At 41.3% G+C, this 67,299-nt stretch overlaps 1 protein-coding gene across 2 annotated transcripts; it reads right to left on the reverse strand.

Annotated features, from left to right (window-relative positions):
- Window positions 1–5,363: 5,363 nt before the first annotated feature.
- On the reverse strand, window positions 5,364–49,237 carry capgb (capping protein (actin filament), gelsolin-like b). 2 transcript variants are annotated; one of them, XM_060939226.1, is made up of 9 exons: window positions 48,953–49,237; window positions 42,635–42,828; window positions 28,817–28,971; window positions 20,175–20,336; window positions 19,940–20,089; window positions 11,368–11,454; window positions 11,135–11,267; window positions 6,093–6,184; window positions 5,364–5,879 (listed from the first exon to the last, which is right to left on the reverse strand). In XM_060939226.1, exons 2-9 carry the CDS (start codon window positions 42,825–42,827, stop codon window positions 5,814–5,816), a joined length of 1,038 nt encoding a protein of 345 aa, XP_060795209.1. In that variant the 5' UTR covers window position 42,828; window positions 48,953–49,237; the 3' UTR covers window positions 5,364–5,813. The 2 variants fall into 2 exon arrangements, with proteins under 2 accessions (XP_060795209.1, XP_060795208.1); XM_060939225.1 differs by lacking the exon at window positions 48,953–49,237 and adding an exon at window positions 44,872–44,896.
- Between the last annotated feature and the right edge of the window lie 18,062 nt (window positions 49,238–67,299).

The following is a 67,299-nucleotide window of genomic DNA, read 5'->3' on the forward strand; positions in this document are numbered from 1 at the left end:
AATTTTGGTTGACAGCATTTCTTTACAATGTGCCTAAGACTTTTGCACAGTACTGTATATATGTATTTATTGTATCCACATTCACTGGATATGAGAAACTGTGCTCTGATTAGCTACTCTACTATTCAGATATCAGCTCATATACCTTGAGTAGAGGAAAACAAAATGGCGGAACGCATCAAGTCAGATATATCACTTTGTTATAAAGTATTTAAAAGAAACAGAAATAGCTAAAATTAAATATTTTATATCAGGGCTTTACTCTGTGGTTGGTTGAAGAGAGCAACTGGACTTGCTTGAAGATTCTTTTCTGTCTGACTAATAGGGAGTATCCAGTATTTATCCTCTCATGGATCATCATAGAATCCAAATCAGATTGCTGATGGCTGCATTGTAGGTGGCTGATAAAAGATGTCTTAGGGTGTATTCAGACCGGGATAGTTCGATAGTTCACTTGCTTTAGTCCGAACCAAATGTTTTTTTTTATTTTTTCATTTTGGTGCAGTTCACTTTCACACTGTACATTTTAGTAAGCGGACCAAAATCTGTCAACAAAGCCACGCACCCTGAGGTCGTTCAGCTATTGGTCAGAGACGACACGTGCACAAAGCGTTAAGTTCAAAAGTAGTCACGGAGGATAGCGCTGATGAGCACACATCATGTTGTGACAGTTCTGGCTCTTCACGCAAGTCGCTAGTACCGCCACTTTTTGAAAGAATGTCCCTGATTTTAATGTAGGTCTGACGGAATTTCTTCACTTTTAGGCGACATTGTTCTGGGGAGCGCGTGAACCCCTTCTCCTTCATTTTCTCACTGAATACAGCAAACACGTAGGCATTTTTGTGTGTTCTCTCCATAAAGCTCAGATATGTGGACATCTGCCCATATATCCACAAGGGTACGCGTTTCTTCCTCGGCCCATGTTTGCCCCCTACTCATTTTTTGTACTCTGTAGTCTAGCCTGAATGACTAAACGACTGTTGTAAGGTTCCCTTTACAACCGAAACAGTGTTTGTGCTTTGCGGTGGAGTGTCAAGACTCTGTTTCCCATAATGCTCGACAAACGACAGAAGCTCCCAAGGTACAAAAAAGCAAAACTGTCGGATTAGGTCCGGTCGGCTTTCACACCTCCAAAAGGTCCGCACCAGGGTTCCTTTAGTCCGGACCGAGTCCAACCTTGCAGCTCGGTCTCGGTCCGCTTGTTTGGTCTGGACCAGAGTTCGGTGGTTTGTATTCAGACCAACCCAAAAGGTCCGGACCAAGGGAAATTTGGTTCGTTTGGTCGTTTGGTCCGGACCAAACAACATAGGTGTGAATACGCCCTTAGACACCCACCTCTGTTCAGTGATGGTCGTTCCAGGTTGACAAAAATGAACGATCCTCTCTGGCTAAGATGTCTGCCAGTTCTCTGGAAGTCCTCTCATACTCCCGCACCAGTTGAAGGGATCTCATCCCAAAGTGCGTAGAAACATATCTGTGACGAATCTCAGTCATCCAGGTACATAGTAATCTATGGTTGGTTGAAGAGAGCAACTGGACTTGCTTGAAGATTCTTGAAAACGTTTTGCCTCTCATCCTAAAGGCATCCTCAGTTCTGTCTGACTAAAGGGAGTATCCAGTATTTATCCTCTCATGGATCATCATAGAATCCGAATCAGAATGCTGATGGCTGCATTGTAGGTGGCTGATAAAAGATGTCATAGACACCCACCTCTGTTCAATGATGGTCATTCCAGGTTGACAAAAATTGGACAAAAAAGTCCAGTTGCTCTCTTCAACCAACCACAGATTACTATGTACCTGGATGATTGAGATTCGTCACAGATATGTTTCTACGCACTTTGGGATGAGATCCCTTCAACTGGTGTGGGAGTATGAGAGGACTTCCAGAAAACTGGCAGACATCTTAGCCAGAGAGGATCGTTCATTTTTGTCAACCTGGAATGACCATCATTGAACAGAGGTGGGTGTCTATGACATCTTTTATCAGCCACCTACAATGCAGCCATCAGCATTCTGATTCGGATTCTATGATGATCCATGAGAGGATAAATACTGGATACTCCCTTTAGTCAGACAGAACTGAGGATGCCTTTAGGATGAGAGGCGAAACGTTTTCAAGAATCTTCAAGCAAGTCCAGTTGCTCTCTTCAACCAACCACAGATTACTATGTACCTGGATGACTGAGATTCGTCACAGATATCAGGGCTTTACCTTAACTTTTTTGCTCACTAGCCACTGTGGCTAGTGGTTTTCCCGAGTCACTAGCCATTCAGCCTTTTCACTAGCCACAATTTTGTTGCCAGGAAATTGCAATTTTTTCTTCAGCATGATATGTTAAAGTTCGGAAGATCTAGATTTAATTATGAATGGCAGCGTATAATGTATCTCTACAGTAGCACTCAAGTATTCAGTGCTGTTAAGGTCGCTCCCTATATGAAAACATGCAACCAATTCAGAGAAAAATATAAACAGAGTATTCTGTTTATTGAACTCAAATTCAAGCCCCTTACAATATAAAATAGTGTATAATATGAAAAATAACATTCAGTACAACTGAACTGATTCTAAAATTAAAAGTCCAATTCAAAGCATTTATCATTGAAAAACATTTGATGTTTTGATATACAAGTATTATGTGTATTATCAAGTATTGTTATGTATAATCTATTAATAGTGTGTGTGTGTGTGTGTGTGTGTGTGTGTGTGTGTGTGTGTGTGTGTGAACATGTGTAGAGAGACACATTAAATGTCAGGGGCGCAGATAGGATTTTTGAACTGGGGGGGGACTGAGCTGTCAGCAAATGATTCCATTTTGTGTAAATGCATATATATATGTATATGTATGTGTGTGTGTGTACTGAAGCTTCAATATACATTCGAATTGTGAGTTTTCTAACTGAATGAACATTGGTAGACAAAGGCCTACCTGGTCAACATTGCTCGGTTTTTGCTTTGTTAATTATGTTAAACGTTGATTCTGTCTTGTGTGTGTGTTTGGTGCGCGCGGCTCAGAGACCAAGAACACAAAAGTGAATGAGCGCGCGACTCAGGGAGGAACGCAGTGCAGGAGACACAGGGTTTCCATGGTAACCATTAGGGCACTTTCATCAAGCTGTTAAATTGACATTTTCGAAGCAGCGCAGTAGTATCCTGCCTTGTTTGCGATTTTAAAAATAAATCATTCAATAAGCCAAAGCAATAGAGGGGAAAGTTTCAACTTGTGTTTGCCTTGGATAACTTTGCCTAAAACATGGTGGTGTATACTGATTTTTTTCCCAGAATGTTTTTTTTGTGTAGGTGTAACGGATACCAGATTGTTAATGTATCTTAGTTCCATAGGCTACATGGTTAGGGTATCTTTTGTCCTCATTGCTTGGGCCAGATCAAACCATTAAACAAGCTTAAATTATTCTTACTCTTGCCACATACATGATTTTTTTTTTTTCAAAACTGATGATATTCAGTTCAAACACCATTAAAAGTGATTTCAGGAATAGAGCTCTTGTGTGGCATGTAATTCACCCCTCTCATTTAAATATGTCGAAAATTTTTCAGCACGCGCTTTGCGCATCACGGACCTTGGTGATTTTAAAATGCTGCTCCGGCCCTGGTCATCTCTGCCCCTTTTTTCCTGAGTGGCAGGGTTTGAAACTCCAGCTACATGCTGCCACATAGTGCGCTTGTCAGTCGTCAGCAACTTTGTTGCTTCATTCATTATCCGCAGGTTATCGTATCATTGATTTTATCTGAGACGTTAACAAACGTTCTAAACAATTCTAACATGTCAGAATGCTTATGCAGGTGCTCATGGGAGTTGTAGGCGCGTAATATTATGCGTTTATTATATCAGATGCCTTCAGAGAAAACTACAATTAAAATATATTGTCATACCACAGAATAAACCACCCGCCAAAGTGGCTAGTGGGACTAAAGTCATTACCCGCCAAAGCCCAATTTTACCCGCATTTGGAGGGTGAGCAGGTGCTAATGTAAAGCCCTGAGATTTTATATATATATATATATATATATATATATATATATATCCCCCAATATCTCCTGTTCCACACTCCGGCCCAGTCGGTGGCAGTAATGCACCTTTAAGTTGGTTTGCCAACCACCAAAAGTAGAGAAAAACAAAATGGCGGAGTAGTAGCGATTTGTGAAAATTGTGCCAGTTTGTTTACATTCTAAGCGGGAATTATTTCATTAGATGTTTTGTATAAAGTTTTTATTTATCGAATTTGCAAAAAAAAAAAATGCTCCGTTTCTCAAAATCCAGTGAATATATATAGAATAAAACCGTTATTCTACTCAATCTCATCGTACATGGCTTATAGCCAACTTGATGCTATGCGCCTCGTCGGCTATCAGCTCATGTACGACTTGATTTTGTGTAATAACTGTTAAATATATATTTTATATATTTGATAACTTTCTCATCATTTTTTATGCCTCCGCCACCTTAAGGTACAGGAGGCATTATGTTTTCGGGTTGTCCATCTGTCTGTGCATGCGTCCGTGCGTGCGTCTGTCCCAAAACCTTGTGAACACGATATCTCAAAGGCTAATGAAAGGAATTTCACCAAACTTTCACTATTTGTGCGCTTTGGGACAAACATGAACTGATTAGATTTTGAGGTTAAAAGGTCTAAGGTCAAGGTCACTGTGAGGTCAAATGTCTGTCCGAAAACCTTGTGAACACTATCTCAAAGGCTAATGAAAGGAATTTCACCAAACTTTCACCATTTGTGCATTTGGGGACAAGCATGAACTGATTAGGTTTTGAGGTTAAAAGGTCACAGGTCAAGATTACTGTGAGGTCAAATGTCCATCCCCAAATCATAACTTAATAGCCTACCAGGCGGAGGCATCCCCATCGACACCGTTGGCGTCGAGTTCTATCTAGTCTTGTAGCTGTTTTTTTTTCTTTTTGGTAATGTGATATTTTGAACATTTAAATTTACATATAGCTAGTGGTTAAAAAAAAAGGTTAAAAAGAGCAAGAAATCAAGGTTAATGAAAGCAGTCTTACATCCAGCCGTGTCTTCATGTGCAGAGTCCTGAATATATGATATAACACCCAACATACCTCTGAATCTCCAGGTAATATAATCACCTCATTATCTCATCAGAAACAACATTATGAAGGCCAAACATGTTCACTGATAATTACTATAGGGCCTGTTTCCAGTCTGTCTCTCAGCAACTGTTATCCCATATGACTGTTTACATGAGCTCGTAATCTCAGGTTCGACTCTGACGCCACCCTTATCAATGAAATAACCATCCCACAGATAAACCTGCTGCTCCGTACCACTCAGCATAAAAAATAATCAAAAAAACTATAACGACAACAATGTTTTGCTCCACTGTGGCATTTATTGCTTTGCTGCCAATTTAGCACAGTAAATGATTTGTTATTAACAAACAAAACATGTAAAAAAAGACAGTTTAGTATCTTTGTTAAACAGCATATTGGCCTGAATACTGGTAAATAACACCGATCTCATCACTGGCAGTTTGTTTTGTTCATGAGTGAGTTTGGTCTTGTAGAAAATTTAAAAATAAAATAAAATAAATTCAACTCGACTTCAGAATATACTTTTAGAAATCCATGAAACATATCGTATACATATCTAATACTTTAAAAAAAAACTATTACTGTATATTTGTAAGTCTGTGAGAATGAAATGGTAATTTATTTATTTATTTATTTCCGTTATAAAATACTGCTTGAGTCACTGTGACATTAAGGATTTTTTTTTTCCCAGGACATTTCAATAAACCGAGTCATATCATTTTGAACATTTTAATTCCAGTTCTGGAAGAATTGCTTGAACATGACGGTCTCTCGGCCCTGTGGTATGATCTCCACCTGTAAGAAAATGAAACAAAGGTTGAGTAAAGATGTTCTGTTACAGCAGTAATCACATAGGACATAAAAACAACCAGACTTGTACAATCATATGACCGACATCCCTGAGAAGTTTTTCAGACATCAGGGATTTCATCTCCATCCCTTTCTTTTCCCCAAATGATTATACAACAACAAGACCTTCTTCTGCTATCAGCGATGATTGAAACAAACCTGCGTTTTCATCTTGGGGTAGTTCATCTTCTCTATAAAATCATCTGCAACCTTCAGAGCTGCTTTTTTCTCTTCAGCATTAGCACCACTGCCTGTGGAGAGGGAACATCGAGATGAACCTTATTACTCAACAACATTAATAATAATAATAATAAGAAGAAGAAGAAGAAGAAGAAGACTTGTCCAGTGGTCAAGTGTTTATGAGATGTGTTGCCTTGCACTTTCGATCAGGTTCCCTGTGGTGGTACAGAGACATCATATGATCGCAAAAGCCATCAAAGATCAGCTCAATGCATTGCCATATTCTCTTAAGCATGGAGCTCCGCTATAATGTATTAGCACGAGTGCATTACGTTATTGCTTCTATAGTAACAGCTCGTTTGCAATGGTGGACACTGCACATAAACATTAAAATGTACATAGTAGTTACAACCCCGATTCCAAAAAAGTTGGGACAAAGCCCAAATTGTAAATAAAAACGGAATGCAATAATTTACAAATCTCAAAAACTGATATTGTATTCACAATAGAACATAGACAACATATCAAATGTCGAAAGTGAGACATTTTGAAATTTCATGCCAAATATTGGCTCATTTGAAATTTAATGACAGCAACACATCTCAAAAAAGTTGGGACAGGGGCAATAAGAGGCTGGAAAAGTTAAAGGTACAAAAAAGGAACAGCTGGAGGACCAAATTGCAACTCATTAGGTCAATTGGCAATAGGTCATTAGCATGACTGGGTATAAAAAGAGCATCTTGGAGTGGCAGCGGCTCTCAGAAGTAAAGATGGGAAGAGGATCACCAATCCCCCTAATTCTGCACCGACAAATAGTGGAGCAATATCAGAAAGGAGTTCGACAGTGTAAAATTGCAAAGAGTTTGAACATATCATCATCTACAGTGCATAATATCATCAAAAGATTCAGAGAATCTGGAAGAATCTCTGTGCGTAAGGGTCAAGGCCGGAAAACCATACTGGGTGCCCATGATCTTCGGGCCCTTAGACGGCACTGCATCACATACAGGCATGCTTCTATATTGGAAATCACAAAATGGGCTCAGGAATATTTCCAGAGAACATTATCTGTGAACACAATTCACCGTGCCATCTGCCGTTGCCAGCTAAAACTCTATAGTTCAAAGAAGAAGCCGTATCTAAACATGATCCAGAAGCACAGACGTCTTCTCTGGGCCAAGGCTCATTTAAAATGGACTGTGGCAAAGTGGAAAACTGTTCTGTGGTCAGACAAATCAAAATTTGAAGTTCTTTATGGAAATCAGGGACGCCGTGTTATTCGGACTAAAGAGGAGAAGGACGACCCAAGTTGTTCTCGGCGCTCAGTTCAGAAGCCTGCATCTCTGATGGTATGGGGTTGCATTAATGCGTGTGGCATGGGCAGCTTACACATCTAGAAAGAAACCATCAATGCTGAAAGGTATATCCAGGTTCTAGAGCAACATATGCTCCCATCCAGACGACGTCTCTTTCAGGGAAGACCTTGCATTTTCCAACATGACAATGCCAAACCACATACTGCATCAATTACAGCATCATGGCTGCGTAGAAGAAGGGTCCGGGTACTGAACTGGCCAGCCTGCAGTCCAGATCTTTCACCCATAGAAAACATTTGGCACATCATAAAACGGAAGATACGACAAAAAAAAAAGACCTAAGACAGTTGAGCAACTAGAATCCTACATTAGACAAGAATGGGTTAACATTCCTATCCCTAAACTTGAGCAACTTGTCTCCTCAGTCCCCAGACGTTTACAGACTGTTGTAAAGAGAAAAGGGGATGTCTCACAGTGGTAAACATGGCCTTGTCCCAACTTTTTTGAGATGTGTTGTTGTCATGAAATTTAAAATCACCTAATTTTTCTCTTTAAATGATACATTTTCTCAGTTTAAACATTTGATATGCCATCTATGTTCTATTCTGAATAAAATATGGAATTTTGAAACTTCCACATCATTGCATTCCATTTTTATTTACAACTTGTACTTTGTCCCAACTTTTTTGGAATCAGGGTTGTATAATAGTTGAAATTTTCTAGAAGGAGATGTTTACTTCACAATTACAGAAGGAGTCTCCAGTGTCAGTGATTTGTAACAGTCAGGGGGAAAGCTGTAACTTTGGGTTTTCTGTCATCTCCAGGACAGAGGAGTTTACGTGTTGTGGTTTCTTGATAATATGACATGCATGATAAGTGTTTTGTGTCTTATTAGCTTTGAGAGAGAGAGAGAGAGAGGAGGTTGGTGAGGAAATGATTGTTTATAGCTGCTATAATGTAAGTGACAAGATGTTTTATGGATGTTCCACAACATTAACTAATAATAACTAAAATTACAATGTGTCATTTGTTAATAAATGAAAAATTACAATTGCTGGCAAACTGCTGTGGTGTAAGAAGAATAAACAACTTTGGGACATGCTGGTAAAGGAAAATAATCAAAGTTAAGGTTATAACAGTAACTGTCACATTATGGAAGCCGAAAATGGTCATAAATTTTTAATGCTGTTTTCTCGAGGTCAAGTGTTAATTTATGTCATTATGTTGCAGCAACAAAGCTTATTTTCTTATGAATATTTTCTCTGGTATCTCAAGACAATAAAATAATTAACTTATCATGAGAAACCATAGGTGCTAAAGAAGGCAACTGGACTTGCTTGAAATTCTTGAAGATGTTTCACCTCTTATTTGAAAGGCTTCTTCAGTTCTGTCTGACTAGTGGGGAGTTCCAGGTATTTGTCCTCTAGTAGACCAAAAGCAACTCTAAGGAGAGTCATTGAGGTCACATGGATTGTTGAGTCATCCTGTAGGTGCCATCATATGATGGCAGAGAGAGAGAGCCAACAACCCACAGATCACCCTAATGACTCTCTAGGCTGCTAACACCATGTACACCCGGCCTCCAGTGACCCTAATGCCTACAGGATGACTCAACGACCCATGTGACCTCAACAACTCTCCTTAGGGTTGCTTTTGGTCCACTAGAGGATAAATACCTGGAACTCCCCACTAGTCAGACAGAACTGAAGAAGGCTTTCAGATGAGAGGTGAAACATCTTCAAGAATTTCAACAAGTCCAGTTGCCTTCTTTAGCACCTACGGTTTACTATGACCTGGATGACTGAGAACCTTCACAGACTTAACAAAACTTGTTTTCTCATGATATCTCAAGATAGAGAAATAAATTAACCAGTGATCAAGAGATCAAGCATGGCTTCCATAATGCATTCTTGGCTTCCACGGGTTCATTACACCACCCTGCCGTTAATTATTTTCCTCTAACAACATGACACAGCATGAGTGATTCCCTCCAAAAGTGAAACTGTGAAACACTCATAAAACAATAGTGTTTAGTTTGTTTAGTCCTTTGTAGGTACAGTCCGTCTAAGAACTACAACAGTCCCTTTAAGGACTACAACTCCCATCACCAGCTTCCGCGTTGACCTGCGTCACGCGGGGGCGGGATCACCAATGTCACATCCTCCATGAAAGCACAAGAAACCCGGAAACTCCTAGCTCCTCCTCTTTTGGCGCCGTGATTTCAACACGGACACAAGGAGGACTTCTCTCTCTCTCTTTCCGTCTGGACCAGCGGTCTGCAGGCACAAAAAGATTCGCTCTGCCGAGCAAACCCAAGATAGACGTCTTTTCTTCTCTTTCTTGCAAGCTCCACGATTCAGCGTGATTTCTTTGTTTACCTTTGGCCACGGTAAAAATCCAAAAATCGCGTGATCTAACTCAAATGAGTTACAACCGGTTTTTATTTCTATTATCAAGTACGTACAAACTGCAGCCCGAGCAGTTAATTTAAAATTAGGAGCGACCGGATCCTTCTAATTAATTCTGTGCACATTGTTTGATCAGAGACTTTCTTTTCATCACGAGCGACTTGCGTGCTTCACAATGGTGAAACTCCAAACGTCTCGGAACATCTCTTCATAATTTTGCGTAGAGGCAAAATACTGAGTAAGACTGGCAATTTTGGGCATAAAAACTAGTCTTAGGAATTAGCTTTTATGGAGAAGTGTGAATTTAAACTCAGGAACAGTTTAAATGTGTACACTGTAAACACGCAGCATGTTGAACTGAATTGATTGTTCCATTTTGTTTTAATCTCTCAATTGTTTAATAGATAGGCTTTGCATGCTCTCTCTCTATTCCTACTAACATCCTCAATTTCCTTATTTACACACATTTTGACCTCATCAAGGTTTCAGTGGATTTAGTAATGCTATAAGCTAGTGAAATTAGCCACACGGCTAATTCTTTTGTCTCATTAGCAAGCTAGGCTAACCCTCCTCCACAGGCCTCACAAACACACCTTAGCTAGCATCCCTTTGTCTTAGCTAGCAACACAAGGCTAATCTGTGTCTCCACATGTGGCCAACACATCTTAGCTAGCAACCAGAGCTAAATCCTTTGTTCTCAAACCCCACGTGGTGACACACCCCCTTAGGTAGCCTTCCTTTGCCTTAGCTAGCAACACAAAGCTAATTCTTTGTCTTAGCAACCAAAGCTAATTCTCTTGTTTACTTAGAAACATGTGGTCACCCCCCACGTGGTGACCCCCAACACACTCACACACATACACACACGCTCATCCAGTATATATCATATTTGTATATATTTCAACTGCCATTATCCATTTTTATCTTTGTTATAATAAATTCATTTATTATTGAAACTGTGTGTTTATTTGTGTTCCGATATTTCTGAAGTCATCCAATCTCAAAAGAATTCAAAGGTGCATATGATTTATGTAATATGGTAAGTGATCATAATAATTTGGAATATACCATAATTTAGCTGTTTGGTAATGTATTATTAAGCACCAAAATTAATGGTATTAATTAATGAGACTGATCCAATGAGACTGATTCCATGAGTGATTTAATGATATGAGACTGATTCAATGAAAACGATTCAATGGTATGATTCAATGAGACTGATTCAATTTTAATTATTAACCTTCAGATTTAATTAGATTGATCACTCACTTAAACTAATTGCACCTACACCTCTCACCTTTCCAAACAAAGATCTTGCCGTTTGCTCCATTGTCTAAGATGAAGCAGTCGTCACGTACGAGCAGGTCCTTGGCAAACGGATTCTTTTCCGAGACTTTGGTCAGTTTCATTGACCCTGTTGCATCTGAAACCTGGAGGGGAAAAAAAAAAAACAATAAACCAATGATTTTGTGATTTCTTGTGAATCATGATCTCACACCATGATACTTTAATAAAGACGTGCCGTGGCACCTTATAGAGAGAGGCTGCGTTCGACACGTCTGCTTGGCTGTCGTCCTCTGGACTGCTCTCTTTTAGCGCCGGCATTGGACCAAGAATCTGAACCAGAGAGGAAATGATACATGAGCACAACGTGTGGATATATCTTTAAAACAGTGTATTTTGTTACTGAAATTTCATTTTGGCAAAAAAATTGGGAGGCCACAAAGATCAGGTGAGCTTCTCCAAAGATGGACCACCAACATCCAACCAACCAGAACACAGAGGAGTTTATCTGTCAATCATATTCCCCATCAATTCAAAGCTCTGCTTTTTAATTTTCACACAGGTGTTCTGTGAGTGACTTTGGTCGGAATACTAAATAGAGGAGCTTTTTTTTTTATTTGAGTTTCAAAGCAGTTAGTGTCACACCCACGTGCATTGGCGCATGCAACAGACTTTCTCTCACGTGTGCTCTGGACAGTGCATACAACGAACTGGCTCTCACGTGCCCTCTGAACAGCATGTCGCTAATGACACACACCTGCCTCAGATTAAGGCACAATCAGTGCACTCATATAAGGACACTGAAGACTCATTCACTCTGCGAAGTATTGCATTACAAGTGACACATTACCAAGCCTTGTTGTTTCCCTGGTTTCCTGATTCCTGTTCCATGTATTAGATCTCTGAAAAAAGCGGTTGTAAAACCCCTACTGAAAAAGAATAACATGGATGTCTCAGTACTCAACAACTACAGGCCCATATCCAATTTGCCATTCGTTGGTAAAATAGTTGAAAAAATTGTTTTTAATCAATTAGCTGCCTTCCTGACATTAAACGGATGTTTTGATAAGTTTCAGTCAGGTTTTCGTGCCAATCATAACACTGAAACAGCTCTTACTAAAGTCATGAATGATCTACGTCTTAATTCTGATGCTGGTAAAACATCAGTCTTGGTGCTTTTAGACTTAAGTGCTGCATTTGACACGGTAGATCATTCCATACTGTTACATCGACTGGAGCATTGGGTTGGATTTACTGGTATAGTAATCAACTGGTTAAAATCTTACCTACAACAAAGATTTTTTTATGTGGCCATTGGAGGCCACAGTTTATCACCAGTGTCCTTGAACTGTGGGGTTCCCCAGGGCTCAATCCTGGGACCATTACTATTCAACCTTTATATGCTCCCACTTGGACAAATTATTAAGAATAACTCAATAAACTTCCATAGCTATGCAGGTGACACTCAGCTTTACTTAGCTATGTCACCTAATGACTATGCCCCTCTTGAGTCTCTTCATAGATGCATTGACCAAATTAACAAATGGATGTCTCACAATTTTCTTCAGCTGAACGCAGATAAAACTGAAGCAATTATATTTGGCAAAAAGGAGGAAAGGCTTAGGATTGCCACTGTTCTTGAAACCAAGGGGCTTAAAGCAAAGGATACTGTCAAAAACCTTGGTGTCCTTATTGACAGCGAACTTAACTTCAACAGTCATATGAAAGTGGTAAAAAAGTCTGCATTCCATCACCTAAAAAACATTTCTAAACTCAGGGGTCTCATGTCAAAACATGATCTAGAAAAAAATTATTCATGCTTTCATCTCCAGTAGGGTTGATTACTGCAATAGCCTTTTCACAGGTCTTCCAAAAAAGACCATCAAAGAGCTTCAACTAATCCAAAATGCAGCAGCAAGGGTTCTTACAAGAACAAAAAGGGTAGTCCATATCACTCCAATCCTAAGGTCTCTGCACTGGCTCCCAGTGAGCTATAGAATTGACTTTAAAGCACTACTTCTTCTATTTAAAACATTAAATGGGATGGGACCCAGCTACCTACTGGATATGTTTCAATTATATGCACCAACTAGGTCTCTAATGGCCCTTTTCCACTACCCTTTTTCAGCTCACTTCAGCTCACTTCAGCCCGACACGGCTCACGTTTCGACTACTGAAGAACAGCACGACTCAGCTCGCTTCAGCCCTGCTCAGCCCCCAAAACTCGCACGGTTTTGGAGTAGGGCTGAAGCGAGCCAAACCGAGCCGAGTGGGGCTAGGGGCATGAGGAGACACTCCCCTGTGCACTGATTGGTGAGGAGGAGTGTCCTCACATGCCCACACATGCCCCGCGAGCACGCTGGGATCTGTAAACACCGTAAACCCGGAAGAAGAAGAATTACGAATTACGAGAATTATGAAGCCTTATGCGCCTCGCCTCATCTATACGCTCTTGCCAGTATCTGTTGGCGTTGTCGGTGACAACAAGCCACAGAACCAAGACCAGCAACACTAACGACTCCATGTCCTCCATGTTTATTGTTTACTCTCCGGGTTGTGAGACTACTGCTTAAAAGATCACTGATGTCACTGTTTGCGCCGCCTAAAGACATCACGTGACGTCCACCCACTTTCGCTAACTCCACCCAATGTGTCCACCCACTTCCAGCCAGCACGGTTCAGCGCGGTTGTAGTCGAAATGCAACTTCAACAGCCCCGCTCAGCTCGACTCAGCACGGCACGGCTCAGCCCAACTCAGCCGCGTTGGTAGTGGAAAAGCGGCATAAGATCACAGGAGAAAAACTTGCTAGTAATACCAGCTGTCAAAACGAAGTGTGGTGAAGCAGCCTTTAGTTGCTATGCTGCTAAGCTTTGGAACCAACTTCCAGATGATATCAAAAATGCTCCTACTGTTGTTAGTTTTAAATCCAGGCTCAAGACAAAGCTGTTTTCAGATGCTTTCACTTGATTAATTTTTACCTAAGTAATTAATTTCCTTTAACATAATTTCTTTTAATTTTGATTTTAATGATTTTACTTTATTTTAATTTCTTTTTAATCTTGGATTTTAATGATTTTACTTTTACTTTAATTCTTTGTTACTGTGATCCTCGTAGATTTTGTCTGCGGGATGATTTTTGGTGATCCTCGTAGATTTTGTCTGCGGGACGATTTTATTTGGTGATCCTCGTAGATTGTGTCTGCGGGACGATTTTTGGTGATCCTTGTGGAAGAGCCACGGGAAGAGCGCGCTTTATGAGTTAAACCCATAATAATAATTAATCTCGAGGCTGATTAACTTTATTTCATTTTATTATTTTATTTCTACTATTGTTTAATTCTTATTATTTTTCTTCCCCAATTATTTTATGTAATTTTATTTTCTATTGTTTACTGTTCTGCTTTTACTTCTGTAAAGCACATTGAACTGCCACTGTGTATGAAATGTGCTATATAAATAAACTTGCCTTGCCTAGATTCTGTTATTGTCTAGCCCTGTTTAACCTGTTTGCGCCTCACCCAACCCTTTGCCTGTTTACTGTTCATGATTGCTGCCTGCCGTATTGGACAGTATGCTTGATGGTTGCTTTTATAATAAACTCTTCTGCACTTACATACGACTCTACTCAACCCGCCAGTTGACAGCTAGCTTCAGCTCAAATCACTGACCGCACCTTTAACCAGTCATGTACACCAACGACATTATAGTAGAGCAGATAAGCAGATGAATCATGCACAAGATGATAAAAGCATGAAACTTTCAGGGTTTGTTCTTGAGGGCATAACAATTAATTTAAGATCTGGAGGCACTCTCAGTTTGACCTTGGAGGTCAATTAGAGGTCATTGAGGTCATCAATAGGACATTTCTATGCATGAGAGCTGAAATGGGTGTGTTTTTGGGAGCAATTTTGCTAAAAATGTACAGTAAGTATAAATATGCATGTATTAAGGCATAATCAAGTAAATAAACAAATATATATACACCCATAGAGGTAAATGAATGAAATAAACAAAAAACGTAATGATAATAACGTAAAATTGGGAAATGGCAGATGAACTGTAACTGATACAAAATCTGATCTTGTACATTGTCTGACATCTGTGGATGATAGTGTGTCTGAAACAACTATTGGTCATGTAGATGCTGTCGTCATTGATGGTGCTGCAGCTGTGCACATGTTGAAACCAGGTACCGTTAAAACATTCCAAGACTATGCAGACAATGTTTTTGTACCATATATAACATCGCAGTTGAAAGATACAAAACGTGTTGACATTGTTTGGGATGTTTACCAAACAAACAGCTTGAATGCTATAGTCCGACAGATGAGGGGGAAAGGGACAAGAAGGAGAGTAGAACCATGTACACACATACCAAGAAACTGGAAGGATTTCTTATCTGTTAGTGAAAACAAAACAGAATTGTTCCACTTTCTTTCTGTTCAAATTGCTGCCATGGCATTAGCTCCTGGCAAAGAAGTATATGCCACAAACGAAAAAAAATGTCCCCAGCTCTCCTGTTGACTGTGATGTAAGTAATTTGGTTCCATGCACTCAAGAGGAGGCAGACACAAGGCTATTCCTTCATGTGGCAGATGCTGCTAAAAAGGGACTTAAGAATGTGTTAGTTAGGACAGTGGATTCAGTTGTGGTCGTCTTGGCAGTAGCTGTATTTCAGAAAGTTGACCTTGAAGAAATGTGGATAGCCTTTGGAACTGGTAGCACTTTCTGCTATATTGGCATCCACAAGGTGGTTGCTGCTCTTGGTCCTTCCACTAGCGATGCTTTGCTCGCATTTCATTCTTTCACTGGCTGTGATACAACATCAGCATTCTGTGGCCGTGGTAAAAAGACTGCGTGGGACATGTGGCTTGTGTACCTAGAAGTCACAGAGGCTTTTCACGAAATGTTGCAAATGCCACAAGAACTGAGTGACCTGTCTTTGTCACAGCTGGAACGCTTTGTTGTTCTCATTTATGACAGAACAAGTGCATGTGTAGGTGTCAATGAGGCACGGAAACATCATTTCACACGAAAGTCAAGATCGTTGGAAAACATCCCCCTTACACAAGCTGCTTTGAGACAACACATCAAACGAGCCATGTATCAGGCTCATGTATGGAACCTTGCCTTGGTTATTAGGCCCCAGTTGCCAAGTCCTTCAGACTGGGGATGGGTTAACAGTGATGATGGATGGCAGCCACTTTGGACAACACTACCTGAGGCCTCACAGTCGTGCTATGAGCTTTTGCATTGTGGTTGCAAAAAGGGCTGTTGTGGTTACTGCAAATGCAAAAAGGCAGAGTTGAAGTGTACTGCCCTTTGTGCATGTTCTGGAGACTGCAATGATTAGAATACTCACATTAGGCCTGTATCACTCATTTGGAAGTCATTTTACAATTACAAAGTATATACTGCTTGGCAATATGCTACAAAATCATAAAAGTTGTTGAAATTGACATAACACATCATATATTTTAGAGTGACTTTCATCTTAACCTTGACTTCTAAGTGTAATATCACTATAAATGGACCCTCATGACCTAGAAAAATGGAAATCCACATGTAATTACAATTTGTCACATTTGTATGATAAAATGCCCCAATTTTTAATCCTGTCCATTGAAATTGCACATAACAAGGGTCGATGACCTCTAAATGACCTCCAAGGTCAAACTGAGAGCGCCTCCAGATCTTAAATTAATTGTTATGCCCTGGAGAACAAACCCTGAAAGTTTCATGCTTTTATTATGTTGTGCACAATTCTTATGTTTATAGGGCCTTAACAGCTCTACTACTACAGTCATCCACAAAATTAGTTAAGTAAATACTATGAATCAATGTATATTATATATTTTGTGGTGTGTCTAATCTCCTGGCAAGGGTTATTTTTTAATACTCGCTCTATTCATGGAATAAATCTAATAATAAATTACTGAAGCATTTAAGAAGAAAAAGAAAAAGCCTTTATTTGGTCACGTGTACACTCAAGCACAACAAAACTCGTCCTCTGCATTTAACCTATCTGAAGCAGATAGGTTGTTGAGAAAACAACGAATTTGTCTAAAGAATATGGTATCCCAAAAATATTCAATTTCCACTTTTAAAGCAAAAGAGCTTTGAGACTTCATCTATCACTGCAATCAACATGACGGGCTGAAAAGAAAGATGATGCGGCAAGCAAACGATGGCGAGTGTGACTTATTTCCTTTACTCCATAAATATGTAAGTGAATTAAACATAAATATAAATTAAACACAGTTGGTCTTGTTTGGGGCGGCACGGTGGTGTAGTGGTTAGCGCTGTCGCCTCACAGCAAGAAGGTCTGGGTTCGAGCCCCGTGGCCGGCGAGGGCCTTTCTGTGTGGAGTTTTCATGTTCTCCCCGTGTCCGTGTGGGTTTCCTCCGGGTGCTCCGGTTTCCCCCACAGTCCAAAGACATGCAGGTTAGGTTAACTGGTGACTCTAAATTGAGCGTAGGTGTGAATGTGAGTGTGAATGGTTGTCTGTGTCTATGTGTCAGCCCTGTGATGACCTGGCGACTTGTCCAGGGTGTACCCCGCCTTTCGCCCGTAGTCAGCTGGGATAGGCTCCAGCTTGCCTGCGACCCTGTAGAACAGGATAAGGTGGCTACAGATAATGAGATGAGATGAGATGGTCTTGTTTGACATAAAAGTGAGGGTTTGGTGTGACAAGTGGCTCCATTTCATTATTACAAACTTTTCAGTATCATGAACTATTTGGACGTCCCCCAAAGAGTTCGTTATAGCAGTTTTATAATGCAGTGCATTGCATATAGCAATTTTATAATGCAGTGCATTTTCTTTTTATTTTCCACTTTTTTTTGCTTTTTTGGTTGATTGTTGCTAATTATTTATGCTAAATATCCCTAATGTCACATCAGTTAGCAAGTACAGTCATGTGAAAAAGAAAGTACACCCTCTTTCAAGTCTAGGTTTTAAGTGTCAGGACATAATAAAAAAAATCATCTGGTCATTACCAGGTCTTAAAATAAGGCAAATACAATCTCAGATAACCAATTACACATGACATATTCACCCTGTCATTATTTATTTAACACAAAGTAAGCTAAAAATGCAGTATCAGTGTGTGAAAAATTAAGTACACCCTTACTGCTTCCATAGAAATTATGAAGGGAATTAGCAGCCTGGTGTCGCTGATCAAATCAATTTGATTAATTAATCATCATCATCAAGTGTGGGCACCTCTTAAAAAGCAGAAGTTTTGTCAGTTTGCTGGTCTGGAGCACTCAGGTGTATGTTAACACAATGCCAAGGCGGAAAGACATCAGCAAAATGATCTTAGAGAAGCAACTGTTGCTGCATATCAGTCTGGGAAGGGTTATAAGGCCATTTCCAAACAATTTGAAATCCACCATTCTACTGTAAGAAAGAAGTGAAAAACATTCAAGACAGTTGCCAATCTTCCCAGGAGTGGATATCCCAGCAAATTTACTCCAAGGTCAGACTGTTCAATGCTCAGAGAAATTGCAAAAAACCCAAGAACTACATCTAGGACCCTACAGGCCACAGTTTGCATGTTAAATGTTAAAGTTCGTGACAGTAAAATTAGAAAAAGACTGCACAAGTATGGCTTGTTTGGAAGGATTGCCAGAAGAAAGCCTTTTCTATCTAAAAAGAACATGGCAGCATGGCTTAGGTTTGCAAAGATGCATCTGAACAAGCTACAAGCCTTCTGGAACAATGTCCTTTGGACAGATGAGACCAAAGTGGAAATGTTTGGTCATAATACACAGTGCCATGTTTGGCGAAAACCAAACACAGCATATCAGCACAAACACCTCATACCAACCATCAAGCACGGTGGTGGAAGGGTGATGACTTGGGCTTGTTTTGCAGCCACAGGGCCTGGGCACCTTGCAGTCATTGCATCAACCATGAACTCCTCTGTATACAAAAGTATTCTTGAGGCACATGTGAGGCCATCTGCCCAACAGCTAAAGCTTGGCTGCAACTGGGTCATGCAACAGAACAATGATCCCAAGCACACCAGCAAATCTACAGCAGAATGGCTGAAAAGAAAAGAATCAAGGTGTTGGAATGGCCAAGTCAAAGTCCAGACCTCAACCCAATTGAAATGCTGTGTCGGGACCTTAAGAGAGCTGTGCATAAGGAAATGCCCTCAAACATGAATGAACTGAAGCAATGTTGGAAAGAAGAGCGGGCCAAAATTCCTCCACAACGATGTGAGAGACTGGTAAAATCATACAGAAAACAATTGTTTCAAGTTATTGCTGCAAAAGGTGGTTCTACAAGCTATTGAATCATGGGGTGTACTTACTTCTTCACACATGGATTCTAAATTTTCACTTAATTTATGTTAAACAAGTAATGGCACAGTGGAATCTTTTGTGTGTTGCTTTACACCTGAGGTTAGATTTGCATAATTTTAGGACCTGGTAAGGATCAGATGATTTTTTTTTTTTTTTATGTCTTGATTGGTAAAACCATGTAACTGGAAGAGGGTGTACTTTCTTTTTCACATGACTGTATGTTTGTTACAATGAATGACAAGCTCGTTGTGACTGAGTTACACGTCATGATAAAATGGTGATCTTTCTTTCATTCAGTTGGTTAAGTGTCATGACAGTTATCATAAAATTAACTGTACTATCCTAATGAAAGCACAATCAGCAAAATTTGCCGTCAAGCATGTCATGGACGTTATTATGACACTTACTGGAAATAACGCAATGCTGCAGAACAACAGGTCATAAGCTCCAGGTCATGGCATTGTTTATGATGCAATAATGTCAGTCTAATGATGCACTGTCTCACCTTCAGCATCTCGGGCGTCTCCTCTCCCTCACCGATGTGAGTGATTTGCGCTTTGCCGTGTCTCTCGGTGTCTCTAATGAGAGTGGCGATCTCTCGCACCTTCTGCTTCTCAAATATGTTGGCCTGAGAGCCGACCCATGACACGATCGTCTGGAGACACAGACACACACAATATAGTGGCTGGGATCCATCCATTCATCCATCCATCCATCCATCCATCCACACACTCACACACCTCTCCTAGGTCAAGGATGAAGCAATCTCCTTTATTAAAGCTGGACCAGTTCAGCTCCACCTCCTTTGCCCTGATGTTCTTTTTCCCCTTAATGTGATACAACCTCTGAACCGGACCAGAACCAGACTGCTGTTTCCTAAAACCTGACTCCACTCCTCCTTCCTGAGAGAGAGAGAGAGAGAGAGAGAGAGAGAGAGAGAGAGAGAGAGAGAGAGAAGGTGAAGTTAGACCTTCACATTCCTGGAGTTTATAAATATCAGCCTCAAACAAATTCAGATTGGACCTGTACACCTATGTCAATGCCATAATTATTAGCACCCTTATTATAAATAAATATGTACCTCTTAGGCACATGTAAAAAAAATTGCTATAGACCAAAAATGGGGGCGGCACAGTGGTGTAGTGGTTAGCGCTGTCGCCTCACAGCAAGAAGGTCCTGGGTTCGAGCCCCGGGGCCGGCGAGGGCCTTTCTGTGTGGAGTTTTGCATGTTCTCCCCGTGTCCGCGTGGGTTTCCTCCGGGTGCTCCGGTTTCCCCCACAGTCCAAAGACATGCAGGTTAGGTTAACTGGTGACTCTAAATTGACCGTAGGTGTGAATGTGAGTGTGAATGGTTGTCTGTGTCTATGTGTCAGCCCTGTGATGACCTGGCAACTTGTCCAGGGTGTACCCCGCCTTTCGCCCGTGGTCAGCTGGGATAGGCTCCAGCTCGCCTGCGACCCTGTAGAAGGATAAAGCGGCTACAGATAATGAGATGAGATGAGATGAGATGAGACCAAAAATGGCTGAAAAATAATGAAATGAAATGTTTCACTATTTAAAAAAAAATACTATAAATTGTAGTCTCAGGTCCAATGAGTGCAGTTTTATATGGGGAGGAAATGAGCTGTAGGTTTTACTGCGCATCTTGCAGAACCAGCCACAGTTCTTCTGGACACTCTGACTGTTACACTTGCGTCTTCATTTTGCACCAAAACCCAGCAGCCTTCATTACGTTTTCTTTTTTCATCTGAAAAGTGCTGTCTTATGGAATATGCTGCTCAGATACAAAACTTTTTTTTTTGGTAACATTTAATTTTGTACTAGAAAACAAATGTTTGCAACTCTAAAATGTTTTGACTCGATAATGTAGAAGTCATAAAATAGAAATGTATAACAAAGTTTGCATGGGGGGCTAATACTTTTGCATATATAATGTGAGTAGATTTAAAAAAAAAAAACTTAACACATGCACTAAATGTCCTGTAAAGTTTTATCTAACAATGTATTTTTGTTTCAAAATGTAAAACTGAAAGATCATAATTATTGGCACCCCACACAAATAACTCTTTTCATTTCACTGTAAGTTTGAAACACTTGAAGATCTTGGATGCTCCTTTATTCACAACATAACATTTTACACAATGCAATATTCCTATTTGAGCAATAAGTCCAGCACATAAACGTTCTCTGTTCTTCTTTCTCATCGTGACAACTTGAACACAAACTTAACACTCGGTTAAATGTGTTAACTGACTGTAACGGTGGATGACTCACTACAGGAAGTCCAGTTTCATCATGATGTAGAAACACTTACCACAGAATCCACCCCTTTAGGCATGTGTTTCTTGAAAGGGTGTTAATGAATCACACTGAAACATTTCTCTTCCGGGACATACAATATTGAGAAATTGGCCAATGTATGCAGCTCTTGAAAAATGTACTTATGTTTTATTTTATGAATTACAAATATATACACACACATATACACAGTGGCGGCTGGTAGTCTTTCAAACAGGGGAGGCTGGTTGGTTACGATATTTCCAGATTTTAAAAGAAAAAAGAAAAAACACATCAATTTTGCCCATACTCTTGCCTCTGATCTGGCTGATTGTTGGCAGGGTCACAAACTGTGAAATAACAGGTTCTTTTGGCCCATTAGCCTACTGTCCAATATACATGATGGTGGTGTTGGGGGGGTATATTTTAACATTTTATATTTTAAAATTGTGGCATGTTGTTTAAAAATTGATCATTATTGAAAGCAGCTCTTTGTCAGGAACCTCAGCAGTAACAGCAGAGTGTTCTGGAATAGGCACAAGCACTGACCTTGGGGAGCCAAACATAGAGCTGGGTGCCACACATTTCATTCAATGACACTTTCCCTATATTTTACTTATTTTGACTGAGAAATGTTTTATTGACAATTTTGATAACCCTTCACTTTTAATCCAGGTCTGTAGTGTGAAATGTTCTCGGCTGTGTTTTTGTTTAAAAATGTTTTCCAAATTGTAGCTGTGTTTAATTCATATCCAGAGAAATATATATTCCAATATAATATACTCAGCATAAACATTTTAAATAGATTCTATATTTTTGGTCCATCCATGACATATTACTAAAGTAGCCTATTTACTGTTGTTGATGTGGGTCACTTGCTGTTAGCCAATTCACTTTCTCGTACCAGGGGAGCTGAAAGGAACGAGTATTATTCCCTACCTTTTTCACCAAGTCAATTTGAGGCGTTGGTCTACCCTGCTCTTTAATTTTAATTTTTTCCTCGAAAGGAAGACTGGCAAATGGCTTCGCCAAAATTAAATCAGCAATGCTTGGCATCCGTGCGCAGCTTTCTTGCTAGCTGACTAGCCCCCTCAAGTTCAAGTTCAGTCACTCAAATAAACGAAATTTCTGGAACTAAGATAGCAAATTTGACAACACTATATTTACACTTTATTTACAATGAAAATATATACAAACTAAAAAAGCTGGTAGAAACCGTATGTAATGAATGAAATCGAAATGTAAGCTGATCTCTTACAATACACCACAGCACTTGCGAATCCGCATGGGACTGAACTGAGATTCACCGCTGCCTGTCTATATTTGAAACGAGCTGTCAATCAAAGAAAATATCTGGCCGGTTTCACCAATCACCAGTCTCCTCGCGGAAACTGCCATGTCCCTCCCACTGTGAGGCTGGGAGTCTGTGGGGCGGGCATTTTCGCAGTATTTGTCCAATAATCGTCTTGCATTTTGATATTGAAAAGCGCATAGCTCCCAAATGCCATTGACGTCCACTGAGGCTGGGCTGCATCGCGCTGTCACGAGGGGGAAAAACTCACGCACACATTAGGCAAACTGGGGAAAGTTATAACGGAATGATTTCACACTGTAGTTGGGTTGAGCACATATATTTCTATGATTCTGGATCTGAAATAGCAATGTTATAAGGTCGGCTATAACATAAGCCTAGCGCAATTCATCCTACACAATGTTCGTCATTTTTAGAGGAGGCTGAGCCTCCCTCGTTGTCTTAGAGCAATCGCCCGTGTATATACAACACATACAGTAATTTGGGTCATGAAAATATCTTGAAGTATTGTGATATGATGTTTTTTGTCTTATTGGCCACCGCCAGACCCTTAGGGGAGGGGAATCTTACAACCATAACATCAAGGACGTAGGAGCTCATCTGACTTGCCATCAAAGCCATCATGACGACCAAAACATCAAACAGAACTGAAATGTGACAAAGTGAGAGAGGACCAACTTCCATGACAGATCGTTCACAACAGGAAAATCAACAAAGAACTAAATTTTGTTCCCTGAAGGAAGATCTACCCAAAAAAATCGATCAGAACTGAATTCACATGATAAATGAGAGAGGAGATACAATTCTAGTCAGAAGAAAAAAAATTTAAGTTGACCTAATTACTAATTTGCTTGCAAAAAAAATTGACAATACAATGATCAAGTTTTATGCAGAAGGTCTAGTTCTTTCAAACAAAACAATCAGAACTGAAATCAACAAGTAAGTAAAGAGCAGTGCTCTCCCCAGGGATTTCAAATACGTAGCATCCTGGTAAACTGTCATTTTGAAATAGCATTTTGCTTCTTGAAATGGCGTCAAAATCCACCCAATATGTTTCATAAATACATTCATTTGGTAAACAGGAAGTCGATGTGCGACAGACCTAAAAACAGTATACACGGTATAGAACCCCAAGCTGAAGCTCGGTACCAAACTTCAAGCAGTTGTGATTTGTAGTTGCTGAAAAAAATGTTGCGAAAATTTTGTAAATCCATGCTATATGTTTCGTAAATACATTCAGTCGGTAAACAGGAAGTTGATGTGCAACAGACCTGAAAACAGTATGCATGGTATAGAACCCCAAGCTGAAGTTTGGTACCAAGTAGGCTTGTATAGTAGAGCAGATAAGCAGATGAATTGTGCACAAGATGATAAAAGCATGAAACTTTCAGGGTTTGTTCTTGAGGGCATAACAATTAATTTAAGATCTGGAGGCGCTCTCAGTTTGACCTTGGAGGTCAATTAGAGGTCATTGAGGCCATCAATAGGACATTTCTATGCATGAGAGCTGAAATGGGTGTGTTTTTGGGAGCAATTTTGCTAAAAATGTACAGTAAGTATAAATATGCATGTATTAAGGCATAATCAAGTAAATAAACATAAATTAGATATACACCCATAGAGGTAAATGAATGAAATAAACAAAAAACGTAATGATAATAACGTAAAATTGGGAAATGGCAGATGAACTGTAACTGATAGATACCCAGGTAGTGTGGATAGCCTTTGGAACGTTCTGCTATATTGGCATCCACAAGGTGGTTGCTGCTCTTGGTCCTTCCACTAGCGATGCTTTGCTCGCATTTCATTCTTTCACTGGCTGTGATACAACATCAGCATTCTGTGGCCGTGGTAAAAAGACTGCTTGGGACACGTGGCTTGTGTACCCAGAAGTCACGGAGGCTTTTCATGAAATGTTGCAAATGCCACAAGAACTGAGTGACCTGTCTTTGTCACAGCTGGAACGCTTTGTTGTTCTCATTTATGACAGAACAAGTGCATGTGTAGGTGTCAGTGAGGCACGGAAACATCTTTTCACACGAAAGTCAAGATCGTTGGAAAACATCCCCCCTACACAAGCTGCTTTGAGACAACACATCAAACGAGCCATGTATCAGGCTCATGTATGGAACCTTGCCTTGGTTATTAGGCCCCAGTTGCCAAGTCCTTCAGACTGGGGATGGGTTAACAGTGACGATGGATGGCAGCCACTTTGGACAACACTACCTGAGGCCTCACAGTCGTGCTATGAGCTTTTGCATTGTGGTTGCAAAAAGGGCTGTTGTGGTCACTGCAAATGCAAAAAGGCAGAATTGAAGTGTACTGCCCTTTGTGCATGTTCTGGAGACTGCAATGATTAGAATGCTCACATTAGGCCTGTATCACTTGTATCACTCATTTGGAAGTCATTTTACAATTACAAAGTATATACTGCTTGGCAATATGCTACAAAATCATAAAAGTTGTTGAAATTGACATAACACATCACATATTTTAGAGTGACCTTCATCTTAACCTTGACTTCTAAGTGTAATATCACTATAAATGGACCCTCATGACCTAGAAAAATGGAAATCCACATGTAATTACAATTTTTGTCACATTTGTATGATAAAATGCCCCAATTTTTAATCCTGTCCATTGAAATTGCACATAACAAGGGTCGATGACCTCTAAATGACCTCCAAGGTCAAACTGAGAGCGCCTCCAGATCTTAAATTAATTGTTATGCCCTGGAGAACAAACCCTGAAAGTTTCATGCTTTTATCATGTTGTGCACAATTCTTATGTTTATAGGGCCTTAACAGCTCTACTAGTAGTACTCGAGTCCAGGACTCGGACTTGAGTCCGACTCATGCCCTAATTTTAAGGACTCGTGACTCAACTTGAACTTAGACTCGTGCATTAGCTGCATTCGGACTCGGAAAATGGAGATGAGGACTCGAATTTTTTCTTTATTTTTTGTAACATGCCATAATAATTTGGCATAAGATATTTATATTTACATTAATTTTGTACTAATTTCGTGTAAGAGTGTTACACCTGCACGCCTTGGCACGTGCATCAGATAGGCTCTCGTGTGCACTCTGGACAGCGCGCGCACCAAGCGGACTCTCGTGCACGCCGTAAACAACTCGTACTTGCACAGGAGTAAGGCACAATCAGTGCACCTATATAAAAACTGTGAAAACACACTCACTTTGCGAAGTATTGAGTTGCGTTGCTGACACATTACCGAGCCTTATTTCCTTGTTTGGTTTCCTGATCCCTGATTCCCTGTTTCTCGTCTTTGATCCTGCCGAGTCTACGATAGCCTGTTTGTGCCTCGCTCGACCGATTGCCCGTTTCACCATTTTACGAGTTTGCTTGCCGTTCTAGATTGTTTATCTGTCTTCACTTGTATTAATAAACACACCTTCTGCACTTACATCCGTCTCCCAACCATCTCTGACAGAATACTTCACACTCCCTGACAAAGAGAAGCACATTCACCTGTTCATACGTCATGTTCAGGAACAAACTAATGTTAATGGGGCTAAAACAGCCATCGTCAAATGGTGCGGTTGGAGTGTTGGACTTGACTTGACTCGGACTTGAACACTGGGGATTCGAGACTGGACTCAGACTCAAAGTTTAGTGGCTCGATGACAACACTGGTACCAAGTGGCTATGATTTGTGGTTGCTGAGAAAAAGGGTGTTTCAGACGGACAGAGCTAATAAAAAAAAAAACAGTTTGTAAACAATTTGTTTGCAACAGGAAAATCAACAATCTAACGACCAAGTTTTGTTCCTCAAGGGAAGATCTACCCAAAACATAGATCGGAACTGGAATCAGATGAGAAATGAGAGAGAAGATAAAATTCTAGTGAGAGGCCTGGAAAATTTGTGAATTTGGCCTAATTAGTAACTAATTAGCAAAAAAATTGACAAAACAATGACCAAGTTTTGATGAATTCTTTCAAATAAAACATTCGGAACAGAAATCCATGGAGAACTGATGGAGGAGATACGATTTAACTGAATTGTGGATGATGGACGGACGACGGACGCCACGCCATGGCAACAGCTCTTTGGCCTTATGACCAGATGAGCTAACAAGTGTTTCCCATCAAAATGGCTTCCAAGTAGAATCATTCCTGTAACCAGGAATCCTCATTTTTCTCAAAAAACACAACAAGAATCTTTTTAAGAGTGTCATTTCAACCATCTTCAGTTTCTCATTTGTCATGTTCTTGTATTGTATATAGCCTGGTATTGTATATTCCTGTGTTTATCTCTGCATTGAGTCAGTGTGCCATCACTCTTGCTATTTATTACATGTTCTTACTGAACAGCAGAGGTGGACAGTAACGAAGTACATGTACTTAAGTAGACTTTGAGTATCTGTACTTTACTTGAGTAGTATTTTCTTTTTGGAAACTCATGACTTTAACTTCCCTACATTTGAAAGACAAAAATATCGTACGTTTCACTCCACTACATTTCTGTCAAGGTCCTCGTTACTCATTACTATGAAGCGGTTTTGTTTTTTCTTTTCTTTTCTAAAACGTGATTGGTTTTTCGCAAGTGACACTGAGACAGCTGATCAGTAATCACTAGGGTCATGTCACGTCCATAGACTGGATAAAGTCAAGTTCAGTGATTTCTCAGCAGCGTTATTTAACACGATCAGTTGATGGCAGAATGGAAGGAGGCGGTTCTTCTGGAGAATGCACGCACTCATGGCTTTACCTAGAACCCATGTTTCAATTTTCTGAAAGGATTAAAGATTCATTTCATTTTAAATGCTTTCTTTGTTTGCCGAAAACTCGCCATCCAACCTGCGGAAGCATATTGAGGTTTGTAAATGTTTTATTCCAAGAGAAAGCTTGCAACAAAGTTGCTTTTACAGCTAGTGATAACATTGCAATAGCTATGCAGTCTGGTTAGTCAAATGACTTTCTATGGATTTGCCCGCCAAGTTGCCGTAGCCTTGTCTACAGCTAACGTTAACACATAGCTAGTTAACTTGGACACTGGTAGTTAGCATGTAAAAACGGAGTTATGCTAACATGAATAACGTTAACTTATCTGAAGTCCTTTCAGAAATGTTTTAGCATAATCTTGCCAAATAAACAGAATGTAGAAATCTTTCTTTTCTAGTAGCGTTCGCGACCCAATATGATTTCGAATTTGAAAAGAGTTTGCTAGCATGTCAGGTGGAGTTTCACTGACTAGCTAGCTTAACATTAAACCACCAAGATGCACAGCATGTGTTCATTTTGTGAATTCACATTTCTGTCTTTGGTAACGGCATTAGGTTTTGTAAGCATTATGGCAATAATACAACTATGTGTTGACAGAAAATGTACTTTTAATACTTAAGTATTTTTAAAAGCAAGTACTTCGTTACTTTAACTTAAGTAAAAATTTGACTGGACAACTTTGTATCGGAGTAACATTTGATCAGTGGGATCTGTACTCTGACTTAAGTAATGAAGTTGGGTACTTTGTCCACCTCTGCTGAACAGTGAATAAATAGTGATCGCAAATGTCATAAGAAATATTCAGGAAGACTTTCTATGAAGGCCATATGTATAATGGCCGATGAATACATTCATAACATGTCATAGTAATTTTAGAAGGCATTTTATACATTGTTAGAATTACTTATTTTGAAAATCCATTACACGTTAAATTGTGTTCATAATATTATGTGACCAAAGAAAGCATTTTTTAACAAGTAACTGAATCAGTATAACGTAGTATAATGTAGTAATATAGATGTGTTTGTGCGCAGCTTGGTTTCTCACCTTATAACTAATTCCCCTGGGAAAAAGACTCATGAACTCAGGTGACTCGTAGCCCTGCGCCTGTCTGTGCTGGACAGGTTCTCCACCCAGGAAGCTATCCAGCTGGGTGGCCAACATGGCACAAGCGACCTGTTCATCACGAGAAGATTTCTCACCTGCGCGACAGAGAGCGAGAGAGAGGAGTAGGAGGGATTAAAAAAAAGAGACACATATTACCATAGTTACCACTGCGTGGTGGTGTAGTGGTTAGCACTGTTGCCTCACAGCAAGAAGGTTCTGGGTTCGAGCCCAGTGGCTGACGGGGGGCCTTTCTGTGTGGAATTTGCATGTTCTTCCTGTGTCTGCATGGGTGTCCTCCGGGTGCTCTGGTCTCCCCCACAGTTCAAAGACATGTAGTTAGGTTAACATGGGGTGGCCTTGGGCTGAGGTGCCCTTGAGCAAGGTACCGAACCCCTAACTGCATCCTGGGCTGGGTGCTGTAGTGTGGCTGCCCACTGCTCTGGGTGTGTGTGCATGTGTTCACTGCTTCAGATGGGTTAAACGCAGAGGATGAATTTCACTGTGCTTAAGTGTGCATGTGGTAAAAATAAAGGCTTCTTCTTCTTTCGTAAAGTTTGCTTCGTTGAATGCCTGAGTACACAAGTTTGTACCCCCAATGATTTCTGGATGAAAAATTAAAACCTTATCTCTTGATTCTACAGTTAATCTAAAAATTACAAATCCAAGAAGCAAAAACAAAATGTGTGTCCAATTTCCAGTACAAGACAAAAGGTGAATTTAACAGAAAAATCAGTTAAAAAAAAAAATCAGTTTGCCCACTGTCACAAGCCTCTCAAGCCCCACCTACAGTATGTGATACCTTCCGGCAGATTTATAACAGACAGTAAGTCAGGTTTAATGTGGAGGTGATGTATTACATGCATCTCATAAACCTATGTATCATAATTAGAAAAGGGGATGCAAACTCTGATATTATTGTGACTTTATATACAGCTCTGGAAAAAATTAAGAGACCACTGCAAAATTATCGGTTTCTCTGGTTTTACAATTTGCAGGTATGTGTTTGAGGAACATGAACATTTTTGTTTTATTCCATAAATTACTGACATTTCCCCCAAATTCCACATAAAAAATATTGTCACTTAGAGCATTTAATTGCACAAAATGACAACTGGTCAAAAATATTTAAAAAAAAAAAGTGTTTTCAGACCTCGAATAATGCATCAAAAGCAAGATCATATTCAGTTTTAAACAACGCAGTACTAATGTTTGAACTTCGGATGAGTTCAGAAATCAATGTTTGGTGGAATAACCCTGACATTTAATCCTTTGGCATGATGAATAAATATTTTTCTAGTCCGATTAAATTTAAGGTACTACTTGCACTGTTTTTGCCATCCAAACTGGTCCTATTGCAAAAGGATTGTGATGACCACAGCAGTGTTTTTTATATTTTTCTTTGTTAAATATGATTTGGTTCAGGTGATCACCTAATTAGTACCTCATTAAGTAAAATGAGGTGTGCTTGTGTTGGAATTCCATGCGAATTAGTGAGCCTTCGACATCCATGACCCTGCCGCCGATTCACCGGTTGTCCTTCCTTGGACCACTTTTGGTAGGTACTAACCACTGCATACTGGGAAGATCCCACAAGATATGCCATTTTGTAAATGCTCAGACTCAGTCATCTAGCCATCACAATTTGGCCCTTGTGAAAATCGCTCAGATCCTTACGCTTGCCCATTTTCCTTCCTTCCAACACATCAACTTCAAGAAATGACTGTTAATCCATCCATTAGCCATAACTGCTTATCCTGTACAGGGTCGCAGGCAAGCTGGAGCCTATCCCAGCTGACTATGGGCGAGAGGTGGGGTACACCTTGGACAAGCTGCCAGGTCATCGCAGGGCTGACACATACAGTAGAGACAAACAACCAATCACAATCACATTCACACCTACGGTCAATTTAGAGCCACTAATTAACCTAACCTGCATGTCTTTGGACTGTAGGGGAAACCAGAGCACCCGGAGGAAACCCAAGCAGACACGGGGAGAACATGCAATATATATAAACAGTTATTTCACGAAATTGAGTCGTACATGAGCTGATAACCGAGAGGCACGTATAAGCCATGTACAATGAGATTGAGTGGAATAACTGTTTTATTCTATCCATATTCACTGGATTTTGAGAAATGGATCATTTTTATTTTTTGCAAAATCGAAAATTAAAAACTTTATACAAAACGTCCGTCAAAATAATTTCTGCTTATGTAAACAAACCGGTGAAATGACAGTAGCAATTTGTGAAAAAATGCTATAATAATAATTCTTGAAAAATAAAAAAAAAGATACATCCTTCCTATCAAATACTTTTATTCCATATTTTGTTGCTCTTTTGTATTTTTGGGGGGTTGTTTTTGAGTAGAGTTTTTATTTCATCCTCGGTTGGTTCAGCAACACACTCCACCATTTTGTTTTTCTTTACTCATGGTACATGAGCTGATAGCTTAGTAGTAGAGAGTAGCCAATCAGAGCACACAATTGCTCATATCCAGTGAATGTGGACAGAATTAATATATATCACTATTACGTTTTCATGTATTTAACCTAAGGGTGTGCAAATTTTTGCTCTTGACTGAATTTGCACAGGGGTGTAGGATTTAATGTAAAATGAAAACTACTGCAGCTAGATGTTGTATGGAAATATTTTATTTTAGGTCAATATTAAACTTAACATTTAATTAACTTGTTTAAATATTAAACTGCAATAAAATTTAAACAGTTTAAATACAATAAAATTAAAACAATTACAACAAAAAAGAAAGAAAATTGCAACATCTAACCAGCTAGTTGTTCTCTGTTTCCAGAACTAAACCCAGCTTTTTGTGATGTACGTGTTAACTGACAGAAATAAGTGTATTGTATTCAGAGACGTGCGCTATGATATGCTACGTTGGTTCAAGGAGGATGTTTAAAGAGCTGATGTCGGAGGGCAGGAACAGGGCACGGGGCAGATCATTAATCTATGTGCTGACAACCAGATTAGCAGTGTGGCCAAGGCAGCAGACACACACCGAGCCAACAGACCACCTGCCACACTGCCACTACTGAAACTTTAATGACGCACACAAACGTCCTGTCCTTCCTGTTTTCCCCTGGGTTTCCCCTTTTATTCCGCTTTCATCCTGATCAGATGCCATCTGAGCGGCTTATATGTTGTAGTTTATATCAGTAGAGTCTGATTAGTCAGAAGGTGTTGATTCATTTTCTCTGACAGTCGTGCAGCTGCAAATCACATTTGTTTATATCAAAACGTTATCGTTTCTATAGTAACAGTTCATTCTTCATTCACAGGGATGTAGACAAAAGAAAAAACACATGATCATTGATATAATGATGTTTATTGAACATTTATGTATGGAAGGAGTCTCCAGTGTCAGCGCTTTGTAACAGTATGTACTGTAAGTCCAGGACAGAAGAGTTTGCAGTTACCCTGCAGGTTTTGTTTGTTTGTTTGTTTGTTTGTTTTGTCTTATTAACTTCAAGAGAGAGGAAAAAAGCAAGGCTGGTGAGAAAACAACTGTTTATAGCTGCTATAATGTACAATCTATATTTCATGGATGCTACTAAACATTAAATGAAACTATAAAAGGATAAAATGTGATCGATTTTTAATACATAAAACGGTAATTTTTAGCTCATCTGGCCAACAGGTGATGAGTTTATGCCATCATGTGTTGTCCGGCACCATCCACATTTCACGAAAATCACTTTTTCTGTCTCAATTCTTCACTGATTTATATTCTTTTTGGCAGATAGGTCGGTCTGCCTGGGGTGCATATGAATAGCTTCTACCCAAATGTGCATAATTGCAATTAATAATGAAGATATGGAGTCATTAATCAATCCCTAACGAACAGTTTCCACACAAATCGCTTCTTCTCCCTCAATTCTTCACCGATTTTGATTCTTTGTGGCATGAAGGTAGGGGAACCTAGGGTGCACATAACTTCAACCCAGATTTGCTTCATTACAATTATTAATGAAGTTATGGACTAATTAAGTCTTAATGAGCAGTTCGACAAAAATCGCGTCTTCTCAGTCAATTCCTCGCCGTTTTGGATTCTTTCTGGTAAATAGTTAGGTATTCCTAGGGTGGATATAGTGTAATGGGCGGCACGGTGGTGTAGTGGTTAGCACTGTCGCCTCACAGCAAGAAGGTCCGGGTTCGAGCCCCGTGGCCGGCGAGGGCCTTTCTGTGCGGAGTTTGCATGTTCTCCCCGTGTCCGCGTGGGTTTCCTCCGGGTGCTCCGGTTTCCCCCACAGTCCAAAGACATGCAGGTTAGGTTAACTGGTGACTCTAAATTGACTGTAGGTGTGAATGTGAGTGTGAATGGTTGTCTGTGTCTATGTGTCAGCCCTGTGATGACCTGGCGACTTGTCCAGGGTGTACCCCGCCTTTCGCCCGTAGTCAGCTGGGATAAGCTCCGGCTTGCCTGCGACCCTGTAGAACAGGATAAAGCGGCTAGAGATAATGAGATGAGTATATAGTGTATATAGCTTGCAACATTTATTGCACAAGGTGGCCTACTTTAGATCGTTCCTTCTGGACTAGACAGGGCCGGAGTGAGCTACACCGTCATTGACGGTCTCGTTAACAAATCACTGTGGTCAAAAGAGGAATAAAACACTCTGGAAAATCCTGTAATAGGAAAATAATCAACTTTCACTTTGTATCAGGCTGCATCACATCACTTTTTGTCGATTATTTTCCTATAACAGCATGTTTTATTCCTTACATGCACTACCATTATGTATATGCGGCTATGAAAGAAAAGCAATCACCTTTGCTCATGTTTGATTAAATTATTGACATTCACGAGGGATTTACAATGTGTTCACGAGGAAAGACAATGCAGTATAATATACTGTGAATGAATTATGATGCATGTGGAAGCAGCACGTCTCCACCACTGAACTTTGAGACTGTGATGAGGAAGTAAGAAAAATGACCCTTTCATTTTCCAAATCATCCTTCTGCTTAAACCCACACCCTTCTTTGTATCACGCCATCATGCTTTTTTCCTCTTTTGCTTCGAAAGATACCATAAAAGGGAAGGTTGCTGTGCATTTTTCTTGCATAATGTGATGTATTTCTGAGCGAGATAAGATATTTGGGAGGGAAATTGTGTCTAATCAGATTTTGGAGTTTGTTTGTTTGGATTGTTTCAAGCAGGGGTGTCATTATTAACTGTGAACGTGAATTCAAATCCATGAATTCAGGTACAGCATGAGTCATACATCGTGTCACACTCCTACAAAAATACATTTATAAATAAATAAATACCCTGATCATGATATAAGGTTTGTGGTTTGTCATATAGGCATAGGTTTTTTTGGGGGGGTTCCCCCCCCCAAGACTTAAAGAGAGCTATGGTTCGGGTAATATCATCCATCCATCCATCCATCCATCCATAACCGCTTATCCTGTGCAGGGTCTCGGGCAAGCTGGAGCCTATCCCAGCTGACTACAGGCGAAAGGCAGGGTACATTAGACCCCGAAGCCGCCGCCAGGCGCCGCTAAAACCGCCATTTAGAATTTGAGCCGCCGCCAGCCAATAATTTTGTAAGCCAATTTGAGCCGCTGTCTAATAAAATTTGGCTGAGCCACTAAGAATTGTGTACATCAAATAATGGGTTTATCCACATCATGAGCTACAAGAAAAGTGACAAACATGATCAACTGTACACACTAGTAGTAACACAATAGAGACGTATAGGCATACACTGTAGAGATTTAGAACTGATATCACAGCACAGAGAGCCACCACAAGTTTGCCGTTGTGACTACCTGTCTGGCTTCCCGCCCCTCACACCGTTACCACGATACACTGGGGAACCCGGGAACCCACCCAGAGCATCAATCGACTCCGATATCGACGAGATGGCTGCATTCTTTGCCGCTGCTGAGGGAAAGTGTAAAGGTATTTTTTTTTGTTTGTTTGTTTGTTTCACATACTTCGAGATTGATAAAAAAAAAAGTACTCCACCACTCTACTTTCATCATAGTAAGATAGCTGCCAGTCCTTCACTGGTCATTGCTAGTGAGAGTAGATAGCTAGATGCCTTCCTCGAACAATCCAGATTAGTTTATTATTAGCATTGAACTACAATCTTGCTAGATTTATATTTACAATGAAGTAAGAGACCAGGGGACCTGTGGTAATTTGCTATTTATTCCCCCCATTTGTTTGATCCATTCGCCCGGATATATGCCACGCAGTGACGTCCAGTATCAGCCATTTGTAGCCATAAACATTTTGGTGGCTGCAGCAGCCATTAAGGTTTTGGCTGAGTCAGCTAGCCAGCCAATAATTTCATCAGCCAGCCATTATCCTGAAAACAAACGGCTTCGGGGTCTAGGGTACACCCTGGACAAGTCGCCAGATCATCACAGGGCTGACACATAGAGACAAACAACCATTCACACTCACATTCACACCTACGGTCAATTTAGAGCCACTAATTAGCCTAACCTGCATGTCTTCGGACTGTGGGGAAAACCGGAGCACCCGGAGGAAACCCACATAGACACGGGGAGAACATGCAAACTCCACAGGGTAATATCATGAAAAACGTTTTGCCTATACACTTATACACTTACGCTGCTTTTTCAGTATATTTAATAATGGAGTCAAATCTAAGGCTTGGCTAAAGAAAGCATCCGTGTCTTTGTAGCACGAAGTGTGAAATAACAAAGAAACAATAATTTGCTTAATCCCAGATTTGTTTATGTTATATAGACATGAGAGATTTACTGGGAAATACAACACTCGTACGTATTTTTCATACGAGCCCCATACGGGACATGGAGAACCAAAACAGTGACAGATGTCACTCGTGAGGAAATCGATGAGGGAGTTGTTTTGATAAATTTGAATACTTTTTGTTTGTGAATGTGTCTATATAATAATAAGAAAATCACACGTTGACTTGAAGATATGAAGTTTATCTTCTCGTGTTAAAAAAACCTCACATTTTTCATACGAAATACATCGCGGATCTGAGTGACATATTTAAATAATATTGGCTGGCATTGCGTGGTCTATCAGATATATTCCATTCAGCTAGCATGACACTGAACGAGTCGAAGATGAGTAGCTGAATGGGATATATCTGATACACCATGAAAAAAAGCCAGCCAATATTATTATTATTATTATTATACATACACATTCCTTTCGGGTGTTCAACGCATCTTTCTCTTTCAAAATTCTCTCAAAACTTCTGTATTTAACAAAGCAAACCTGGCGGCCATGTTTGTTTCCAAATTGTCAGTCACTCGCTAGCACAGAAGTTTTACGTCTCTGACGTGTGACGTCATGTTGTCTTGACAACCATGCAATGCTCATTCTCCACTGGTGAATGGAGAGTGACGTAATACACGTAGGATAAGCGATATGCTAACAATATTGCATGCTATCAAACCAAATGAATGAAACACGCTAGAAGGGAATAGAACACGTTTTTATTCCATGGAAAAAGTGTCCTGTCTGGATAATAATCACTAATATTTCACTCCGAAGACGTCACGCCCAGTGTTTTCCCGCTAACTAGACGCGTGTTTGTCAGAATGGCGAACCGGTTCAAAATTAAAATTATTTTGATTAACTTGCATATGTTTTTGTGGATGTGTCCATATAATATAAAGAACATTACACGGTGGTGTGAAGATATGAAGTTTATCTTCTCGTGTTGAAAATATTTTCACTCGTGATATATACAGTACTGTAGAGGCTTGTTCTTAGTGAGACCTTGAGAAAAGTGCTATAGCTTACACTGACGAAGTCTCTGACCCAAAGTAACTGTTTCCACTCTCAATGTCTATGTGCCTGGCAATAAATCCACTTGAAACGTCTTGAAAGTTGAACTTTAATCCTCGGTTTAACAATTACAAAGGTTCTAAGATTCAGAGAGTCAGGTAAGAAAAACTGTTCGCTTCCACGGCTTCTTGAGATCTGCCCTGAGAAGCGCGAGACCGGTCCTATGGAATTCTAATTCTTCGCATATGAATTCTAATTCTAATTCTTCTAATTCTAATTCTAACGGTCTCTAAGGCTATGTTCACACTGCAGGCTGAAGTGACTCAAATCCGATCTTTTCGCCCATATGTGACTTGTATCCGATCTTTTATTGACAATATGAACGACACAGATCTGATTTTTTCAAATCCGACCCAGGCCGTTTGGATATGTGGTCCTAATTCCGATTCCTATCCGCTCTTTTCATATGCGACTTCAGTCTGAACCGCCAGGTCGCATTCATCCGACTTACACGTCATCAACAAGCCACAAACGTCACTATTCTGCGCTGAAGTAAGCGGCGGGTCTCTCAAAAAAGTTACAACAACCTGGCACATAATCACGGGTGCAGATAGAGGGTGGGACGAGTCATATTTAAATTCACCTCGTTCGGTCCCCCCCACTTATAGGGAGGAAAAAACGTCTATGCTGTCTTTCTTTGCATAAGGCAAACCTCACGGAAAAATCAAAAGACTAATTACCATTCAGTTTATTGAGGTGCACAGCAGTGTATACATAGTTGCAACAACTCACATAAAACAAAGACTGATATTCGGTTGGTTGAGCTGCGCAGACTGCACAGGTTGCGAGCTCGAGCTTGGTTGCTATGGTTACTAACAACAAGTTTGACAGGCATATCGGGGTTGGGGTTGGTTTGCTGGCAGCTTTGTCCCCCCCAGTTTTTTGTCCCTCCCAGTTCAAAAAACGTATCTGCGCCCCTGCGCATGACATCAGTGCGAGGGACGCTTCGGGCTGTGAAGGTTCTGAATCTTCTCAATGGAAGGACGCAGAGGTTAGGGAGCTGATTTCCATTTGGGGGGATGCAGCTATTCAAGCTAGATTGGATGAGTCATACCGCAACCGGGCGGTTTTACTTCCGTAAACACTGGCCATACTCACTGCGTGTGACGTCGTCGTATCCTGCAATGCGCATGCGGAACACTTTTAGGTCGCTTTTCGTTCATACTGAGGATCACATACAAGTCGCATATATTTGTTAATGTGAACGACCTCACAAAAAAATTGGATTTCACAAAAAAATCGGAATTGAGCATTAAGCCTTGCAGTGTGAACGTAGCGTAATTCTTCTAACCTTGCCACATATTATTCATCATCTTAATCATGAAATAAACTACTTATATGAAATTACACACTCAAATGAAATTATTTATACCTTTTAACATAAATTGTAATTCACATCTATATGCATTCTACTTTGGCCGCTACAAGTACATTCACCATTCGAAGATATGTTCTTAAAATAGTGATCCTAAGTGAGATGAAATGTGTATGTAAATTTCTGACCTCAAAGTGTGACATGAAGATAGATATTGTCCCAATGCACCTCATACTTTAGCTTTTACTTTCAACATTTGAACAGAAAAAACTTCTACTTTCTACTCCAAACATCACTACATTTCTCTGTCATCGTGTATTTGTCAAGACATACTGTAAGATGACTTTTTAGGGACAGAAATCTATCAAAATTCCCAACAAATGTTAGCAAACATCACCTAGCATGATCCAAACTAGCTGAAAGCTAATACCTAGCACTGTGATCTGTCAGTTGACACGCGTTGTATTAGTTAAGGTACTGTAGTTTGTATTGTGACAGCTAGCTATTAGCATTCAGCTAGTTTGTATCATCTTGGTTATTGCTATGCTAGCTAACATTTGAGAGATTAGCTGTTGGTAGTTAGCTTTAACTAATGTTTTCCAGGTTATTTGGGGAAGAAGTGCTAACTGAATAGGAACTTAAAAAAAGGTGTTTGTGTGTGAGATGTTTTTCCCCTTTTGCGAGACTTTCTTGCACTTTGCTTAAAAACTGAAGATCTTTTAAATTTCCTACTTTAACTTCACTTAAAAATTTGAAGCTAGTTCAACTTTTACACAGCTTATTTATTTTAGACTGCAAAGTCATCTGAAATTTTCAGTCTTTGTTATTGTGCATGCATTTTCCTGTCTCGCAAGAACAATAGAAGAGTTTGGTTCCAAAACGCGATAAACGCCAAAATTGAAAAATTGAAACTCCCGCCACCAAACCATCAGCAATTATCATATCTTACTCGTACCATATTCAGTTTTCACCAAAACATGATATCTGCCATTGATTTACACACTGCATTATGGCCTTTCGTTCCAAAACACAACAAGCGCCATCACCGATTTTTCTCAAAAACAGACATATCCATTTGGCCAATCAGAGGCCACCATTGGCGTGAAGTCCTCAAAGATGGCTGCGCCCATGAAGTAGGAAATCGCTTTGTCACTTCTCACATTTATTGGACAATTTCACACTGAATTATGAATAATTTCCACGGACCAGAGGAGGTCGTGATGGTTTCACCAGTGGGGAAGAAACATAGGCCGTCAAAAGCAAATCATAATCGAAAACACGTTAAGAAAATGCGGCATTTGGGTGCCAGGAAAATACCAGACATTGTGTGCACGCATAAAGCAAGTACATGTGTGTTTTGCCGTGCTGATAAACTCACACCGGTTGACATTGCCCATTTTTCAGGATACTAAAGCACATTATATATCCAATTTCAGATATATCTGTCATGAAAGAACATGGTTAAAGGAACAGTCCACCATACTTCCATAATGAAATATGCTCTTATCTGAATTGAGACGAGCTGATCCGTACCTCTCCGAGCTTTGCGCGACCTCCCAGTCAGTCAGATGCGCTGTCACTCCTGTTAGCAATGTAGCTAGGCTCAGCATGGCCAATGGTATTTTTTGGGGCTGTAGTTAGATGCGACCAAACTCTTCCGCGTTTTTCCTGTTTACATAGGTTTATATGACCAGTGATATGAAACAAGTTCAGTTACACAAATTGAAACGTGGCGATTTTCTATGCTATGGAAAGTCCGCACTATAATGACAGGCGTACTAACACCTTCTGCGCGCTTCGACAGCGCATTGATACCTTCACTCCTCTTCGGGCACGGCCAGCTCCGTATCAATGCGCTGTCGAAGCGCGCAGAAGGTGTTAGTACGCCTGTCATTATAGTGCGGACTTTCCATAGCATAGAAAATCGCCACGTTTCAATTTGTGTAACTGAACTTGTTTCATATCACTGGTCATATAAACCTATCTAAACAGGAAAAACACGGAAGAGTTTGGTCGCATCTAACTACAGCCCCAAAAAATACCGTTGGCCATACTGAACCTAGCTACATTGCTAACAGGAGTGACAGCGCGTCTGACTGACTGGGAGGTCGCGCAAAGCTCGGAGAGGTACGGATCAGCTCATCTCAATTCAGATAAGAGCATATTTCATTATGGAAGTACGGTGGACTGTTCCTTTAAATGCACTTTAAATAGAAAGGGATATGTAGCATTTTGCGTAAAAATGCCGTGGCGTGGATATGTAGTAACTTGACAAAAAAAAAAAATTACTTGGTTCAGTTGAAAGCTGTTAATCAGTTCTGGATTTCATTTTTGAAGTTTATTATCATTAAGGAGTTAGTCAATAAATTTTAAAACAGGATACAGTGGTTTTCCTTTTATTACTTCCCGTAATCAGAAAAATTGATTTTTCTCGAAACAATGGAATTGGATATATAGCATTTTGGAACCAAACTCTTCTCACATGGACAAATGGGGTGTGATCATTTTAATGTCCTAAGGGTCGCTTTTCTCCATTTTGGGACCATTTTCCTCCCTCTTGAGGTAAACAGTATGAAACAGGAAACAGCCAAACATGAGGAGCTTGAACTAATTAGCATAACTATGGAACTGTGTCACACCAAGATGGTGATGCAGGGAAAACATTGTGACTCTGCATCAACCTCGGAGAGTTTTGAGTTGCAGGGATTTGTGTAATTTGTGGTTGACATTCGCGAATAGAGCCGTGAAACCAAAGATGAATAAATATATAGTTTCTCTGTTCCTGCTTTTGTGTTCTCGTTTCTTCCTCTGTAAGATCAAAACATTAGGTGTATAACTCCATACTCGTTACTGTGGAGTCAAGCCCATGCATTCTAAGGTTAAGATAGCTAAGCACTAGCTAGAATGATTTAGGGTGTATTCAGACCAGGATAGTTCGATAGTTCACTTGCTTTGGTCCGAACCAAATGTTTTTTTTATTTTTTCATTTTGGTGCGGTTCGCTTTCACACTGTACATTTTAGTAAGCGGACCAAAATCTGTCAACAAAGCCACGCGCCCTGAGGCCGTTCAGCTATTGGTCAGAGACGACACGCGCACAAAGCGTTAAGTTCAAAAGTAGTCATGGAGGCTTTCCGCGCTGTTATTCTTTTTAATGTCATCAAAGCTATATGTTTTTTCCAGTTTTTACTGTTTTCACAATTGTGCGATTACTATGCTGTTGTACAAGTAATTTATCAACGACGACTTCAAAGGGCAAGGCGGCTACGGAGGATAGTGCTGATGAGCGCACATCATGTTGTGACAGTTCTGGCTCTTCACGCAAGACGGAGGAGGTATGTGTCGGGATACTCGCCTTATCCATCGTAATAGATGAATTTCTTTTTTGCGTCGCTAGTACCGCCACTTTTTGAAAGAATGTCCCTGATTTTAATGTAGGTCTGACGGAGTTTCTTCACTTTTAGCCGACTTTGTTCTGGGGAGCGCGTGAACCCCTTCTCCTTCATTTTCTCACTGAATACAGCAAACCCGTCGGCATTTTTGTGTGTTCTCTCCAAAAGCTCAGATATGTGGACATCTGCCCATATATCCACAAGAGTACGCGTTTCTTCCTCGGCCCACGTTTGCCCCCTACTCATTTTTTGTACTCTGTAGTCTAGCCTACCACTGGTCTGAATGACTGAATGACTGTTGTAAGGTTCCCTTGACAACCGAAACAGTGTTTGCACTTTGCGGTGGAGTGTCAAGACTCTGTTTCCCATAATGCTCGACAAACGACGGAAGCTCTCGAGGTACAAAAAATCAAAACTGTCGGATTAGGTCCGGTCTGCTTTCACACCTCCAAAAGGTCCGCACCAGGGTTTCTTTGGTCCGGACCGAGTCCGACCTTGCAGCTCGGTCTCGGTCCGCTTGTTTGGTCCGGACCAGAGTTTGGTGGTTTGTATTCAGACCAACCCAAAAGGTCCGGACCAAGGGAAATTTGGTTCGTTTGGTCCGGACCAAACAACGTAGGTGTGAATACGCCCTTAGTTTTCGGTCCAGAAAAATGACGTCATCTAACCTTGCTCTATCTTGCAGTTGCACTCACTAGGCAGGATTTCCTTTTGTTTGCCGCTAGCAGGAGAGCCGAGTCCGCCATGTTCGCGGACTCATGTCGACTTGTTTTAGTTAAAAGTAGCTCAAACACGCCCCACGGTGGTCACGCGATATTGCTGTACACTTGCTTTGGTGAGCTCCGGAATCATAAAATGCGGGACGCTTTTTATCTCGACGAAACATTTACACACAGGATACACGGTGTATGTGGGCAGCAGCGAAACATCTCGAAACTCCAAAAGAAACAGAAATAGAACATTTTGCCCACAATTCAACTTTGCAGTCAGAACCTTTAGATATACTAGGTACTTGTTATTTTACCCAGAGGAATTGAGGACTTGAGAAATACAGTATTATAGTGTCTGTTTTTAAGAAGCTCTACAGTCTTTACAGCATGTTTAATTAAGAAGGTCAGACTCCATTCACAAATCCCTTAATCACATAATTCATACCCTGATCATGACCAAGAGTGTTTATTAAAAAAAAAAGTCAGTTTTAATGTCAGACTAGGCGTAATCTCACCGATCCACATGTGCAAATCGGCTCCTTCATCTCCTCTGTTCTGCAGCACCAGGTAAGAATCTCCATTATAGAAAGCGCCGACTTCAGACGCAGCCAGCGGCACGGCCTTCAGCTTCTCCACCCTCCAGCAGTGCACACCCAGCTCCCTCACCTCGGGCCCGAACTGATCTGGAGCAGCCTGGAAACGGAGCATTCTGCAGGAACAGAGGGACACAACATGAGAAAAACAAACTTTCCTACTCTGTTACAATAGAAGGTGTTGATTAATTTTCTGCAACAGCAACTCTGACAGTAGTGCAGCTGCAAATCACATCGTATTTATACAGTGTCTTGCAAAAGTATTCATCCCCCTTGGTGTTTGTCCTGTTTTGTTGCATCACAAGCTGGAATTAAAATGGAATTTTGGAGGGTTAGCACCATTTGATTTATACAACATGCCTGCAACTTTAAAAGGTGCACATTGTTTTTTTATTGTGACACAAACAATAATTGAGATGAAATCTGGAGTGTGCATAAGTATTCACCCCCTTTCGTATGAAACCCCTAAATAAGAGCTGCTCCAAGCAATTTACTTCATAAGTCACAATTAGTTGATTAAGATCCACCTGTGTGCAATCAAAGTGTCACATGATGTCTGTATAAATCACCCTGTTCTGGAAGGACCCTGACTCTGCAACACCACTAAGCAAGCAACATGAAAACCAAGGAGCCTCCAAACAGGTCAGAGACAAAGTTGTGGAGAAATACAGATCAGGGTTGGGTTATAAAAAATATCCCAAACTTTAAATATCCCACAGAGCACCATTAAATCCATTATAGCAAAATGGAAAGAATATGGCACCACTACAAACCCGACAAGAGAAGGCCCCGCCCACCAAAACTCACAGACCGGGCAAGGAGGGCATTAATCAAAGAAATTATTTACCATGGTCTCATTTTTTTTACATAAAAAAACCCCCGATCATTTTAAAGGAGTGTGTACACTTTTTATATCCACTGTGTGTGTGTGTGTGTGTGTGTGTGTGAGAGAGAGAGAGAGAGAGAGAGAGAGAGAGTCATATATAGGTACACACACAGCACTGTGCAAAAGTCTTTTTTTATACAAACTTTGTTATAGATTTCTATTTTATGACTTCTACATTATCGAGTCAAAGCATCACAGAAACATTTTAGAGTTTCAAATGTTCATTTTTTTTTTCCAGCACAAAATTAAATCTCATCTCATTATCTCTAGCCGCTTTATCCTTCTACAGGGTCACAGGCAAGCTGGAGCCTATCCCAGCTGACTACGGGCGAAAGGCGGGGTACACCCTGGACAAGTCGCCAGGTCATCACAGGGCTGACACATAGACAACCATTCACACTTACGGTCAATTTAGAGTCACCAGTTAACCTAACCTGCATGTCTTTGGACTGTGGGGGAAACCAGAGCACCCGGAGGAAACCCACGCGGACAACATGCAAACTCCACACAGAAAGGCCCTCGCCGGCCCCGGGGCTCGAACCCAGGACCTTCTTGCTGTGAGGCGACAGCGCTAACCACTACACCACCGTGCCGCCACAAAATTAAATGTTACAGAAAAAAAAAAAGTTTCTATCTGAGCAGCATATTCCCTAAGAGGCCACTTTTCAGATGAAAAAAGAAAACATAACGAAGGCTACTGGGGTTTTGGTGCCAAATGAAGACGCGAGTGTGACAGTCAAAGTGTCCAGAAGAACTGTGGCTGGTTCTGTAAGATGCTCAGTAAAACCTACAGCTCACTTCCTTCCTTATAAAACTGCACTCACTGGACCGGAGACTACTATATTTTTTAAAGCAAATGGTCGTCTCACACCAAATATCGACTTTGTTGCATTTATTATGGCTTACTGATTACTGTTTATAGTATTTTTTATGTTAAATTATTTCATTAATTTTGAAGCCATTTTTGCTCTACAGCATTTCTTTACATGTACCGAAGACTTTTGCACAGTACTGTAATCTTTGACATTAAATAAAGTATTAAATACATTTTTGTGCATCGTGATACATATCATGCATAATAGAAATGTCTTTAAGAATCAAATATATGATATTCATGTCATATCGCTCCACAGTACCCTGATTACTCTGAACTGACTACAATTTTCTTAAAATATATATATGCGTGTTATAGCAAAATAGCAGATACAGAATTTTAAAACAGTACTAAATACAAGCAAGTACTTATTATATTTAGAGCTTCTTGTCAACCCACCTGTGAGAAACACAACTGCAAGACGCAAAGAGGAAAAAGAAATGACAAAACAGGCAAAAGCAAGTGACCACGCCTAACAAGACAACCACAGAGCACATGATTGAGGCTCTCCCCAGAATTCCAGACACCGCTCATTTCATGAGTCACGGTTTTCCATAATCGCTCAAAAAACCCTCTGTGACTCACATGCCGAGTTGCTTGTTCAGTCGTCCACGAGCTGCCATCTTACCAGCTCTGATACAGCACACTAACGCTCTCAGGTTAAGCTCTCAGAAAAGCAGCTCTGTTTCCAATCAGAAATTTGACTAAAATCAAAATCACACTTTTAAATTTAGCACAAAATTCCTCACGTGACTTGCCACTAAATGACTGCGAGGCCTCAGCAAATGCACTGGAGCAAAACTAAAAAACACCGATATGCAAACCTGCAAAAGTGTCAGTCTTCAGGTGAATTCTGTATTAAAGGATTTAAAAAAAAAAAAAAAAGATTTCCTTACAAGAACTTACAGGTAGGAGTAATAACACTCACCGTCCACTTTATTAGGAACACCTGCAGTTATCTATTCACTGGTCAGAATTGTATTTCAGGTGGAATTTTTAACCCAGTTCATAATTTGCTACTTGTATTAGGGAGACTTACTCTATCTCAGGTTAGGATTTGGGAAGACTTTGTATGATGTAATAAGACTGGACTCATTAATAAATTCAAAATATATTAATCACACCTTCCATGGCAATCATTACGGGTCTAGTGGTTAGAATCAGAAGGTTCTGAGTTTGAATCCTGGTTAAGTATGAAAAAAGATATTTTCAAAAATGCTGAATAGGTAGACGGACAACAGGAAATACCAGGTCGGCGTGGATGGAAGTAAGAGAGACAAAAAAAAAAAGTCATGGAAAATCCCTTTTAAGAGTCTTAGATCATCCAAATTTTTACCTAGGTTGGAAATTATGAACTAGGTCAAAAAAAAAAAAAAATCACCTAGGTTGAAATTTTTTAACCTGTAACACAACCAATCAGGTCGCAGCAGCAGTAGCAATTCATAAACTTATGCAGATACAGGTCAGGGGGCGGCACGGTGGTGTAGTGGTTAGCGCTGTCGCCTCACAGCAAGAAGGTCCGGGTTCGAGCCCCGGGGCCGGCGAGGGCCTTTCTGTGCGGAGTTTGCATGTTCTCCCCGTGTCCGCGTGGGTTTCCTCCGGGTGCTCCGGTTTCCCCCACAGTCCAAAGACATGCAGGTTAGGTTAACTGGTGACTCTAAATTGAGCGTAGGTGTGAATGTGAGTGTGAATGGTTGTCTGTGTCTGTGTGTCAGCCCTGTGATGACCTGGCGACTTGTCCAGGGTGTACCCCGCCTTTCGCCCGTAGTCAGCTGGGATAAGCTCCAGCTTGCCTGCGACCCTGTAGAAGGATAAAGCGGCTAGAGATAATGAGATGAGATGAGATACAGGTCAAGAGGTCATGTTTGATCACATCAGATATCAGAATCATCAAGGGATAAAAATGTGATCTCGGTGACTTTAACCGTAGCATGGTTGTTGGTTCCAGACAGGCTGCTTTGAGTGATTCAGGAACTGCTGATTTCCTGGGACTTTTGCATACAACAGTCTCTGGAGAGATCACTGCGTAAATGATCAGGTGTTCCTAATAAAGTGGACAGCAGTGAGTGTGTACTGTATAGAAATATATATTTTTAAAAATAAACGGGAAAAAGGAATATAGAAATAGATGCTGTATTAATTAAAGAACTGTTTTGTGGTGTTGATAGAGTGTGATTTTTGTACACGCATGAAAAAATGTGTCTGATTCTATTTATTTATTTCAATTAATATAACTCCTTTCTTTATATAGTGCTCAAGGATGCTTTACAACAACATAGCGCAGAAGGCCTCCGAGTCCACAATGCAAGTGGTGCTTGATAATCTCCAAGAGTGGTCAAGTTCCAATCAAATGGTTCTCAACCCAGCAAGAAAACTAAAGATGTGCGGATATCCTTCAACCGAGCGTCCACTCAGCCTGACAACGTGTACACAGGAAGTGCTGCCGTCGAGAGGGTTTCGACATTTAAACTCTTAGGTATTTGGCAACAACAGGATCTGTGCTGGAACCACCATCTTAATGAAATAATTAAGAAAGCTAACAAAAGGTTATACTTCCTACGCGAATGCAGGAAGGCCAATCTACCTAAGGATGTGAGGATTACAGTTTACTGGAGTAAGATTCGTCCGGTGCTAGAGTACGCATCGCCGGTCTGGACCGGCATCCTGAAATACCTCCAAGAGGAAATACAACGATTGAAGGATCACTGTATGGGCATAACTGGCATCCTGAAGACAAGTCTTGCAAGTCTGGAGAAATGAAGACATGAGGCGACCACATGTGAGCTTGAAAGAATTATAAAGGAACCTAACCATCGAAATTACAGTACGTCTTCCTTCCAAGGATGGCGGCCCACAAGTACGCAACTAGGAACAAAAGTTGTCTCGCAAACCATTATCGGGAACTGAAAGACAGAAGTAGTTTTTTTATCTCAAGAGCTTGTCGCCTCCTAAACAGCTGGACATAGTCAAACTCTATTATCTAATTTTTGGATACGTATTTCTATGACTTTGCTGTTTTTGTTGTAAATTCATCATATAATTTTAGTTCAAGATGAATGAATAAAGTGATAATTATTATAGCACAAAGTAACATCAACTAATATATATATATATATATATATATATATATATATATATATATATATATATATATATATATTTTTTTTTTTTTTTTTTTTTTTTTTTTTAATATAAGTTGACTCCAAATGATATTATGTGTTTGATTTCTGTTTCTCCAATTTGTAATGCATTTAAAATAAATATTCCATTAATCCCATTAATATAAATGAATAAACAAAAGCACAGGATACACCACAACGTCTACTTTGGATCCATGAAATTAATTTTTATATCTCGGATTTTAATGCATTCCTTTGCATTTTCCCTGCTGACAACCGACACTCAATATTTATGAATAATTTGAGCAGACACACAGATCCAGATGAGACACTTCACACCATGGTTGCTACAGAAGTTGTGAGCAGAATGGGTTTGAGTGGTACTTCCTAAAAAAAAAAAATTATAATAAAATAAAAATAAACCTTCCACACACTAGACTGATTTTTTTTAAAAATAAATATTAGTTTCTTTCAGATGCATGTGAAAGAAACCACACAGGAAGGATGACAGAGTAGAAGCATGAAAGATTGCGGTGAGGGCCTACAGATATAAGGCGTGGCTACGGAAGAGCTTACACACGCACACAGACAGACATGTCTAATCTAAATGGCAGAACAGAACAAGTACGTGCACTTAACTGCATGATCCCCTCAGCCAGTTCAGGCACACTTTCTTCTGGCTCTGGCTCCATCCTGCCTGCGTTTGGTCTCTGTGTTTGTGTGTGTGTGTGTGTTTGTTCATCTGGCCTGGTTAAGCTTACATGTAGCCGGTAACTGGACCCGAGGGAATAAAACCCGAGGACGCCCCACGGCGAGGAGAGTCAGGTTGCTCGACAGACAGAGCTACATGCTGGTCTGATCACTCCTGCACCTTCATCTTCACCCCTCTATCGTTCTATTCATCCAACTCTGTTTTGAGGTGTAGGGTTTGAGTTCTGAATGATTGGGAGATGATTATCCACAACAAGAGGCCCAACAGTGGAGAAATTAGAAATTAAATATGTCTGTGCAGTGAAAGGAAAGAAAGATGAGGAGATTGACAGGGGTCAACAGCGCCGTGTCTGAGACACTCGAGGCACGACCCGTACACATGCAGCTAATCAGAGAATGGAATATGATAGCCATAATAAAACAATAACCGCCCCAGGGCAGGGTGGAGAAGCTTGATACTGCAATAATTATCTGACACGCTGTCCAGGAAAATAAAGCATCAACTCAAAGTGGTCCATTTTTTTTGTCTCCAGTTTGCAGGGAATTCTCCAGAAAATGGTTATTGTTGTTGTTGTTGAGTGTAGACAACAAAAATGACCACTATAACTTTCTTTAAAAGTTTCTAGATAACATGAGGATTTGTTGCTTACCTCGCTGGAGTTAATACCACTGAAGACCTTTTCTCAAGTTGAAGAAAAACAAAGGAAGAGATTTAGTTAAGGAGGAGAGGTATTTGAGCACAAAACACTTCCTGCTTCTCTTCTGAGTCACAGCTTACGGTACACCCACCAAAAACCCAGAGCAGGGAGGGTAAAAATTAACAAAAAACATTGAAGGAGTGAAGGAGAAGGACAGACTGCACTCAGATTTGTACCATTTTCATTGTCTGATTGAATAAACGACAAGCGTTCATACATTAGCTGTGCCTGGTGAGGAAAGATGGGACGAAACTTTTTTTGTGTGTAAAAATGACAAGAAAAATGCAGGAAATTACATAATAATTCCTTCAGGAAAAAGAGGAAACGCCCAGTCTGCTGTGAATCCTCTTTCAGCGTCTCACGTAAGGACATGTTCACAAATCTCACCGTCAAACCCGACGTTCAAAAATCATATACATCTCACAGAAAGGCATGAGGACATGGTAAAGCGTGTTTCAACATGCAACAACGTGACGTGGTGGTGTAATGGTTAGCACTGTTGCCACACAGCAAGACGGTTCTGGGTTCAAACCTTGTGGTTGCCTGCCTGGAGCCTTTCTATCTAGAGTTTGTATGTTCTCATGCCTGTGTGGGTTTTCTTCTGGTATAGGCCAAAGACATTTGGCTTCAATCGAGGGTTCTCAGCCTTTTCGGTTTCAAGGCCCACCTATTCATACTTGTAAAGAGTCGGGCCCGTTAAAAAAGATCCCCAATTATTTTGGCTTATCTATTCTATTAGAATCTAATAATCTATTATAAAGTGTACAACCCCGATTCCAAAAAAGTTGGGACAAAGTACAAATTGTAAATAAAAACGGAATGCAATGATGTGGAAGTTTCAAAATTCCATATTTTATTCAGAATAGAACATAGATGACATATCAAACGTTTAAACTGAGAAAATGTATCATTTAAAGAGAAAAATTAGGTGATTTTAAATTTCATGACAACAACATCTCAAAAAAGTTGGGACAAGGCCATGTTTACCACTGTGAGACATCCCCTTTTCTCTTTACAACAGTCTGTAAACGTCTGGGGACTGAGGAGACAAGTTGCTCAAGTTTAGGGATAGGAATGTTAATCCATTCTTGTCTAATGTAGGATTCTAGTTGCTCAACTGTCTTAGGTCTTTTTTGTCGTATCTTCCATTTTATGATGCGCCAAATGTTTTCTATGGGTGAAAGATCTGGACTGCAGACTGGCCAGTTCAGTACCCGGACCCTTCTTCTACACAGCCATGATGCTGTAATTGATGCAGTATATGGTTTGGCATTGTCATGTTGGAAAATGCAAGGTCTTCCCTGAAAGAGACGTCGTCTGGATGGGAGCATATGTTGCTCTAGAACCTGGATATACCTTTCAGCATTGATGGTGTCTTTCCAAATGTGTAAGCTGCCCATGCCACATGCACTAATGCAACCCCATACCATCAGAGATGCAGGCTTCTGAACTGAGCGCTGATAACAACTTGGGTCGTCCTTCTCCTCTTTAGTCCGAATGACACGGCGTCCCTGATTTCCATAAAGAACTTCAAATTTTGATTCGTCTGACCACAGAACAGTTTTCCACTTTGCCACAGTCCATTTTAAATGAGCCTTGGCCCAGAGAAGATGTCTGCGCTTCTGGATCATGTTTAGATACGGCTTCTTCTTTGAACTATAGAGTTTTAGCTGGCAACGGCGGATGGCACGGTGAATTGTGTTCACAGATAATGTTCTCTGGAAATATTCCTGAGCCCATTTTGTGATTTCCAATACAGAAGCATGCCTGTATGTGATGCAGTGCCATCTAAGGGCCCGAAGATCACGGGCACCCAGTATGGTTTTCTGGCCATGACCCTTACGCACAGAGATTCTTCCAGATTCTCTGAATCTTTTGATGATATTATGCACTGTAGATGATGATATGCTCAAACTCTTTGCAATTTTACACAGTCGAACTCCTTTCTGATATTGCTCCACTATTTGTCGGCGCAGAATTAGGGGGATTGGTGATCCTCTTCCCATCTTTACTTCTGAGAGCCGCTGCCACTCCAAGATGCTCTTTTTATACCCAGTCATGTTAATGACCTATTGCCAATTGACCTAATGAGTTGCAATTTGGTCCTCCAGCTGTTCCTTTTTTGTACCTTTAACTTTTCCAGCCTCTTATTGCCCCTGTCCCAACTTTTTTGAGATGTGTTGCTGTCATGAAATCTCAAATGAGCCAATATTTGGCATGAAATTTCAAAATGTCTCACTTTCGACATTTGATATGTTGTCTATGTTCTATTGTGAATACAATATCAGTTTTTGAGATTTGTAAATTATTGCATTCTGTTTTTATTTACAATTTGGGCTTTGTCCCAACTTTTTTGGAATCGGGGTTGTATTAATGGGATGCAGGATCACTCTCTGTTACAGATGGGAGCCCAGGAATTAAATAAACACAGTAAAAACAAACTTTTTAATTGTCGGTATTGTATTTAAAACTGTATGGATGTGCCAGAAGCCAACATCAAACCATGCATGCAGGGCATTCTCAGTCAAAAGGGATTAATGATCCAAAAGTGGAGTCTGGTCTATTAACACAAGAACTTATTGCCATGTTTGTGTTCACCAAACAAGCAAGTTATTAAAACCAGGAAGTTCACTCAAAAGAAGTGGCTATAGAAACCACTCAATGGGAGTAGATACTTACACACTAACAAAGAAGGATTTTTCCGACGAGTTGGAAAATGATCCATCTGTTGAGTTCCCCGACATCTCAAACTACCTGGTGCTGCGGTGCAGACATCGTTCTACACGGACACACAGATGAAAACCTGGAAAAGCATGGAAGAGTACAACTTTTTATATGTGGCTGGGTTAAAGACCTGGGGATCAGGACACTACAAGATAGACGGTGATAGACGGATCTAAGTGCAGGAAGAATGTTTATGAGTAAGCATGATATTTATAAAAACAAAACACAAATGAAAGCAAAGCAGAATCATAAAGCAGAGTGTTATAAACGTGGCTCGAAACAAACATGACAGTGATAATGATGATACTTCGCAAAGTCTCTGTGAAAATAGCGTCCGTATCAGTGCGTGCTGATTGTGATCAAATCAGTATCAGATGTTTTCCATAATGCCCGGGTCCCAAGCATGCACACAACGTGCTCCATGAGCGCGCAGCCACTCGAGCTGCGCCAGACTCAAGTGCGTAAAGGTGTGACAGTCAAGTGTTCACCTGCTGTGTAACTTTTAGCTCACGTGTATATCGCCATCAAAATGCCTCATTTTCATCGATAACCCATCGCAAAGCATCATGAGCTGTAGTGTGACCACAACTTAATGAGGCAAATGTGACATCGCATGCAACCCAGCAATTGTACCTTACCACAAGTAAAAATTAGCTTCAACTTGAAACAAATTCGCGGCCCACTAGATGGTGCTTTGTGGCCTACTAATGGGCCACAGCCCAGTGGTTGAGAAACAATGGATTAGATCAACTGGCTGCTCTAAATTGTCTGTGAGTGTGAATGGTTGTCTGTTGCTGGGCCTGGCTCCAGCTTCCCACATGGCCAGCCATTGCCTAATGGTTAGAGAAGCAACTTTGAGACCAGAAGGTTGCTGGGTTGATTCCCTGGACCAGCAGGAATGGCTGAAGTGCCCTTGAGCAAGGCACCTAACCCCAGGCTGCTCTGGGTGCGTTATGTGTCTGCTAAATGGCAATAATGTAATGACCCTCAGTGGTATAGAGCAGTGTTTCTCAACCACTGGGCTGTGACCCACTAGTGGGCTGGGAATTTTTTTTTCAAGTTGAAGCTAATTTTTACTCATAGTTGGGTACAATTGCTGGGTTGCATCCGACGTCACATCCGCCTCATTAAGCTCTGGTCACCCTACAGCTTGCCATGCTTTGCGATGGGTTATTGATGAAAATGAGGCATTTTGATGGCGATATACTTACTTACTTACTTGGGCCCTTTGCCCCGGTCGGAGCATAGGCCACCGATGATGTTCCTCCATTGCACTTGTCTCTGGGCCTTCTTCCTTAGGTCATGCCAGCTGTTGCCTATACTCCTCATTTCCTCCTCTGTGTCCCCTCTCCAGCTGTTTATTGGCCTTCCTCTCTTTCTTCTGCCCTGTGGATTCCAGGTTAGGGCCTGGTGTGTAATGCTGGATGGTGGCTTCCTGACTGTGTGCCCTATCCAGGACCATTTCCTCTTGAGGATCTGGCTTCCAACTGGGTTTTGTCCTGCTCTATCCAACAGCTCCAGGTTGCTGATCTTGTCTGACCACTTGATTTTAAAGATTCTTCTCACACAGGTGTTTATGAAGGTTTGTATCCTGTGCTGTGTTGCTTTTGTTGTTCTCCATGTCTCAGATCCATAGAGCAGTACTGACTTGACATTAGAGTTGAAGATCCGGAGTTTGGTGGCTACTCGTATCATTCTAGCGGCCTAGACATTCTTCAGCATGATGAAGGCTGCTCTGTCTATGCTGTCAACGGCTTTCTCGTAGTCTATGAAATTAATGTAAAGAGGAGAATTCCATTCCAGCGACTGTTCTGTTATGATGCGTAAGGTGGCAATCTGATCAGCACAAGACCTGTTTTTATGGAAGCCTGCCTGCTCATCTCGCAGCTTGGCATCCACTGCATCCCTCATTCTCTCGAGGAGAATTCTGTTGAAAACCTTCCCTACTAGTGATGCGCGGGTCAAGGATTTTTAAGACCCGCACCAACCCGACCCGTCATGACAGCCAAACCGAACCGCCCGACCCGCAAAATTACGCACTGATTTTTAACCCGACCCGACCTAACCCGCTAAAACAGAGAGAGAAAAGAAAAAAAGAAGCCAGTGAGTCTACGTTGCGAGTTGCGATAGCCTAGAGAAAAATACATGGTAACCTAGTCCTAGTCTACTTACAAGAGGAATTAGCTCACCTTGCACTGCTGTTTGGTGGTCATAATTTTTTATATGATGGGTGGATAGCCTACTCACCAGGCCCGGCGCCAGGAACAGTTTACTAAGGGGGCAATTAGAAATCGCAAGGGGGCAAATATTTTTTCATATAGTGTGTAGTAGTGATGGCGGTCTGACAACGTGTTTCAAACAATTAACTGCGCCAACCACAAAACCACGGCCCCGAAGGTTGCTTTAGTCCGGGAAAATCATGTGGCATATTACCAGGGCAGTTGCGCTTTATCAACTCCCGTGCCCACCTGTTACCCCTCCCCTCCAATTTTCTCACAGACACGCGTTACAACCGGAAAGATGCCAAACATAAAACCACACACACACAAACCTACAGGCAAGTCCTTTAAATTTAAAATACATACAAATAGCTCCGCGGCATGAAAACAAAACGTCAATGCAAGTCTAAGGTACTTGGCTCGGCGGCCAAAATCATAATTTAAAAAAAAATCAACAGACCCCGCGGCTGCACCAGTAATAGCCTTCCTGACTCGCACCGAGTCAATGCTAACCACTTAATCCGCGATCCCAGTTTAGGCGTGTAGGGGACTAAACACTCTGAAGTGATGAATTTCTCCCCCGCTGCATGGGGGGTGATGTCAACGACACATATTCTTACGCTATTTGCGCACAAAGCGGACCTATATGCAGGCCCGGCGCCATGGGGGGGCGAAAGGGGGCGTCGCCCCCTCGTGGCTACAGCCCCGCCCCCTCAACGGAGACTCAGATCACTTAATTGTTTTCTTATGAAAATATAATGTATTATAGACGTATTAATAATTTGCATTTTCAAATACGAAATATTAAGTGGTTGCGCATTGCACAAAAATACATGTCACATAAATCACTACTAAAACTGGCACGGTAGAACAAATCTGATTGGTTGTTATGATTCTTACATTGCAATCGTAGAATTCAACTGTATTAAGGTAGGATTATTTCAAAAAGCCTGAATTTAATATTAACCCTGTTTAGACATATGTATCAATCCTAACTACTGGGGACTAGTTATTGTGGGTGTATGTGTGAAATGCTGACACAGCCGCACACACACAGACCTGTGATAAGGACAAGGGGCGGGGTCGTGCGGGCGGGCGGGGGTTTTACATGCACACTTACAAGTGCACTGTCTCTGCAATATCCTGCAATATGCAGTCAGTTTGTGGGAGTAGTCTTTCCCCACCGAATTAAATCACAATATTGTGAATCCATTTTCTTTCTTTGTAGGCTAAGTTTATCTCCGTTTATGTTGGTGTATGTGTTCATATATGGTCCGCTTTGTGCGCAAATAGCGTAAGAATATGTGTCGTTGACGTCACCCCCCATGCAGCGGGGGTGAAAATTCATCACTTCAGAGTGTTTAGTCCCCTACACGCCTAAACTGGGGTCGCGGATTAAGTGGTTAGCGTTGACTCGGTGCGAGTCAGGAAGGCTATTACTGGTGCAGCCGCGGGCAGGCCCGGCGCCATGGGGGGGGCGAAAGGGGGCGTCGCCCCCTCGTGGCTACAGCCCCGCCCCCTCAACGGAGACTCAGATCACTTAATTGTTTTCTTATGAAAATATAATGTATTATAGACGTATTAATAATTTGCATTTTCAAATACGAAATATTAAGTGGTTGCGCATTGCACAAAAATACATTTCACATAAATCACTACTAAAACTGGCACGGTAGAACAAATCTGATTGGTTGTTATGATTCTTACGTTGCAATCATAGAATTCAACTGTATTAAGGTAGGATTATTTCAAAAAGCCTGAATTTAATATTAACCCTGTTTTAGACATATGTATCAATCCTAACTACTGGGGACTAGTTATTGTGGGTGTATGTGTGAAATGCTGACACAGCCGCACACACACAGACCTGTGATAAGGACAAGGGGCGGGGTCATGCGGGCGGGGGTTTTACATGCACACTTACAAGTGCACTGTCTCTGCAATATCCTGCAATATGCAGTTTACGGGAGTAGTCTTTCCCCCACCGAATTAAACGAATTCAATCATAATATTGTGAATCCATTTTCTTTCTTTGTAGGCTAAATTTATCCGTTTATGTTGGTGTATGTGTTCATATAGGTCCGCTTTGTGCACAAACAGCGTAAGAATATGTGTCGTTGACGTCACCCCCCCATGCAGCGGGGGTGAAAATTCATCACTTCAGAGTGTTTAGTCCCCTACACGCCTAAACTGGGATCGCGGATTAAGTGGTTAGCGTTGACTCGGTGCGAGTCAGGAAGGCTATTACTGGTGCAGCCGCGGGGTCTGTTGATTTTTTTAAATTATGATTTTGGCCGCCGAGCCAAGTACCTTAGACTTGCATTGACGTTTTGTTTTCATGCCGCGGAGCTATTTGTATGTATTTTAAATTTAAAGGACTTGCCTGTAGGTTTGTGTGTGTGGTTTTATGTTTGGCATCTTTCCGGTTGTCTGTGGGAAAATTGGAGGGGAGGGGTAACAGGTGGGCACAGGGGTTGATAAAGCGCAACTGCCCTGGTAATATGCTACATGATTTTCCCGGACTAAAGCAACCTTCGGGGCCGTGGTTTTGTGGTTGGCGCAGTTAATTGTTTGAAACACGTTGTCAGACCGCCATCACTACTACACACTATATGAAAAAATATTTGCCCCCTTGCGATTTCTAATTGCCCCCTTAGTAAACTGTTCCTGGCGCCGGGCCTGCCTATATGAACACATACACCAACATAAATGGAGATAAACTTAGCCTACAAAGAAAGAAAATGGATTCACAATATTATGATTGAATTTGTTTAATTCGGTGGGGAAAGACTACTCCCGTAAACTGACTGCATATTACAGGATATTGCAGAGACAGTGCACTTGTAAGTGTGCATGTAAAACCCCCGCCCGCCCGCACGACCCCGCCCCTTGTCCTTATCACAGGTCTGTGTGTGTGCGGCTGTGTCAGCATTTCACACATACACCCACAATAACTAGTCCCCAGTAGTTAGGATTGATACATATGTCTAAAACAGGGTTAATATTAAATTCAGGCTTTTTGAAATAATCCTACCTTAATACAGTTGAATTCTACGATTGCAACGTAAGAATCCTAACAACCAATCAGATTTGTTCTACCGTGCCAGTTTTAGTAGTGATTTATGTGAAATGTATTTTTGTGCAATGCGCAACCACTTAATATTTCGTATTTGAAAATGCAAATTATTAATACGTCTATAATACATTATATTTTCATAAGAAAACAATTAAGTGATCTGAGTCTCCGTTGAGGGGGCGGGGCTGTAGCCACAAGGGGGCGACGCCCCCTTTCGCCCCCCCATGGCGCCGGGCCTGCTACTCACGCAACTTCCACGATTCTATTGAATCTTAACTTAGTTATCAAGGAACGGCAAAATGATCCAAAAAGATTGTTTTATTCTTGAAATACATAGGGGAACAAACTAAACATTTTAAACATGAGAATAAACGTACATTATCTCTCCCTCTCCCTCACTCACTCACTCATTCACTCACACACAAACACATGAGCGCACACATGAACACCCCCAAAACGCGCATGCAGGCGCATAATAACGCTGGTCTGGACTTTTCATCCGTCATCACCACCATCATAAACCATCGTTTTTAGCACAAAGAACATTGACCAGTTGGCTGGCTGCACTCGCTTTGTGAACACAAATACTAAAAAAAAAGAATACGAAAGGGTTTACAATTTTGCTCCACTATAGGACAGAAAACAAACTAGCCTAAGTTAGGCAGGCGCAAAATGTTTCACACAGAAGGAGCCGAATGCTCAGTTTTTCCCAAACATAATCTCACATAAACATTTGGCTAGACTATATCAGAACAGGTCAATGGTGTAACATGCAGTGGCGGCTCCTGAATTTTTTTTCAGGGGGGGGCAATTTTCCCCCCGTTATGTCTACACGGACCGTAAATGTCCACAGGACTGAAGTAAATTGACCTAGGTAGCAAGTCAATTGGCCGAACTTGTTTTTGCCTGGTAAATTCAGATATCAATATAGACAATATCTCTTCTCTCCACTAGGTGGCAACACTAAACAAGTTAAAGGTGGCAAACTAAGGTAGCCTAGTAAACTAGACCCACCCGCCTAGCGGCCAAAAATATTTTTGCCTACGAGTGGCAAATATTCACATTTAGTCTGGCTTGCCAGGCTAAAACTAAGGAAGATTCATTGTGAAGCCTTCAAAGCAAAACATTTGGCATCACAATCAATTAATATTACATTACTCATTTATTTTCTCATATTATTCCAGTATTCTATAATAAGTAGACACAAATTCTTAATTATAAACATATTCTAATTTCTTCAATTCTAAAGAATGCAATTAAGGTGGCAGGATATAAATCCAAAACAAGTGTTTATTTAAGTTTTGAAAAAGATGAAGAAAAGCATAACCATCAAACAAACATGTGCAGCTTAATTATGTGGGGTTTTTTTTATATGGAATTGCACCATTTTAACAACAAATAATTCTAAATAAATTCTGCAGTTTTTTCCCCCAAGAATTCCTCCAGAAAGCCATGGCTTAAAAGGAAATTTAAAGTATTACAAGTTGTCAATGAACACAAAAGGCTTTAGTTATTTAGCTATACACACACAAGGTTACACAAGGTTTTGTAGTCAGTGCAACTTGGCTTAGCAAGTTGGAAAAAAGGTAAGGTGCTGCTGGCTCCAATGAACACATATACTGTACAATATATAAAAACTGAAAATATCCTTAATTTACACCAAGTCAGAGAGAACTTGAGGCTACTGAAATATTCCAAGCATGGCAATGTTAAACTGCCATTGGTAAAACAAAAACATGGCAATGTTAAACTGCCATTGGTAAAACACACACACAAAAACAACTTTTGCCAAGTAAATTCAAATATCAGATATCACTGTACCGTCTGCTGTGCTACTTCCAGGGTGGAAGAGAACGCAAGGGTAGCAAAAAAGAGCATTGACTACATCACAGCCAGCTAGCCAAGTTTTCCGGTGGTACCAGTTCTTGTTAAAACCTCTTGAGCAGGTCTTCTACTCCTTCGTAGACACTTGCTTGATGTTTAAATTCGGTCTAGGAGGTCGTAGCTGTTTGATTGCCGTTTTCTCCTCATTGGTACAACGACTAAAGGGAACTTCTTTCAGAGACGCTATCGTATTGTTGCACTCAACACTCGCCGCCATCTTCATAGAATGTTCACACATTTCCCGCGCAAGTTGCGTTTTCCAGCCCAAAATTATGTTCAAAACCCGCCAAAATGCACTTAAAACCAATCTGGCAACACTTGCGCGGCGCAACAGGCGTATGACGTAAGCACGCTGCTTGTGCGCGCACATAAAACCCAATAGAAAATGCATTGGGAGCAGGATTTTCGAAAAAAAAACGTACGTACCATTAGTGTCAATGGGAGATTTGGGGGCAAATCTGAACCTGACAGAAATCGCCCCAAAAGGGCGTGGCTACACCAGGCACGACCTTAACCTGATTGGACAATATCATTACTGTTGGTAGTAGGAGTAGATAAAAAAAAAAACTCCCTCCCTGTTTGGGAGTGCGTCGCCCAAATCGCCCCTATTAACGAGCCGCCAGTGGTAACATGGTAGCCTAAATTTCCCATTTGTGAACCAACAAAATAGACTCCCTCCCCATTATGTAGGCCTATTTTTGCCCGCACTATGTAAGAACAAAATGGAATCAACAGTGTCAGGGTTTAATCGGTTACGGCGTGCTTCCAGGACACGACCAGCCGAGCTGAAGGCCCGCTCACTGGATGCGCTCATTGCTGGAATGCAAAGGACCGCTTTAGCCAGCATGGAGAGTAGAGGATATTCAAATTGGTGATCCCTCCAAAAATTAAGGATGTTATCATGGCAGTCCTCCAGACTGAAGTATGACTGTGCATCAGGCCCGGCGCCAGGAACAGTTTACTAAGGGGGCAATTAGAAATCGCAAGGGGGCAAATATTTTTTCATATAGTGTGTAGTAGTGATGGCGGTCTGACAACGTGTTTCAAACAATTAACTGCGCCAACCATAAAACCACGGCCCCGAAGGTTGCTTTAGTCCGGGAAAATCATGTGGCATATTACTAGGGCAGTTGCGCTTTATCAACTCCCGTGCCCACCTGTTACCCCTCCCCTCCAATTTTCTCACAGACACGCGTTACAACCGGAAAGATGCCAAACATAAAACCACACACACACAAACCTACAGGCAAGTCCTTTAAATTTAAAATACATACAAATAGCTCCGCGGCATGAAAACAAAACGTCAATGCAAGTCTAAGGTACTTGGCTCGGCGGCCAAAATCATAATTTAAAAAAAATCAACAGACGCGGCTGCACCAGTAATAGCCTTCCTGACTCGCACCGAGTCAACGCTAACCACTTAATCCGCGATCCCAGTTTAGGCGTGTAGGGGACTAAACACTCTGAAGTGATGAATTTTCACCCCCGCTGCATGGGGGGGTGACGTCAACGACACATATTCTTACGCTATTTGCGCACAAAGCGGACCATATATGAACACATACACCAACATAAACGGAGATAAACTTAGCCTACAAAGAAAGAAAATGGATTCACAATATTATGATTGAATTCGTTTAATTCGGTGGGGAAAGACTACTCCCGTAAACTGACTGCATATTGCAGGATATTGCAGAGACAGTGCACTTGTAAGTGTGCATGTAAAACCCCCGCCCGCACGACCCCTCCCCTTGTCCTTATCACAGGTCTGTGTGTGCGCGGCTGTGTCAGCATTTCACACACACACCCACAATAACTAGTCCCCAGTAGTTAGGATTGATACATATGTCTAAAACAGGGTTAATATTAAATTCGGGCTTTTTGAAATACAGTGAACCCTCGCTATAACGCGGTTCATCTTTCGCGGCTTCGCTGTTTCGCGGATTTTTTTTTTTTTACAGTGCATTGTGTTCAGAACACTGAACTTCAGCGAGTGGCACAAGAATGGGACCCGTTGATGTGTTGCTCGTTACAGTTTTCAAATATAATCGAAGGTGGCATGTCTGTTTACAAGAATCTTCTTGCCCAGAAGAAAAAAGAGTGCCAACAACTACCCATAACTATGTTCTTCTCTCGGAAAAAGACACCTGCACCACAGCCTTCAGCAGAAAATGACGCTACAGCGGAGCGGAGTCAGGACAAAGAGGCACAGTCAGAGGGACTGTGAAATACGCGAGTCGCAATGTGTCTAACCTCGTATTCATTATTAAAAATATTATTTTACAGTATTATTACAGTATTATTATTTTAAAAGTATTAAAAACTGTCAAAAACTTAAAAAAAATTAAGTTGACTATTTCACGGATTTCGCCTATCGCGGGTCCTTTTTGGAACGTAACCCCCGCGATAAACGAGGGTTCACTGTAATCCTACCTTAATACAGTTGAATTCTACGATTGCAACGTAAGAATCATAACAACCAGTCAGATTTGTTCTACCGTGCCAGTTTTAGTAGTGATTTATGTGAAATGTATTTTTGTGCAATGCGCAACCACTTAATATTTCGTATTTGAAAATGCAAATTATTAATACGTCTATAATACATTATATTTTCATAAGAAAACAATTAGGGCGGCACGGTGGTGTAGTGGTTAGCGCTGTCGCCTCACAGCAAGAAGGTCCTGGGTTTGAGCCCCGGGGCCGGCGAGGGCCTTTCTGTGTGGAGTTTGCATGTTCTCCCCGTGTCCGCGTGGGTTTCCTCCGGGTGCTCTGGTTTCCCCCAAAGACATGCAGGTTAGGTTAACTGGTGACTCTAAATTGACCGTAGGTGTGAATGTGAGTGTGAATGGTTGTCTGTGTCTATGTGTCAGCCCTGTGATGACCTGGCGACTTGTCCAGGGTGTACCCCGCCTTTCGCCCGTAGTCAGCTGGGATAGGCTCCAGCTTGCCTGCGACCCTGTAGAAGGATAAAGCGGCTAGAGATAATGAGATGAGATGAGAAGAAAACAATTAAGTGATCTGAGTCTCCGTTGAGGGGGCGGGGCTGTAGCCACGAGGGGGCGACGCCCCCTTTCGCCCCCCCATGGCGCCGGGCCTGCTGTGCATATCTTTGTACTTCATCTGGCTCAATGAGATCAGGAGTGTCTTCCCATTCCAGGAATGTCCTTCTCCTTTTTACTGCATGATCTGTCAATACAATGAATTAAACAAAGGCAGATGAGGTTCAGTTTATTTAGTCTTTTTAAATAGCCTAATATGTTTGGCCAGGGGCGGCACGGTGGTGTAGTGGTTAGCACTGTTGCCTCACAGCAAGAAGGTCCAGATTCGAGCCCCATGGCCGGCGAGGGCCTTTCTGTGTGGATTTTGCATGTTCTCCCCGTGTCCGCGTGGGTTTCCTCCGGGTGCTCCGGTTTCCCCCACAGTCCAAAGACATGCAGGTTAGGTTAACTGGTGACTCTAAATTGACCGTAGGTGTGAATGTGAGTGTGAATGGTTGTCTGTGTCTATGTTTCAGCCCTGTGATGACCTGGCGACTTGTCCAGGGTGTACCCCGCCTTTTGCCCGTAGTCAGCTGGGATAGGCTCCAGCTTGCCTGCAACCCTGTAGGACAGGATAAAGCGGCTACAGATAATGAGAATGTTTGGCCAGCTGACAGCTCGGGACATACCCTCCAGAGCCTCCTCCTGATCTGTCGTGCTCCTGTCCTCCATTGTGTCTATGAAGTGTGAATCAGGATGTGCATAATCTTTATTTATTTATTTATTTATTTATTTATTATGATGTTGTCGTTGTGCTTTAATTATGCTTGTTAATTATTTAAAATTGTTGAAACATGGTTGGAGGTTATACGGTCAACGTTACCTTCAATCATTTCCACAGACTGGGCCTGTAGGCTCGGGATGTGGGCTGTGGTCAACGCTCTCGCTTCCACTTGAATGGCAAAACGTTCCTCGGGGGAGAGCAATTTTAGGGATTTGAAGCGTGGGGAGAGGAAGGTTGCAATCTTGTGTGTCTGGGTGATGCTGAACTTTTCCTTCAGTAGCTCCTCTGCACGAGATCTAATGTGTCGCATATAGCTGGGATCACTGTATCGGGGCTCACAGTGCGCTATGAGTCTGTGATGCCACAGTAGTACAGTGTTTATGGTGGGATAACGGTCACCCTCCATGTCCTCCGAAGCATCTCTGAAGGGGGCCAAAAACTCAGAAAGTGTTGTCAGGACCTCTACCTATATCCCCTCCATATGGTGCTCTTGTCCTTCGTCCATCAGTAGCTCCCATATCTCCTGGTGCTGTTTGGCGATGGAGGAGAGCATCGCAGCTTTACTGTTCCATCTGGTCTCGCACTCCTGGATGACAGTGCAAGGGAGGCTGAGCATGCTGCCTGACTTTTTCAAATAAGTGACCAGATGTTTGCACTGGGTGATTTGATCTGTCACCTCTCGCATGAATGTGGGCGCATCTTTATCATCGAAGGCATGTTTTAGGACTGTATTTATTACATGCGCTGTGCACGGAATCCACGCATAGTTTTTTAGCGCAGCTTTGATGTTAGGGCCCTGATCACTCACAAAAACCACTTTGGACAGTCTGTCGGCTGATATGCCCACCTCCAATAGCTCCTTACTGATTTGATCATGGATGTTTATCGCTGTCTTTCTGACCGAGCTGTCAAATTCCAGAGTGGAAATTACTCTGCTTGTGAGAGACCAATTCTCATCGACAAAATGGCACGTCAGCACAGTGTAAGACCTCATACTGTGACTATCTGTCCACATATCGGTAGTGATACCAATGCCGCTGTCTAGAGCTTTGTTCATCTGTTCGCAGAGCTTTGCCTTTTCTTTTTTTGCATGACCCTTTGCTCTGTCACAGATGGTTTGTCTGTGAGGTATGACAGAATCAGCTTTCACTGCTCCATAACGTGCGCCAATATTTATTAGCCCCAGTGCCAAACGACTGAACCCTTTTCCAGACACTATATCAAATGGGCATAGATCAGTGCAGTAGAAATCTACAAAATCATCTACTAGTTTGGATTTAGCGACAAGTGGCAATTTGCCCTTCAGGAATGATGACGTCAAGGGCTGCTGGGTAGATGGACCTTGCCTGGAGGAAGATCCAGCTGGCCCCGGGCATGAATGTCGACTCAGGTTGGATGTCCCTGTCTTGTGACTGTCATATTTGTAGAGTGCGTTGCATTTGAAGCAGCTGACGTAATCCGTTACTGTATCATCGGATAGCACAACCTGCCCAAATCTCTCCCAGACTTTACTTTTTTGGTCTACTTTTTTAATTGCCTTGGCATCACCAGCTTTAAGCTTCTGTCTTATTAGCTCAGCCATATTGTTTGTTGGAGAAACCGTCAAGTTTTGGCGGTGTAAACAAAAGCGGTACGGATATCAGTAAGGGGAAAACTATATTCTAAAATGACGAATGACTAAAATGCAAACGCAGTTTTATGGAAAATATAAAATTAGGCCTAATGCCAGACCATAACTATGTTTAAAAGTTACAAGGTGATGATAGCTCACTATTACACCACTGTTTGCTAGAATTTCCCATTGTGAACTGCTGTTTAGAGCGTACAAAAAACGTTAAAGTTTTTGCCATATGTTGACCTTAATGAAAATATCACTCTGTTCCTCTGTGAACTTGTGTGAGAGGGAGAGAGAGAGGGAAACGAATATATTGCCTAATTATATCCTGTTTTACTCTTTTATTCCACTTCGTTGTAAAAGATAGATATAGGATAAGTGTTAGGAGATGCGTGACAGGCTATTATTTTCACGATACAAATGATTGATAGGAGACTGAAGGTGGATGCCCACCGGACATGTAGGCTATGTGGTGCAACGCAACCAAAAAAAAAAAATTAGAACTCCATTGTTTTTAACGGAGCAAAGCCCACTGGAAACGTCAGTCGCGTATCTGCTGCAGAGGTTTAGAAAACTGTTCTAAAACCTGCATGTCAAGCCCATAGAAATGGCTTGGTTTTCTAACAAATTTATGTATATTTGCCATTTCCGACCATTTAGGCTGAAGCTAATAATACCATTTGTTTTAAATAATACTTTTCTTCCCTTAGCAGCTGTTGCCATCGGTAAACAAAAGTAACTAATGCAATATTAATGATCTAGCTCATATTTGGCTGATAAAAATGGTGATTTAACTGCATAGTAATTTTCACAAAGCCAATGTCTGTCTTAATAGCATTAAAACAATGCGTTTCTGTCTTTGTTATGCCTTAAAGTAGCGCTAAATTGTGTCATTTTGCTACATTTTGATGGCAGCACTGTGAATGGAAATATCAGAACGTTAGCTGCATTCCATAGCCGCTATCTGAAGCGCTGTGTCCATTGGGCACCAGCCTTTATGGGCGAGAGATGCAGTCTCTTACGTGCGGCCTGCATGCATGTGAGACAGAGCAGGGAAGAGATGGGGAGAACATTTTCTCACACACCAATGAACTGGGGCGGCACGGTGGTGTAGTGGTTAGCGCTGTCGCCTCACAGCAAGAAGGTCCGGGTTCGAGCCCCGTGGCCGGCGAGGGCCTTTCTGTGCGGAGTTTGCATGTTCTCCCTGTGTCCGCATGGGTTTCCTCCGGGTGCTCTGGTTTCCCCCAAAGACATGCAGGTTAGGTTAACTGGTGACTCTAAATTGACTGTAGGTGTGAATGTGAGTGTGAATGGTTGTCTGTGTCTATGTGTCAGCTCTGTGATGACCTGGCGACTTGTCCAGGGTGTACCCCGCCTTTCGCCCGTAGTCAGCTAGGATAGGTTCCAGCTTGCCTGCGACCCTGTAGAACAGGATAAAGCGGCTACAGATAATGAGATGAGACCAATGAACTGATACATAACTCGAATAGGTAAAATGATTGAGATTTTGACCCAACCCGCCCGCAACCCACATTTTCCTCCTAAAAAACAACTCGGACCGCCCAACCCCATTGAGTCGACCCACGCAACACTATTCCCTGCTGTTGAAAGAAGTGTAATCCCCCTATAGTTATTGCAATTACTGAGATCCCCCTTCTTCAGTAGTTTGACAAGTATACCCTCTCTCCACTCGGAGGAAACCTGCTCCTCTTCCCAAATCCTACTGAAAAGACTATGCAGCATATTGACTGAGCTCACTATGTCTGCTTTGAGAGCCTCTGCTGGTATGTCATCTGGTCCTGCTGACTTCCCATTCCTTAGAGACATGATGGCCTTCTTAATCTCTACCTTTGTGGGTTTTCCAGTGTTGATAGGTAGCTCTGAGTCTGCAGGTGGAATGTCTGGAGGTGCTTCTGGGGCTGGTCTTTTTAAAAGCTCATTAAAGTGTGCTGCCCATCTTCTCAGTTGCTCTTCTGTTGTTGTGAGTGGGTTACCATCTTTGTCCCTAACAGGTTTGTCCACTTGTTGGAATTTACCTGCTAGCTTTCTTGTCATCAGGTAGCGGTCCCTCAGGTTTCCCTTCCCTGCTGCTTCCTCTGCCTGTTTAGCTAGGTCCTCAAAGTGGTCTCTTTTATCCTTTTTGATGCTCTTTTTAACTTCTTTGTCAGCAGCTGTGTATGCTTTCTGTGCCTTTGCCTTCTCTGATCTTGTCCGGCTTGTATTCAGTGCAGATTTCTTTTGTTTCCTTGTTTCCAACTTCTGCAGAGTGTTGAAGGAGATCCACTCTTTGTGTTGTGGTTTCTTCTTGCCCAAGACATCCTCACATGTGTCCAGCCAACCCTTCTTGGCCTGTTGCCACTGGTTCTCAATATCTGTATCCTCCTCTTTAAAGAGTTCCTGCAGTGTTTGAAACCTGTTAGAAAGGCTGAGTTTGAATGATGTCTGGATGTCCTTATTCTTGAGCAGGCCGACGTTGAATCTTTTACGGGGATTGGTGGTTGTGGAGTGTTTCTTCAGCCTCAGCCGTGCTGACATCACAAGAAGGTGGTGGTCTGATGACCCATCTGCCCCCCTCATCACCCTTACATCACTCCACAGTCGTCGGAACTTCTGGTTGAGGCACATGTGATCGATCTGGTTTTCTGTGACGTGGTCGGGTGATCTCCATGTAGCTTTGTGGATTCATTTGTGCATGAAGATGCTACCTCCTATCACTAGTTGGTTGAGTGAACGCAGGTCTGTGAATCTTTCCCCATTTTCGTTCATCTTACCCTGCCCTTGTGTTCCCATTACCTCCTCATGGCCTGTGTTATCCGACCCTATCTTGGCATTGAGGTCGCCCATAAGTAATGTGATGTCTTTGTTTCTACTATTGTCCAACAGAGCTTGGAGTCACAGGTAGAAGGCATCCTTCTTCTCCTCCTCAGCATCATTAGTAGGAGCATGGCACTGTATGACATTCAGGTTTATGTTGCTTTTCTTTGTAGCAAACTTGGCAGTAATGATGCGTGAGCTGACA

The sequence above is a fragment of the Neoarius graeffei genome, chromosome 14 (genome assembly GCF_027579695.1).
Source record: "Neoarius graeffei isolate fNeoGra1 chromosome 14, fNeoGra1.pri, whole genome shotgun sequence".
NCBI classification, from domain to species: Eukaryota; Metazoa; Chordata; class Actinopteri; order Siluriformes; family Ariidae; genus Neoarius; species Neoarius graeffei.

Excerpts from the sequence above, each read along its gene's own strand:
- capgb (XM_060939226.1), bottom strand. The coding sequence starts at position 42,827 with ATGCTCCGTTTCCAGGCTGCTCCAGATCAGTTCGGGCCCGAGGTGAGG. Across the intron at positions 11,268-11,367 it reads ACGCAGCCTCTCTCTATAAG|GTTTCAGATGCAACAGGGTC; the intron begins GTGCCACGGCAC and ends TTTCCCCTCCAG. Across the intron at positions 6,185-11,134 it reads CAAGATCTTTGTTTGGAAAG|GCAGTGGTGCTAATGCTGAA; the intron begins GTGAGAGGTGTA and ends CCCTCTCCACAG.